Raw genomic sequence first — 72,089 nt, forward strand, 5'->3', positions numbered from 1 at the left:
ATGAAAGCATTCCTGAAATCTATTGATGAGAGAGTGTGGAACTCCGTTGAATACGGATGGGAGAAGCACACTACTCCTGTTAGTGAGTGAGAAACTTCTCAAAAAGAAGCAGCTGCGTTTAATAGCAAGGCTATGAATGCTATCTTTAACGCTGTTTCTATGGAGGAATTTAAGAGAATCTCTAATGTTGAGGTTGCTCATATTGCTTGGAATATCCTCTAGACTGTGCATGAAGGCACAAAAACTGTCAAAATAAATAAATTGCAGCAATTGACTTCTAAATTTGAAAGCATTAGGATGTCTGATGATGAATCTTTTGATGAATTCTATGTTAAATTGAATGATATTGTTAATTTTGCTTTTAACTTGGGTGAAATCTATAATCAACCTAAAATTGTTAGGAAGATACTTAGATCTTTAACTGAAGACTTTAGACCCAAGGTGACTGCCATTACTGAAAGTAAGGATGTGGACTTCATCCCTGTTGATGAACTTGTAGGATCTCTTCAATCTTATGAGTTGGATCTACCCAAAACTACCAAATCCAAATCAATGGCTCTTAAGTCAGTTGATGATGTTGAAGGTGGTGGATTTGATGATAAGCTCTCTGCTACAGAGATTGCTTACTTTGCCAAGAATTTTAGAAACTTTCTCAGGAATAGTAACAGAAAGGCAAAAGGCACGAACACTGCTGAACCTAGAAACTTTAGGAAGCATGATCCCACTAAGGTTAACAATAATGATAAACCTAGAGAAAAAGTAGGTCAATCTTCTAATAATTCTTTGGGTTCTCATTGTTTTGGATGTCAAACGTATGGTCACATGAAATCTGAATGTCCTACCTATTTGAAGTCTAAGGGTAAGGCTATGGTTGTAACCCTTAGTGATGGTGAAGTTTCAGATAATGAGTCTGATTATGATGAGGATGGAAATTTCATTGCTTTCACTGCTACTGCTGTAGTCAATGAGAGCATATCTGTTGAAGAGAACCCTTCTGATGGGGAACTCTCTGAGGATGCAGATCTTCAAGAGGCCTATAATAAACTTTACAAAGTTGCTGCAAAGGATGCTATGAATGTTGAACTTGGTCTGAAGAAAATTGAATCTCTTGAGCTTGATAAGAAGAATTTGCTTGTAAAACTGTTTGATGCTACTGAACTTTTGAACAATGTGAAAACTGAGAATATGCTTTTGCTTGATAAAGTTAAATCTTTGGAACTTGATTTATCTGTTGCTAGATCTACTAGTTCTAAACTTGATCAAATGTTGAGTGTTCAAAAATCTCCTTCTGACAAATCTGGATTAGGTTATGTTGAAAGCATCTCTGTGTCTGCTCCCCATTCCACAAACTTTATCCCTTCATCTTCTTCTGAACCTTCTGTGAGTAAGATAGTGAGTGAAACTATCAAACCCCCTGTGAGTGAGGTTGTCAAACTCATAGAAGTTTCATCATCTAGGAAGATTAGGGTTGATCTGAAAGAGTCTAAGTCTAAGAAGCCTATCCTATCTAAGGACAAGACACATGATAAACCTGCATGGGTTTGTCACTTTTGTGGAAAGTCTAGACACATACGTCCTAATTATTATAAGCTGCAAGCTGTAAAGAGAGCAAACAAACCAAAAGTACCTGTGCCTCAAGTACAAGATCCTATGGTACTTATTAGTGAATTGGTAAAGGTTTTAAACCTTTATTCCAATCCTGGAGTTGGTAATCATTCCCATGTGAATAAGAATTCCAATGCTCATGGTGCATCTAAAAGGTTTTGGATGCAAAAGACTCGAACTAACTGAGTCATTCTGACATGGTCCTTGTGCTTCATTGCTCTACCCTTTGTGACTTTTGTTCTTTGGTTTTGTTTTTTTGTTTTCTAGGATTTGCATTGCATAACATTCATGCATTTTATTCTAGGTGTTTTTTTTAATATAAAAAAAAAGGAAGAAAAAGGAAGCAAATTGTGTTTTGTACTATTCTTCTTGGTTTTTTAAGAACAAGGTTGGTCAATTTATTTTCACATAACATGTCGTTTGTACCTTATTTAGCTTTGATGAGCTTACTTATTGCACTTTACTAGTTGAAGCTTTGTAGTGCATGTTGTGTGGGAAAGATGTTTATGGTTTTTGATTACTCTGTCTTAATCTTGAAGTCACATGTTTTTGACTGTCGGACTTGAACTTTTAGAGAAAGGCATAAATAACCATCTCACCACTGTTCACTAGCCAATTATGAACACCTTAGTGCATATCATAAGATTTTGTGCTCGAGAAAGTGTAGCACATGCACGAAAAGAACATAAGGTGAAGCCTCGGTTTAAATTGCTTAATACTTAAAATTGGTGTGTACTATTAGACTTGATTCCAAAATCACATGACTTAAAATTGGTGTGTATATTATGAGACATAAATTCAAGAAACTTACATGATTGCAAGCTTATGATTTAGGAGATGTGGGAGTTATATGATGTAACTCTTTAGGTGATAGTCTCTTTTAAATTCTTTGTGATGAATTTTGTAGACTTTGTGATTGATTGCTATTCACATATCACCTCACATGTATCTCAAGCTTTTGCTAGTTGCACACACTACACGAGTTACTCTTTGCTAAACTTTGTACATGTTATTGTGTGTGTTTATGGTCTGACCAACCAAGTTTTGCAAATACTTTGACTTCTGTGCAAAATTAATTTGTTGCTTGAAAATTTATGGAGAATGCAAGAAATTTTATTTTTGGGAAATTTGGGCTTAAAATTCTTGTTTTTGAAAATCACATCATCACATATTCATGCATTTTGTTCTTAAATTTCAATGCTTTGAGTTGATTCTAAATTTTTTTCAAAAAACTGTGTTTTTCCTCAAATTTAGTGAGCCTCTGTCCATTTCGATCGATCCATTCTATTTTTTGATCAATCGAAATTGTTTAAATATGTTTGAGAGAGCCTCTGACTGTTTCGATCGATCGAAACTGATTTTCGATCGATCAAACTTTTTTAAATTTTTTTTGTTAAAGTCTCTGCCTGTTTCGAATTTCGATCGATCGAGGCTGTTTTTCGATCGATCGAAACTCGTGAATCAAGTTTTTTTTAAAAGTCAGATTGGATTGTTTCAAACTTACTTTTTCAAACTTTTTCAAACTTTCCTCTCTCTCTCCAACTTGGCTAGGCTCCACTAAGGATTTTTGTCGTTTTCCTCTGAAATTTTTGCAAGGTTTTTGTCTCCCAAGGCCGGTAAGACCCTTATACCCTTCCTTTTGCATTTATTTTCATGTTTTCATGCATAAACTCATGCATTTTAAGGAATTTTCGGAACTATTCATTTTTGGGATTTTTGTTGAATCAATCCTCCTTTTCTGAAATTGATCATTGGGTTTTGCTTCTATATTGTTATATTCATGATATATGTTGGTTAATTTGATCAATTTGGGGATTTGTGCAAAATTGAAAATTCTAGGGTTTGTAATTGATCCGAATTGGGGATTTTGTTCAAATTGGGTTAAATTGATGAAATTGGCTTGTTCAATTGATGTAATTGGTCATTATTTTCTGAAATCTATCTTGTAAGATGATCAATTAGTCAATATCTTTCAAATTGATCAAGTGGTTTTTCATATTTTGGGGTTTTTGTGTTAATACCTCTATGTTCAAGCCAATTTTGTGAATTTGAACTTCTTTGGACTTAATTGCACTGCATTAGGACATGCATCATGCCATTTAAATTGTTCAAGCATCATATAGATTTTGTTCTATATTTTTTATGTGCTAACTTGCAGTTTGCCATTGGTATTTTTTTTGTTTTTTTTGTTCCTTTGCTTTGTGTTTTGGTCCTTATCCTAGCACCATGCCTAGGAAAACTAGAGCCCATAGGACCCCTTCCACTTCCTCTGAGTCTCCCTCTAGGAGTGAGGTGTTTAGGAATTATAAGAGTAGAGAGGCTTTTGAGACTTTGAACCGTAAGCATAAGATTTGGGCTGAGCGTGCTATGGTTTTAGATGAGATTGATCCGGCCATTAGGGCTAAATTTGAGTCTAGAGGTTGGTTGCCTCTCTTAGAGATAGATCATCCACCCCCAACCACCCTAATTAGAGAGTTCTTCTCGAACCTCTCTTGCCACGTCTATGATTCCAACACCCTTGTTAGGAGTTGGATACGAGGTGTTGAGTTCACCATTACCCCTTGGGTAGTGGCTGGGGCTCTTGGGGTTCCGGTTGTTCGGGAGCCTGACTATCCCTATGATGAGTCGCCCTCCTTAGATGTTGTCATGTCATACATCACTGGGTCATCTATCCAGTGGGGTTTTGATCCTTGGATCAGGTCCTCTGAGCTTACCGAGACTGCCTATCTTTTCTTTAGGATAGCGTGTCATTCGTTGTGGCCTATTTCTCATTTCCATACCATCCCTCTAGAGCGATGTGTGTTTTTGTATGCTTTTGTTTCTGGTGCGTAGATCAGTTTCCCTCATCTGTTCCTTCGTTCTTTGAACGAGGTTCATAGGAGTTCTGCCGTAGGGCATGCGCTTATTCATCCTATTTTCATTCATAGGATTTTGCTCTTTTTAAGTCTAGATGGTTTCCCGTCTGGTGAGCCTGTTCATGTTGTTGCTCCTATAGGTGCCACCTTTCTTAGACAGAGGGCTGCTCACATGCGAGCTGTTCCTTCGCGTCCTAGGGGTGTGTCATCTAATGCTGTTCCCCCTCCTCCCTCTTCTACAGGTGCTGATGATGCTGAGACGTGTGGTGCTGCTGTTGCTGGTACTGATGTTCCTCCACCGACTACTTCGGATGATTCAGACATTCGACGTACGTTGGATCATGTCTTGACTGTTCAGGCAGCTCATGGACAGATTTTGGTGGACGTGCTCGATGAGATCTGTGCCTTGCGTGCGGAGTTGGCACAGTTTAGACCACCTCCCTTTTGATGATAGAGTTTGTTTGCCCTTTGGCATTCCGTCACAAAAATGGGGAGTATTTGTAGAGTTTTTTGTTTTCAGGGGGAGAGTATTTCTTTGGTTGGAGCTTGTGGAGTTTAGATTGTATCTAGGTGCTTCACATTGTATTCTACCTTTTTAGCTCTTGCCATGTTTTTGATGGGTTATTCTTGTTAGGGGGAGTGCTGTTTTTTTTGGTTCCTTATATGTTTCTTGTTTCAAACTTTTATTGATTTATATTTATGAGTTATTCATTGATATATGTCTTTATTATGTATTGTTTGAAATCAAGAATTTAATTTGTTTACTTGTATTTTTTCCACACATGCGGTTATGCATTTTGTTTAGTGTTTCAGGAAATATACAGATTGATTCAATTGGGCTGTTGTCTACACTTGCAACTGATGGATAGTAGTTAGGATTGAATTTATTTTATGAGCATTATTTGTGTAAAGGGCTTTTATTTTGTAAACTTTAAGCTTCTAGTTGTGTTTTGTCACGGATTGCCAAAGGGGGAGTTTGTTAGGTTCTAAAGACTTAGGTATTTATGTATTTAGAACTCTAATATGTATTGTTGGCAAACCATGATTAAAACAATGTGTTTAGAAGTGGTTTAGTCTTGCTTAAAGTTGTGCATTTATGTAAAGTTGGAATTGAGCTAATGTAGAAAAGTTTTATGCATTTCGGCCTGGCTTGATCGATCGAAGCTTAGGCTCGATCAATCGAAACTTGGGCAGAATGTTTTTTTCTGCAGATTTTCCAACTCAGCCCTAGTTGTTTTAAAACGTTTTAGGGTTTTCTAATTTGTCCTAAGTATAAAAGGCAAACCCTAGCCACGTTTTAGTGTTGCTCATATTGCAGTTTATGTAAATCTCTTGTGAGATCTAGAGGAGCTTTCCTTTACACAAATTTAGGGTTTTCAAGGAGAAGATTTATCTACACCTTGATGATCAACTCGGTTGCTGCCATTGAAGCTTAAAGAAAACACAAGCGGGTGTGCTTATATCTGGTGGTGAATCCAAGAAAGAAGGAGTCCGTGGATTCGGAGCTTGCACGTGGTTGTGTCAGTAAGTTCTATTGGTTGGTAACAATAAGAAGTCGAGCGTGGGGGCTTGTAAGTCTTATTGTATGAACTTCGATTCTTTCAAGATAGTGGATTCAAGTTTATCTTGAGAATATCTAGGTCAAATCCTCCCCAGGTTTTTACCGGTTTGGTTTTCTAGGTGATCATATCTTGTGTTATTTATCTTTTCGTTGTTTTGCATGATATGATCTTTGTGATTGTGATAACCTAGATTTATTAAATTGGACTAAGTAACAACTTGGCTAATTACCTAGGTTAAATCAATTATGCTTTAAGGGGTCTAAAAACCATCAGATAAGAGTAATCATCATAAAGTCCTTACTATAAATTCTATCATATCTATATATATATATATATATATAATACATACTTTAATTATTGTTGTCAATGAAGACTAGTCCAACTAACCCTCTTTTTCTTCTTTTTACCAGTCCATTAATGTTGTTAATTGCGTTTAATTAGTATTGGTTTCTAAAAGTCAATTTGAATTAAAAGATTACTATTACTTTAATAATTGTTTACAATAAAGAATAGTCCAACTAACCCTCTTTTTCTTCTTTTTACCAGTCTTAATGTTGTTAATTGCGTTTAGTTTAAGTAGCATTGGTATAGAAAGCCAATTTGGATTAAATCATATACACCTTATAATTTGTAAATTTGTTTGGGTTTGTTTGCTTGTGCAATTGATAGAAATTAAGAAAAAACGTCAAGAAGAGGAAAAATATTTATTCAAGACTTAGAGAAGTAATGTTCAGTAATCCAATTCTATTACCATTGATCAATCATGATCTATCTTAAATAGTTGATATGACATTATTCTGATATCTTTTTAGCACAAATTCATTGAATAGTTATTAGATTTGTGGTAAGCATAAAGCAATTCATCTCATATATTTTATACATCATCCAGAGAAGAATGATGATGACATATGATATGGTGAAGCTGTCAAGTATAAGAGCTCCGTTGGTGCATTCTATCAATTCCTTAGGAATGAATGTCTCAAATCTCTTTCCAAGGAAGCGGGTGCAATTATTCTCCATGGATGGAGCCATTGTTTACTCACTTGAATAATTTAGAAGATCTTTTCTCCTAAGAAATTGATGCCTTCTTGAAATTGGTTGCATGTAGTTTGATTGTAGTATTTAATGATTGAAACAAGTCTCTGATATACAAAAATATCTCAAACTACAACGAAGAAAAACGAAAGGACATATTCAACAAAAAGAAAGAAGAAAAAAAAAAGCCCAAAATATTTTTAAATCTTATTTTCAATAGCTTTCTCATACATCACACAAGTTTTTGACTAGCACCGATTGAAATTTGTTACAGCAAATTAAGCCCTTCACCGTTCTATTTTTTGTTTTTGGAATTTTCTATGTTTTGACGATGATGAATGGTTAAGGTTTTATTTAATGTGTGCAAAAGGATTTTTAATAACCAATGATTACTTGTGCATCAAGCATTATTTCTTTTAAATACAATAAGCAATGTCTTCCTTAGATGCACCCGAGTGTGTCTAAATTTAACACAGGCTTCACTTGCCCAAGTAAATTTGAATGGTAGAAGCAAGAATATTAAATTTGAATAAAAGGGAATTGTCTTGTAATAGGTTCCTTTCATTTTAAAGTTCAGATTTGGCCTGCTAATCTTTTGTCAAGATCAACTGAACCAAAGTAGGCTTGGTTCTGAAGCAATTACACTCCCCAAGTAAGATTTACTGAACAATGCTGAATTCATAGACTAATAGATTTTTGGAAGAGAAGCTTATATGTTTCCAATTTTCAACACTAGAGCCATTATTTTGTTAATGTCTTGGCCTAGTGATTGATGGCTGGGTTGGTAGATGACTTGTAATTTAATAAAAATCCTTCCAGGGCGTGACATATGAAATGAGCCTAGAAAGAAACTAAGACAAGTTTGATAAGAAAAAGATATTGTCACAATGGGATTGCAAGAGGCAAATCTTTAGTAATAACAGTGGTAATGGTCAATGGATTGGTTTTTTATTTATTTATTTATAATAATTTAGTAAAAAAATTGAGATCATCGTGGTTTTAGGCTCAGTCTCAGCCTTGGTGCTGTAAAGCAAACTCTGAGCGTACGAGCTTTGGCAATCTGTTTGATTCTTAAAATTCAGAATTGAATGTTTGACAATGGATATTGGATTCTACATTTGTGCTATATGGGATAAGGGAGTCCTACAGTTTTTTTACCATGGAAAAATAAATATTGTGTTCAAGGAATAATAAAAGCAAAGAGAAAACAGTAAGATTGCAATCAAACAATATGTTATGTAGAATTAAAATCAAAGAAACTGCGAAGACTGTGTGAGAGAGAGTAGAGTACCGTATTAGTTCAGGATAAAGAAACACTATTATTAGTTCAAGGAAATGTGTAAACTACATTCTTTGCCAAAAATTAAAAAAAAAAAAAAAATTGCGAAATGAAAGTTTATTATATGATATTTTAAGATAAATTATACGTAGTAATCACCATCATCCTGGTGATATACCAAGAACAACGACGACTGCTAGCCAGGGATGCAAAAATCCTTGCGCACAAATACATGATCTATGAAAGAAATGTTGAACACCATTTTTTTCCTTCTATGCTTTTTTTTTTTTTTTTGGGTGGTTAAAACCTCCTTTGCTTTTCAAGATGCAAGAAATGGGTTGCAAAGTTGGGTTTATATAGTCTGTAGCAAATGTGACACGTGAGAATATTTAAGATTTGTTAGCTTTCAAATATTAGGATTCATGTAATCACAATTTTATATGCACCACTTAATGTTATGCTATGATTATCTTTCCATACTGAGCAAACGTAGGGAATACACAAACTTTGTTATTCACATTGTCTCTCTATATATTGTAATTAAGCACAACATGGTCTAGATAAATTACTAAAAATGATTGGTTAAAAACATGATCTTCACATTTTCTGTTAAATAGCTTTCCATTAAATAGCAAATATAACAAATCTAAAACTTATATGCTTAGTTGGCTTTTTTATATTAGAAAATCGTTCACAAATATGTCTACAGGTTCCTTTGTATACATCATTGTCATTGAATTCTCATGTAAAACATTTTCCACTTCAAGCAAAACCCATGTACAAGTTATGAAAACTTTTAAGTTCATGTGCAGAGCCAAGATTTGACTTCAGATAAAGTGTGTACATATGTAGGTTTATACACATTATGGACAAGAACAACGAACACATATCTATTACCATACATACTTGTAGAAGACAATTTCATAATTCCCTCTCGTTATGTCTCATATCGTACATATTCATTCAGCCCCAAACCAACATATTCATTCATACACAAATTGCAACGTTTAAAACAACCCTTCGACACTGCCTCAAACACCCATATATGACTTTCGGTCTAATACTCCTATTACCCATACATTTGTTCCCACAATAAACTCCTATTATAATATAAATACTTACTATTAAAAATTAAATTATAATCAAACAAATTTTCTTTTCTTAAAATTTAACAAGAAATTACCTATAACCCATCCAACCAAATACCCGTCCAATTGAAAAGCTACCAACGCTGCACCCCCAAAGAAAACTCTAATCCCAAATTCATCACAACAAAACAACGTCATAATTCCCTTTCTAAAGGGACTAAAGTGGACTAAAATGGACCAAAATGGACTGAAGTGGAATAAAATGAACCAAAACAGCATGAAGTGGACTGAATTGGATTGAATGGACCAAAATGATTGAATTGGACCAAATTTGACCGAAGTGGAATGAAATTGACTGAATGGACCAAAGTAAATCCAAATGAACTGAGGTGGACCCAAATGGACTTATATATTTTGGTGTTATTTTTTAATGTCTCTACTTTGGATTGATATATTTTGGTGTTATTTATTTATTTCCCTATCACAAGTCCTCTCTCTCCCTCTTATAGTTTTGGTTTGATTTTTCTTTGAGTTAATCATTTGTTAGTTTGGAAGTGAAAATTGATTTTATATCAAAACAAAATTTACATGGCTATGTATTTGAATGTGCCTATCAATTGTAATTATGTGATAAGTTTTGATTATCATGTTAATCTCCTTAAGAGAATGAGAAATTTGAAACTTAGAAATTTTAATTATACTGAAAGAAATTAGGAAAATATAATTAATAATAACAATAGTTAGAAGAATATGAACCACTTCAAAAAAGAATAATATCAATCAAAAACTTCAAAAATAATAAAATTACATATTTTTGAAAATAGAGAAATATAAATTATTTAGTTTTTTTTTTAATTTTTAAAGAGAACAAATAATCTACAATAAAATTTAGAAAATAAAAAATACATTATGATACATCTCAAAATAATTATATCAAACTAGTCTCTGAGCACGCGCTCATGCGCGTGCTCAGAGGCTCTTTTATTATTTTGGGAAATAGTTAATAATTTGCATCTATTATAAATTAGAATTACCATATTTTTCAATCACAAAAATACCTAAGGGTGTGATGAGTGTTATGCGTTTGTGGAAGAAATATTTTTTTCATCACACCCCTAGGTATTTTATGATTAGAAAATGTAGTAATTCCAAATTATAATGGATTCAAAAAATGTAACACAGATTAGCATCATGTCTAAATTATGCAATTATATTTCAATGCAATAACCATTATCAAAAGAAAAACAAAATAAGAAAGAGGGATGAGAAATCCCCAAAACACTTGCGATGAGTAAAGGACAAAACTTTTGAATACCTTTCAGAAAATTATTTAATAAAATTTGGAAAACTTGATAAGAATCAAAGAAATTGTGATGTTTGTCAGATCAATAAAACAGTTAAACATTGATATGATCCAAAGAGAAAATAAAAACAAAAATAAAGTACCCAATAACCGAAATCAACGAAAGAATTGGGAAAAAAAATTGCTAGTGGAAGAAACAAAAAACTTACCAACAACTTTGTTGGGTTTGGAGGCAGACTTTGATCAATGAAGAGAGAGAGAGAGAGAGAGAGAGAGAGAGAGAGAGAGAGAGAGAGAGAGAGAGAGAGAGAGAGAGAGTGTTTGTTTTAATTTTTTAATAATACTTTTTTTAGAATTTAATTTATAAGTGGATAAAGTAATTTGAAAACCAATTGGAGAGTGGTTTTATTTTGTAGGTAATGTTTTAGTGGGAGTTATTTTGAGAGAATTGGAGAACTGAAGAAGAAGGAATTTGAGTTTGAAAATCAACGTGAGTGTACTGGGAGTGTGTTCCTATTTTGTAGATACTGTTTTAAGTGGAAGTTAAAAAAGCATTTTTACCAAATTTTGCCCCTACTTAAACATAGGCTGTAGGGGTATTTTAGAACAAAAAAAAATCTGGTCCAAACAGGACAACCCCTTAAATAGTAGTATAGATAATAGGATACAAATTTAACTTGCTAGCGAGACCCTCTTTATCATGGTTTGGGCTTTCTTCTTTACATTGTTTGAACCTAAAAAAGCATGTTAGAGTTCTATCTCTTCGTGGCCAAATGGGCCTCAAGATACTAACAACAGACTTCGGACCCAATATGGAGCTATGAGCACAATAGTTAATTATCCAAGAGTATATTATTTTTTCAGAAATTAGTTAGGATTGTTTTAATCACACCAAATTTGCCCATTACTTATAAACCAATAAGTACACTATGGAGGAAAAGAAAAATTACATTGTTATCTTTATATGGTATAATTTAGAGAATTCTTCATATCTTATAGTTTTATTTTTATTTTTTAAAATGTAAAAGTTAATTATATAAGAGTATATAATTTTTTCTCAAATTACATGCCATACACTCAATAATTTATAAGCCACGTACAGGTTTTCTTTAATAATTTGATAAAAATTTTCATGGTGAAAAGAGGAATGAAAGTTTTTAGATTATTATATTTACACAAAATACTTATGCCGAATTTATAACTTATTATTGTAAAAATATCTTTATGATAGGTTTCTTTCTCTTGACTTTCTTTGCACTATCTGTTTTATACAGTATATTTGATGGGGAGACTAATATCTCTTTTATAGGTAGAGAGAGAACTGGTTTATTGTTCATTTTTAAGCCTCCATTTGCCCTTCAAATTAAGAGAGTTAGAAAACCATTCCTCAATTATCCAATAGTTTGTGACATGTAGTTAACTCCTTATTAGACCTTTAACATACACGTAGGTTATCAAATGGAACATTATGTTATTAAATGAGACACTAAATAGTTAATTTTAGTCATAAAATTAAATAAATTCACAAAACTAAACTAGAATAAAAAGTTAATTTAGTCTTAAAATTCTTTCTCTCTCTCTCTCTCCACATATAAATATAAATCATATTTGACATACATTTTAAAAGGGTTAAAATTTAATTTGTTTAGGTATTGTCTATAAATATAGTTAAGCCAACACAAATATAAAAATTTAAATATTTAAGGGGGTTAAATGTTATAGGACAAAATTTAGTTACAAAATTGGTTGTATCCTAAGGCTACAACCTTAACCAATATCTTTCTATTAGAGATGAATTTTGACAAATCATATCATATATTTTATACATGATTTCAAGGTTCTAGCTCTACTCTTGGTTGGATTGTCACAAATGGTGCTACTCTTTACCTCCCCAATTGATATCATCCAAAGAAGAATGATGATGACATATGACATGGTGAAGCTGTCAAGTATAAGAGCTCTGTTGATGCATTCTGTCAATTCCTTAAGAATGAATGTCTCAAATCTCATTTCAAGGAAGCTGGTGCAATTATTCTCCATGGAGCCATTGTTTACTCACTTGAATAACTTAGAAGACTTTTTCCCCTAAGAAATTAATGCCCTCTTGAAATTGGTTGCATGTAGTTTGATAGTAGTATTTAATGATTGAAACAAGTCTCTAACATACAAAAACATCTGAAACTACAATGAAGAAAAAAAAAAATATATATATATATTTAACAAAAAGAAAGAAGAAAAAAAAGTACAAGATATTTTTAAATCTTATTTTCTATAGCTTTCTCCTACATCACACAATTTTTGGACTATTACCGATAAAAATTTGTTATAGCAAAGCCTTCACGGTTGTATTTTTTGTTTTCTCTCACGGCCTTTTTCTGTGTTTCGAAGATGATGCATATGGTTAAGGTTTTATTTAATGTGTACAAAAGTATTTTTAATATACCAATGATTAATTGTGAATCAGGCATATGAATTATCTCTTTTAAGTACAATAAGCGATGTCTTACTCGGATGCACTCGAGTGTGCCTAAATGTAACACAGGCTTCACTTCCCAAGTAAAATTGAATGGTAGAAGCAAGAATATTAAATTTAAATAAAAGATAATTGTTTCTAATTTGTGCTTGTAACAGGTTCCTTTCATTTTAAAGTTCGGATTTGGCCTGCTAATCTTTTGTCAAGATCAACTGAACCAAAGTAGGCTTGGATCTGAAGCAATTACACTCCCCAAACAGGATTTATTGAACAATGCTGAATTCATAGGCTAATAGATTTTTGGAAGAGAAGCTTATATATTTCCAATTTTCAACACTGCACTGGAACCATTATTTTGTTAATGTCTTGGCCTAGTGATTGATGGCAGGGTTGGTGAAATGAAATCACTGAAATAAGTGGTGGAGTCAAGAATTTTGAGTTGGGGGGCCGAATTATTCTGTCAAGATAAACTCAAATCACAAATACACTCCCCTAAAAAAATCCACATAACATGTGTGTATGAAAATATAAATTTTAATTTTCTTATTCTAAAGTAAGTTATATACATATACACAAAATGATCAACTTTAATATCTATATATACACACCTAGACACAAGATCTTCTTTATAAGAGAAACTTATAATCTTCTTAAATTCTAACAAGTATACAAACATTGTATAATTGGGTATACAACATACAAATATATAGAACCAAAAAAAGAAAAAGAAAAAAAGAATCTAGTATCTTTCATCAAAGTCATGCTCAACAATAATACTTCACGTAATAAACTTCATCAATTATTATTTATATAGAAAAATTATTCATAATTTCCTTTTTAATATATAAATTGTTTGCAAAAATTCATCCATGTTTGACAAATCAAAATCATAATATTATAATTGAAGTCTCAATGAGGCTTTTTTTTTTTTCGTGATAAAATCTTGAGAATAGGAAATTTCGACCAAATTGCATATATTATCAATGTTTAATGATTTGAACGCATTAATATAGTTTGAAATTGAGCTAAAAATTAGGGGTTCCACACTTCCACTATTTACTCACAAAACCTACTACCAAATTATTTCATTTTATTGTAATTATATATCAACTCTAAACTCCCCCAAGCATAAATGAGCCTGTTAGGTTTTGAGTTTGTAATGTTGGCAAACCATGACAAAACATGACAAAAACTAAGTCTCATTAGTTTAGAATGGTCTACATTGAAGCCCAAGACAAAAAACTCAAGTTCGGGATAAAAACAAATGAGTTACAAGCTGGTTGGTTCAATTGATGCTAGGGATTTTCGATTGATCAAAAATCGCATATCAGCAAAATCAACAAAACGTAAAAAGGCCATAACTTATTCGTTTGAAGCCCAAATCGCGAGCCGTTTTTTCCAGTATTTAAAGGACATTATAAGCTAACCCTAGGTGGGAGTTTGAGAGTTTTTTAGAGAGATTAGAGTGCATCTTGTGCCTCTTTTGTAGATCTAGGGTTTTGTACCCAAAAGCTCTCTTATGTCTTCTATCGGTGTTATTTCTTGAAGAATCTCAAGATCCGGTATTGTAGAAGTTGCTGCCGTCTCTTGTCATCAAAGGTGTTGATGATCTAAATCTTCAAGGGTGGTTTTGGAGTCACAAACAGGAGAGTTCGTGTTGCTAAACCTTTGAGTGGGATCTCAAAGTCACAAATGGGGGTGTTTGTGTTTTGTAAAGGCCAAAGAAAGAAGGAGTCCGTGGATTCGGAGCTTGCACGTGGTCGTGTCAGTAAGTTCTACTGGTGGGTAGCAATAAGAAGTCGAGCGTGGGGGCTTGTAAGTCTTATTGTATGAACTTCGATTCTTTCTAGTGGATTTGCATTTTACCTTGAGGATAGTTAGGTTAAATTCTCCCCAGGTTTTTTACCTGTTTGGTTTTCCTGGGTGATCATATCATTGTCTTATTTATTTTCCGCTACTATGCATGATATGATTGTTTGATTGTGATAACCTAGACTTGGAATTTGGACTAAGTAACAACTTGGCTAATTAACTAGGTTAATCCAATTGTGTTTTAAGGGATCTAAAAACTAACAAGTGGTATCAGAGCAGGTTGCTCTTTTGTTTTAGATCTTTTGATCTAAGAGCTGATCCTTGACCCCTTTTGTCATGGATAATTTGAAGTGTCTTTCTGATCATGTTTCTGCTCATGCTTCTGTTGATTTTATTGATGCTTGTGAAACTTTTCGTAAGGAATTATTGAAATCTATGAAAATTGCTAAGAAATTCAAGGAAGAGTTAAAATTGGCTAATCTTGAAAAAGAGGAATTGATTGTTAGATTAGATGAATCTAATAAAAAGAATGAATTTTTGAGAAATCAAATTTCCTCTCAAGATGAGAAGATGAAAAGCTTGGAACAAGAGTTAGTTGAATCTAAAGCTAAAATTGAAAATTTGACTAGTACTAAGCCTGTTGTTGATAATAGAAGTGTTTCTGTTTTTCTTAAGCCTAAAACTAAGAAAGTTTATATCCCTCCTTTTAAGAGGAATAATAAAGAGAAGGCTTATTTTGCTAGGTTAGACAAAGGTAAAAGTTCTGATGTTGACGCTGAAGTTTCTAAATCTAAGTCTAAACCTACTGTTAGAGAGTACAATAAATCTGTTTTTGTGTTTACTTGTCACCTTTGTGGTGTTGTTGGTCATATTAGACCAAATTGTTCTTTGTTGAGGCAAAAACCAAAATCTGAGACTAGATTTGTCACTAGGAATACTGATGTTCTTAAATTTGTTCCTGTCTGTCACTTTTGTGGTGTCCATGGTCACATTCATCCTAATTGTCATAAACTGAAATTTAAACATTCTATGTTTCAGTCTAGGATTTGTGATGATATTTCTCCTGCCATAAGTTCATATAAATTGTTTCATATTCTTTTGAAAAATTTGAGCTTGTTGGCTTGTGAAAGGAATTTGCAGGATTTCAGTCTTTCTCAGAAGATTGGTGTAATTCCTCAAATACACTTTACTTCTCATGGATTTTCACCTACAAAGCTGAAGACTAATGCTATATGGGTGAGAAAAGATTCTCCAAGGTGAGTGTTGTTGACTTGTCCCTAATTTAATTCTTTCAATTGTTTGTGGACATGTTTTGTTTTTAGTTGTTTTGTTTCTTTTAGAATGTTTTTTATTTAAAAAAAAATACAAAAACATTGAAAAATTTTCAAAAAGACAAAAATATTTTATTTTGAGTCTTGTTTTATTTTTCTCGAGGATTACATGAATTATGATATCTCTCTTGATTTAGAACATGCTTGACATTGTGGAGAAACTTGAATAGTATGTGTTAAATAAGTGCTAAGCTATTTCTGATTTTGTGTGAGTATGTACTAGTTTGTACATGTACTCATGGGTTAATTAAGAAATTGATATTTCTTGTTTGTGTACCCTTTATAGCTTAGTTAAGCATTGTCATGCATTGCATTTGCATTGTTCATTTAGCATAATGTGTGCTTTTTGTTTTTGGTCATAATTTTTTTTAAATCAAAAAGATTTTTGTGTTTTGTATTTCACATCTTGGATTTATAATCAAGGATTGGCCATATTATCTTTAAATAACAAGTTTATGTACCTTGTTTAGCTTTGATGAGCTTATTTATTACACTTAACTAGTTGAAACTTTGTAGTGCATGTTGTGTGGGAAAGATGTTTATGGTATTTATCATTTTGTCTTAATCTTGAAGTCACATGTTATTTGACTGTCAGACTTGATCCTTTTGAGAAAGGCATAAATAACCATCTCACCACTGTTTACTAGCTAATCATGAACACCTTAGTGCATATCATAAGATTTTGTGCTCGAGAAAGTGTAGCACATGCACAAAAAGAACATAAGGTGTAGCCTCGGTTATAAATGCTAAAATTGGTGTGTATATTATCCCGACTATTTTAATAAGTTTCTGAACAATTAAAAATGGTGTGTATATTTTGAGGCAAAAATCAAGAAACTTACATGATTGTAAGCTTGTTTTCTAGGAGATGTGAGAGTTATATGATGTAACTCTTTTGGTGATAGTCTCTTTCAAATTCTATGTGATGAATTTTGTAGAAATTGTGATTGATTTCTATTTACATATCACCTCACATGTTTTTCAAGCTTTTGCTAGTTGCACACATTACACAAGTTATTCTTTGCTAAACTTGGTACATTATATTGTGTGTGATTTTGTTGTGGCCATCCAAGATTAAAGTTCTTTGATTTTGATGCAAAATATCTTAATGTTTGAGTTTTTGAGGACAATTGGTTGAAAAACCTGTTTTTGGAAGATCTGGGTTGAATTCAAGTGTTTTTTTTGAAAAACTTTTAATCTCATACTCATGCATTTCATTCATGAAATATTGTGTTTTGAGGAGTTTCTGCATTAAGTTGCTCTGTTTTTTTCAAAAATTTGATTTTTCCATGCATCATTTATGTTTAGGATTCACATGCATTGCATTGATTTTTTTGTATCCATCGTGCAATTTTGCAGTCATATCTCTCATTGTTTTCACACATAACATGCATACACTTTATTACATTGGGTACTCAGCTTGATCAAAAAATTGATTGATTAATTTTTGAGTTATGTATTTTCTAGTATATGCCTTTTTTTATGTGTGAATTGTAGAAAATTATTTTCTTAAGAGTTATGATGGATAATCAATGTGCAAATATTTTCTCTACTCATGCAACTGTTTATGGGTCACATAGTGCCATGTTTGCATTTTATTGAAAGAGAGAATATTTTTTCTTCATGTGTATCCTCAACTTAGTTTTTTTTTTTTAAACTTGGTTTGTGTCTTTTTATTTATCCCCACCCCCTTTATTTTTTCCCAAAACTTGTTTTGTTTTTCCTATTTTTATAGGGGGATAAATTTTTTTTAACCTTTGTGGTTCTTAGGGGGAGTTGTCTCTATTTTCTCTTACTCTGTTGCGTATGTTTTCTGTCTACCTTCTGATTGGGTAGTCTTTGTCAATACGTGACAAAAAGGGGGAGACATAGATGACTTGTTTGTTTTGTTTAGGGGGAGAATATAAAAACTTTTTGATATATCTAACTTAGGGGGAGAGTTAGAATTTACTTTTGTTTTTTATATTTTGTTTCATATTATTGTTTATATGTCTTTCTTTCCACACATGCGGTGATGTGTTTGTTGAGTGTTTCAGGAAAGACAAGTGCATTCTGATCAAGACCTTCTACCTCTTCTTGCAACTTCTAAGTTAGGAGTCTTAGATTGTGATTTGTGAAGTATTTGGGCATTTTATTGTATATGGGCATTATGTTGTATGTGTGTTTTGTCACGGATTGCCAAAGGGGGAGATTGTTAGATTTTGAGTTTGTAATGTTGGCAAACCATGACAAAACATGACAAAAACTAAGTCTCATTAGTTTAGAATGGTCTACATTGAAGCCCAAGACAAAAAACTCAAGTTCGGGATAAAAACAAATGAGTTACAAGCTGGTTGATTCGATTGATACTCGATTGATGCTAGAGATTTTCGATTGATCAAAAATCGCATATCAACAAAATCAACAAAACGTAAAAATGCCATAACTTATTCGTTTGAAGCCCAAATCGCGAGCCGTTTTTTCCAGTATTTAAAGGACATTATAAGCTAACCCTAGGTGGGGTTTTGAGAGTTTTTTTAGAGAGATTAGAGTGTATCTTGTGCCTCTTTTGTAGATCTAGGGTTTTGTACCCAAAAGCTCTCTTATGTCTTCTATCGGTATTATTCCTTGAAGAATCTCAAGATCCGGTATTATAGAAGTTGCTGCCGTCTCTTGTCATCAAAGGTGTTGACGATCTAAACCTTCAAGGGTGGTCTTGGAGTCACAAATAGGAGAGTTTGTGTTGCTAAACCTTTGAGTGGGATCTCAAAGTCACAAACTGGGGTGTTTGTGTTTTGCAAAGGCCAAAGAAAGAAGGAGTCCGTGGATTCGGAGCTTGCACGTGGTCGTGTCAGTAAGTTCTACTGGTGGGTAGCAATAAGAAGTCGAGCATGGGGGCTTGTAAGTCTTATTGTATGAATTTCGATTCTTTCTAGTAGATTTGCTTTTTATCTTGAGGATAGCTAGGTTAAATCCTCCCCAGGTTTTTTACCGGTTTGGTTTTCCTGGGTGATCATATCATTGTCTTATTTATTTTCTGCTGCTATGCATGATATAATTGTTTGATTGTGATAACCTAGACTTGGGATTTGGACTAAGTAACAACTTGGTTAATTAACTAGGTTAATCCAATTGTGTTTTAAGGAGTCTAAAAACTAACAGAGCCTTAGAAAGAAGCTAAGACTAGTTTGATAAGAAAAAGGTATTGTCACAATGGGAGTGCAAGAGGCAAAACGTTAGCAACAATAGTGGTAAATGGTCAATGGATTGGTAAAAAAAATTCATTTATTTTTATTCAATGACTTAGTAAAAAAATTGAGATCATGGTTTTAAGCTCAGTCTCAGCCTTGGTGTTATAAAGTAAACTCTGAGCGTACGAGTTTTGGCAATCTGTTTGATTCTTAAAACTCAGAATTGAATGTTTGACAATGGATTCTACATTTGTGCTATATGGGATAAGTGAATCCTACAGTTTTTTTAACATGGCAAAATAAATAGTATGTCCAAGTAATAATAAAAGCAAATCTCCTTATTTCTTCACCGCGGATTCTTGTGTCATTTTCTTGAAAAGATATTAGATCACCGTGGGACACTTTCAAATGAGTAATGCTTACCATTCCATTTCACACAAAGCCTTCGATGACTTAGCAAAGAGAAAATAGTAGAATGGCAATCAAACAATATGTTGTGTAGAACTAAAATCAAACAAATTGCGAAGATTGTGTGTGAGAGAGAGTAGAGATCAAGATAAAGAAATACTTTTATTAGAGCAAGGAAATGTGTAAACTACATTCTTTTGCCAAAATTTAAAAAATAAAAAACATATGAAATGAAATTTAATCATATGATATTTCAAGATACATTATTTGTAGTACCAATCACCATGAGCTTGGTGATATACCAAGAACAACAACAATTGGTTGCTAGCAAGGGATGCAAAAATCCTTGCGCACAAATACTTCCCAAAAGAGACGACCACCCAACATTTTGTTCACATGATCTATGAAAGAAATGTTGAACACTATATTTTTCCTGTTTTTTTTTTTTTTTTTTTTTTTTTTTTTGGGGTTAAAACCTACTTAGCTTTTGAAAGTTCAAATATGTGTATAAACACCCTTAAACGTTTAGACCCCCAATTTACAAATTAACCAATTCAAGCTTTATGTCAAACAACTAGTGTGCGGAAAATGAACATAAGCTATAATATAGAATTGGAAAAACTATCTAAGCCAAATTAAAATCACAACCCACAACAGATAATAAAAAGGCAAAGATAAAGGGAAGGAAGATGCAAACACAAAGACAACACGCGATGTGTTATCGAAGAGGAAACCGAAGCTCTCGGCGTAAAACCTCTCCGCCGCCCTCCAAGCGGTAAACAATCCACTAGAAAATGTAGTTGGGATACATGGACAGCAATAGACCCTCCAAGCCTAATCTACCCAGTGCACCTAAGCCCTCTAAACTTCTTGCTTCAACAAGGTTGCGCCGAACCTTTTTCTTTTCTAGCTTCCTGAATTCCGCTACTAGACCGTAGCATCAACCAATTTAGATTGATTCCTTCCTAACTGCTTCCCAGAACACCAAACAGCCCTCTCACAGTGATGAATATGGTGAGAACAATGTTTTGGTAAAATGCCTATCAAGCGTTTGACAATGGAGAGGAAGAGAGTTGAGGAATTTGAAGAGACTCTAATGTATTGATTGTAGGTGAATCAATCTCGTTTTACTCTAGGGTTTCTCTCTCAAAATTCTCTTTAGAAGCACTCTTTCATATGTGGGTATAAGGGGTATTTATACTAGAATGAGTGAGGAATGTGAAACGTCAGGTTTTACAAAATAAGGGTGGCTCGCGGCTTGGCCTCGCGACTTGACTAAGTCGCGAGATAACCGTATGGCCAATTGTCCTGTTTTGTCCTGTAGTGCTCCAGCTAGCATGACTGTTCACCTTCTGGCACGCTTGGCACGTGTGCTGCATCTGGTGGCTTGCAGCCGCGAGCCACCCGCGAGATCAAGCCGCGAGTCTCTATTTTCTTGCACACTCTTGAGCAATCAACACTCTATCTCACTCACTACCCTTACAATAAACCCACCTAAATACAGGGTTACTAAATACTGAAATACAAGCAAATTTGGCAAAGAATAAAGCCAATAAGATGGTTGATTAAATTCAACCTTACAGCTTTTCAAGATGCAAGAAAATGGGTTGCAAAGTTGAGTTTATATAAGGGTAGCAAAGGTGAGAATATTTATGATTTACAACTTTCAAATATTAGGATTCATATAATCACAATTTCATATGCATAGCTTACTATTATGCATGCTATGATTATGTTTCCATACCAAGCAAACGTAGGGAATACATAAAGTACTTTGTTATTCACATTGCCTCTCCATATATTGTAAGCACCATATATTGTAAGCACAACATTGTCTAGATAAAATTACTAAAAATAGTTGGTTAAAAACATGATCTTCACATTTTCTATTAAATAGCTTTCCATTAAATAGAAAGTATAACAAATCTAAAACGTATATGCTTAGTTGGCTTTTTTTATATTAGAAAATCGTTCACAAATATGTGTACAGGTTCCTTTGTATACATATTTGACTCAAAAAAAAAAAAAAAAAAAAAAGTTCCTCTGTATACATCATTGTCATTGAATTCTCATGTTAAACATTTTCCATTTCAAGCAAAACCTATGTACAAGTAATGAAAACTTTTAAGTTCATGGGCGAAACCAAGATTTGACTTTAGGTAAAGTGTGTACATATGTAGGTTTATACACATTATGGACAAGAACAACGAACACATATTTATTACCATATATACTTGTAGAAGACAATTCCACAATTCCCTCTCGTTATGTCTCATATCGAACATATTCATTCAACCCCAAACCAACATATTCATTCATACACAAATTGCAACGTTTAAAACAACTTTCCTTCGACACCGCTTCAAACACCCATATATGACTTTTGGTCTAATACTCCTATTACCCATACATTTGTTCCCACAATAAACTCCAATTATATATAAATATTTACTATTACAAATTAAATTGTAATCAAACAAATTTCCATCTTAAAATTTAACAAAGAAATTACCTATAAACCATCCAACCAAATACCCGTCCAATTGAAAAGCAACCAACGCTGCACCCCCAAAGAAAACTCTAATCCCAACTCCATCACAATAAAACGATGTCATAATTCCCTTTCCAAAGGAACTGGAGTGGACTAAAATGGACCAAAGTGGAATAAAATGAACCAAAACAGCTGAAGTGGACCAAATTGGATTGAATGGACCGAAAGAATTGAATTGGACCAAATTGGACCAAAGTAAATCCAAATGAACTGAGGTGAACCCAAATGGACTGATATGTTTCGGTGTTATTTTTTAATGTCTCTACTTTGGATTGATATATTTTGGTGCTATTTTTTTTATTTCCCTATCGCAAGTCCTTTCTCTCCCTCTTATAGCTTTGGTTTGATTTTTGTTTGAGTTAATCATTTGTTAGTTCAGAAGTGAAAATTTATTTTATATCAAAACAAAATTTACATGGCTATGTATTTTAATGTGCCTATCAATCATTTTAGTAATATCAATTGTAATTAGGCATTAAGTTTTAATTATTATGTTAATCTCTTTAAGAAAATGAGAAATTTGAATAATAAATTTGAAACTTGGAAATTTTAATTATACCAAAATAAATTAGGAAAATATAGCGAATAATAAAAATAGTTAGAACAATATGAACCACTTCAAAAAAGAATAATATCAATAAAAAACTTCAAAAAATAATAAAATTATATATTTTTGAAAATAGAGAAATATAAATTATTTTTAAAAATTATTTAATTTTTAAGGAGAACAAATAATCTACAATAAAATTTAGAAAATTAAGAATGCATTATAATCTATATTATTATTTAAGCGGTTTCTCCTATTTGAATTCCTCATTTTTTAGTTCAAAAAAGTCCCTACACTCCTTTGTTTAAGTAGAGACAAAACTAAAGAATAATCCGGTAAAAATGCAACTTTAACTTCTACTAAAACATTACCTAAAATATAGGACTACTCTTTTGTTAATTTTTAAATTGCTTTATTCACTTATACATAACCCTACTATTGCAGTAGCTTTTATAGATTATCATTTAAAAGTACTCGCATCAGCTTCTACAAAATGGTATAAGGGGCAAATGTTGCCAAACTAGCCTTAAAATAGTTTGCATCACCCACATTGCCAAATCCGCGTATTAGGTAATCTAGGGAAAATCTTAATGAAGATTGAAAATTGAACTCAAGATGTTTAGATTTACAGTTTATTCCCAAGCCCCAACCAATAGTTAAATTATTAATTTGGTATTTGATTTATTAGGCAAATTTCAATTTAATCTCTTAATTATTGATCATGTAACTTTCGAATTTAAGTCAATTGGTTAAATAAGAGATTTAGGATTCTTGTATATTATAATACATCTCAAAATAATTATATAGGAGGATACAAATATAACTTGCTAGCGTGGCCCCCCCTTATCACGGTTTGGGTTTTCTTCTTTACATCGTTTGAACCTAAAAAAGCATGTTAGACTTCTCTTTGTGGCCCAATGGGCCTCAAGATACTAACAACAGACTTCGGACCCAATATGGAGCTATGAGCACAATAGCTAATTATACAAGAGTATATAATTTTTTCAGTATATAATTTTTTCAGAAATTAGTTAGGACTGTTTTAATCACACCACTTTTGCCCATTACTTATAAACCAATGTACACTACTATGCAAGCTTAAGGAAAAAAAAATACACTATTTTCTTTATATATATGGTATAATTTAGAGAATTCTTCATATCTTATATTTTTATTTTTATTTTTTAAAATGTAAAAGTTAATTATATAAGAGTATATAAATTTTTCTCAAATTAAATGTCATATACTCAATAATTTATATGCCATGTAAAAGTCTTCTTTAATAATTTGATAAAAATTTTCATTGTGAAAAGAGGAATGAGAGTTTATAGATTTTTTTATTTATACAAAATACTTACGCTGAATTTATAACTATTATTGTAAAAAAAAAAAAAAAGAACATGTAGTTAACTCTTTATTAAACTTTTAACATACACGTAGGTTATCAAATGAAACATTATTTTATTAAATGAGACACTAATAGTTAATTTTGGTCATAGAATTAAATAAATTAACTAAACTAAACTAAATTAAAAAATTAATTTAGTCTTAAAATTCTCTCTCTCTCTCTCTCTCCACATATAAATATAAATCATATTTAAGGGTTAAAATTTAATTTGTTTAGGTATTGCCTATAAATATATATAGTTAAGCTAACAAAAATATAAATATTTAAATATTTGAGGGGGTTAAATGTTATATATCCTAAAGTAAAAATATTTTTTTGCTAATTATCCTAAAGTAAATATAACTATACTGCAGGGAATAAAATAATATTTAAATGATGGCCCATGGCTCCTATGATATTTATTCACTGCCAATACTAGTAAACTCTCTCTCTCTCTCTCTCTCTCTCTCTCTCTCTCTCTCTAACATCGAACTCTTTCCACGATGTTTCTTAAAGGGAATTTTGATTGTGGTGTGTCTCAGTTAGTCACATCTTGAACTACACAGATCAACTACTTCCACTCATTATTGTACTTCCAAATTAAGACCCAACAATACCCAACAAAAGAAATGACCCCCCCACTGCTTGGTTTTTTTTATTCAATTTTCTCACATTTCAGCTTGTTAAAGCACAACATTCTAATGGTCCAAGTTGTTTGCACTCTTCTCCAATTACTTTCCATGTTATAGACTCAGACTCAGGCTCAGACTCACTAGCTAAGGCCAAAACCCAATCCCTTTCCATCAAGTTTGACACCAATATTAGCTGGATATCAGAACATTAACCCATAGGTCCACATAGATTTATGTGCTATTTAGAGATCTTATCTTCATGCTTTTGCTTTAAGATAAGGTTTGAGAGCCTCTCCTTGCCATTCTTTTACATGGCAATTAAACATGATACGACACGCAGGAAGGCGACATACACTATCAATCTTCTTGAGATAATTGTCACTTCTATTATAAGCTTTTCTGTAGTCTTTTACAAATTGATATATATGCCTAATGAATTATCATGTCACATTTATAACATCATGATTCCTCATTTCCACTTTATCAATATCATCCACAAAAGTTCCTCAAAAAAAAAAAAAAAAATATATATATATATATATATATATATCATCCACAAAATTCGTTCATTAAAAAAAAAAAAATATATATATATATATATATATATATCATCCGGACAAAATGGGCTTCTGCCCTTTTCGGACAAATTAATTAGCCTTTTGCCCTTCTTCTCAAACTAAATAGGGAAATACTCCTCTTTTGAAAATCGAGTTTTTCAAAATCGATTTAAGCCCTATAGTGACGTTTTCAAGGACCTATAGTGACGTTTATAAATATTTATAGTGGCGTTTTGTAACTTGATATTATTGCCTATAACTCGATTTTATGGATATCAAGTTATAAAACGTCACTATAGGTTCTTAAAATGTCACTATAGGTCCTTAAAAACATCACTATAGGGCTCCATAATTTTTTTTTTTTTAAACTCGATTTTGAGAAACTGGATTTTCAAAAGAGAGACATTTCCCTATTTAGTTTGAGAAGAAAGGTAAAAGGCTAATTAATTTGCCCAAAAAGGGCAGAAGCCCATTTTGTCCCATATCATCCACAAAATTCCATTTTCTACTAAAAACTTTGTAATAAAATAAGATTACTATATAGTCATGATTTAGTGAAGCAAATTTAGAGCTCATATGATGTTCTTGATAAATTTTGATGGATTAGTATCTTGGAAAAAGTAAACGTAATTTTTTAAATGAAAGTGTTACTCAAATTCTATCTTCTTTTGAAAGTTTGAGTGTCTCTTCCATTATGAGTGTGTGTGGAGGGAGTATGATTTTCCATCAAGAGTGACAATTATCAGTGAGATGGTGTCATTTCTTATACTCCCATCATACCAAAGAAAATCTTGATTATTGGAGTATTCGAATGAAAGCATTACTGATATCCCAAAATTAATAGGAGTTGTTGGAGAAATGTTATGTCAAGCCACAAGATAAAGTATATCTAACTTAAAATCAAACCAGAAGTATGTCTTGTAAGAAAAATAGTATGAAGGGAATAAGAAATTGACTCCTAATGTGTCCACTTGAACATGATATTAAAGTGGTGAGAATTTTTGAGTCCCACATAAGAAATGATAGAGAATATGAGTTTATATGCTCATGGGTTAGACATTGGGTTGGGTTTTAGGCATGTGTGGACTAGGTCTTCTTGTCTAAATAATAATAATAATATATTTTATTATTTTATTTTTGAGTCAGTAAGCCTGTATACAATAGTTATTTTTGAAATAGTGTATCTGTTTAGTAACGTATATATGCATAGTTCCTCATTCATGAAAAACAACTTTTGAGAAACATCCCAGAGAGAATATTTTTGTGCATTCATTTGAGTTAAAGAGAGAGAAAGAGACAGAGTACTTCGCAGAGCACGGATCTTGTGTGTTTCTTCTTTGTGCTGTAGATAATTTTATCTTAGGAGGTAGACGTTTGTGAGTCTCAATGTACCACAGATTGTGAGTGGTGAAATTTGCTTTAAGAAGATTTTGTCAAACACAAGACTTGATCTGAATCATTCATTTTTCATGCATTTGATCTGTGAGTTTTTAATTATTTGCAGATTTCTTCTTATATATATAGCATATTTTTATTGTTTTTGCCTATTACATCTATTTGTATTATTGCTTATAATTATATCTATATGTAGTTCCTTTTTGCATAATCACAAAAGTAAATTGTTGAAATATATTCAACATGTCTTACAAAAGTTTTGAAAGAAATTATCTAAGAAATTCTTACATTGATCTATTGTCAAAAAAGAATGGAAATTGCCAAACAAGACCTAACACTAGCTCTTACAAAGACCCTGAATTTTCACGGTCGAAGTAATTAAGAACATTGAAATGAAATATAATTATTTTAAAGAAATTTTTTTTTAAAAAGAAAGTAAAAGTTGAGTTCGTAAGGTCATATGCTTAGATTATAGATATACGCAAGTACAACACACCTCAAAAACTATGAGACATGCTTGGAATGACAAATAAATCAAGCTTAAGTGTTTAAGAAATAAACATCTTTTTTTTTTTTTTTTAAATGAAGTTTTATTTATAAGATGAGTTAGTACTTAGAATTTGGAATTACATAAAGTAAATATGAGAAGTTTATAACACTTAATTGATGAGGTTATCTCAGCAAAAAAAAAAATTTATCGATGAGGTTATAGTTGCATCATGCATACATGTGAAGTATATATAAAATATATATAACTCATGCATGCAATCATCCCATTAATGTACAAAATAATTCCCTTCTTCTTCTTATTCTACTTTTATCTCCTTTTGAAAATGAATTCAAAGCGTCTCTTTCATTGTATAAATGTGTGTGTGAGACTTGACGCTAAGGGGGGGTGTGAGGCACGCAAGCTAGCTTTCAACACAGTACTCCTAATAAGGTCTCAGAAAGGCACCTTTTAATTTCTGTCATTGCTTTAAGGAAAAAGACAATGCTATCCAGAAAAGGATAATGAATTGTGGGGCATGTCACCCTTGAAGATAAGATTCAGGTGATGTACTTTGAAACTGCCTTAACGTTTAACAAAGGTCGACAATTGTCAATGGCCGGCATGATTTAAGTTTGAGTTCAGATAGGGAAAGATCACGTGGCATGCATGCAATATGAAGGCACAATGGGACCCTAACTATGACGTGTTCTTGAAGTGTGTACTTGTATGTCCAATCTCATGACTTGTAGAATCCTATGCCACATCGGATTTTTTGATCTCAATAAATTCAGACCTTGTCTTAGAAAGGCTTAGTGCGATATCAGAGACTAATGGAAAACATGGGCAAGAGATTTGCCAAGTGGAAGAGAATGGTGAGACAGCAAAAGGGGAAGCTCTATATAATGAGGGTTTGCATCTCTATGCTTCTTGGTTGGCACAAATACTCCAAGGCAACGTACATGGGTTCTAATTAAGGAGCATTCAGCTTTGGTTTAGTTTAGTTTAGTTTTTCTAGTATGTGATGAGTTTAGTTTGCTGTATTTTTGTTGCTAAGATATATTTGTACATTCTCTCTATAATACAAATGAAATGTTCACCATAATTATTACATGAATGAATACAATCCATTCCTTGCATTTAGATTTTAGTGTGTTGTTTAGTGCATGCATGTCCAGATGTATTGGGTTTCTACTTCCTTCTAGAATTAGAAGTTTTTTTTTTTTTTTTTTGTGTGGATATCTTCCTTCTAGAAGTCATTATTATTATATACCCTTTGTTTTCATTCTAATAATATTGCTTAATTTATCCAAGAAAAAATATATTTATCATCCATCCGTGTTTCCATGCCTATCCACGCTCAAGTTTGCTATTAAGCTGCTTTCTTTATTTTTACACTACTAATTGGCCTACAGATGAATGCAATATTAAATTTTCATCATATAAACTTGGATGTTTCTGGCCAAAAAAAAAAACCTTGGATGTTTGGTGAAATTCTGATTAATTGCAAGTTTCAAATCTAAACTAATTGGCATAGATGTTTGGTGAAATTCTGATTAATTACAAGTTTCAAACCTTAGATTTTCCTGACATAATTTTTGTCTTTTTTTGCAATTCATGTCATTTTTTCATTTTTGCAGGTACTATTGAAATTTTTTTTGACTTTTTCTAACAATTTTTTTTTTTTTTTTTTGTCTTTTCTGCAATTAACCAGCACCAGGCGTTGTTGGTTAACATTATTTTTTTATTTTTAATTTTTTAATGACAGAAAGGGAAAAAGAGGTTTTAATTTGGAGGGGGATGGTTTTATTTAAGCCTTTAGAGAACGATTAATTGACTTGATTAGAATTCAAATATATGAGTCTCCTTGGCTTTATCAATCGAGTGAGAGAAAAACTGAACAAGTATAGTGTTATCCATGTTCACAGGACATAACCATAGCCATCAATCTCCAATAATATCTCCTTTGTGTGGGTTTTAGTTTACTTCATAAAGTGAAGACCCACCCCTCACATGAAACTAGGTTTACTGTGATTGATGGTAAGGCTTTTGTTTTTCTTTCCAAAGAGCTCATGATGATTCACCACCTCACTTATTGAAGATGACTCGAAATGAGTGTACGCACAAAAAATATGTACATGTGCAGTTCAATTTTCGTCCCAAAAAAAGATATAAAACTCTATATATACATGTGCAATGCAACAAAGATATTCTATGGAGTTCTAAAGACTTAGAGAGTTGTATCAGCAAATGAGAAACCTCGCACATTAATTATGTTACCCTTTTGTTTTTGTTATCTAGCTCTTGATGTAACACATTCATAACACCCCACTTAGCACGCATCCAAACCCATCCGGGAATTCGGGCGGCATTGGTTTATTTTGCTGTACATCTGAACACATCTGAACACATTTGGACAAATAAAGCCTTATAGAGACAGTGTCAGAGATGGAAACTTCAGGATAACTTATTACAAGTCCTTTTCCAGTTGAATTGGCAGGAGACAAGCTAATGGGCCTACCTTGTTATCTTTGTTTAAATGGGACCCTGATATGTTTACCCAATTAGGGGCCAACACTTGTTACCATCTCTGACCTTTCTTCTTAGCCCCCTTTCTTTATAAGCCTATGCTTTCATAGGCTTTTTAGATCAACAAAAATTTCAGCACCACCACCATATACCATTACTGTTTTGTACATGATCATGGCTAGTCATTGGAATTCAGTGCGACTCCCAAAGCTCAGGTCTTGGCAAAGGTGTTCAAGGCACATCCGAGAGCAGAGAACAAGGCTTTATATCATATGGAAGTGCGCTGTGATTCTTCTAAGTTGGGATGAGCAACGTTGATGAATGTTGTAACTTGGTAATGATTTTTCCCAAGTCCAGTGAGGTTAGTTTTGTGCAACACCTTTTTTGTATGAGCAAATCAGTAAACCATGTACATTCGAGTCCTGTGGTGTGTCGATGAAGATGAACTCCTCGTTTCAGAGAGTACGGATGACCACACATTGTGTACAAGCTAAGGTCACTTATATGGCTGAAATTATGACAGCATATATAGTGTAAGATAAATGTACAGGATCTTTACTGTTGATTAACATATGCAGAATAGTCTATTTTGATATTATTTTTTTTCGCTTATTTTTTGACCTTCGATCAAACTGAGGACATTGTCACTATCCCAATCTCAATCTATCATCAACTGAGGCCTAGGAACATGTATCCTAGACCATGAATACTCACTCAACCAACCAGCTCGGAAGTTCTTGATGAAGTTATGAAGAGAAAAAAGATGTCCCTTCCCACCCTTCTTTCTTTCTGGGGCTTTTGCGAAAATAATATTCTGATTAATTTTTGTTCAGGCAAAGATTATAATTATTTTATAATTTACAAGCTCAATCATTGGTTTTCCAACTCAACCTTTTTGCCTGCCCATTCCAATAGGAGGAGAAAGTGCACTTTAGCCTAAACTTGTTGAAAAAATAAAAAGCTATTGTATGTTCATTATCCACTTTCTGCGGAAAATATTTTATCTGGTTGCCTTCTCCTGATGTTTCCCCGAGTTCAAATGCCCCTTCCTATTGTAACTATCAAATAATAATAATGATAATAAAAAAAGAAGACAATAAAGGAGTGTTTGGTACACCATTTTAAATAATAATTTTTAATTTTTAAATAACATTACATGTATTTTTACATATTTTTTAACCTATACATATTTTCACACATGTTTTCAAATAACAAAATACGCGTTTTTAAGTGCATGTACCAGGTTTCCTTCTTCCCAACCTGCCTAGGTTTCTTGTTTCCTTCTTCCCCAACATGTCTGCTCTACCCTCTTTGCTTCCCTATATTCAGAATTTTTAGTAGATTGAGAGAGCAAGTAATTTATTTTATTTATTCACATAATTCAAAACAGCAGATTGAAGGTAAAACTCAATAATACAACCTCTTCAAACATTACGAGGGTTTTATTACCCTCTTAGTTTAAGAACCCTTTTCCCATACCGTTCTTCCCAAAATTAAGTTGAGCCTAAGCTCAAGAGGTTCAAAATCCTGATATCTCGTACATTCTGCGTGGAGTACAGATTTACATTCCCAATGTAGCGATAGTTTAGCAGAGAACCATGCGGCATCTTCTAAATAAAATTTCACATCTACAAAATATCGGTTGAGTTTATTGTTCTCCCTTCCTCTCCTCAACCAGCACCACCACCAACTGTTAGTTCTCTGTATGAAAATAAACACCCTTGCTAACGATGACAGGGATCAATACACTCATTTCTTATTCCCAAAAGGTTCGCCAGAAGCTCCATGTGACTTTGTGGAATTTAAATCATCCTCGGCAGATTTCTTTGGGGTTTGCCCTTGCTTGATTTGGCCTCCCTGGGGTTATTACAGCAACAAGGAAAAAAACAAACAAACAAACAATAAGATTTAACTTCAAAGGGTATGCGGAAAAATAAGTTTTGCAAGCATAAAGGTGCAGGAAAAAAAAAAATTACTCCCGTAAAATTATATTTCTATTTTTTTTATGCAAATATTTGAGAATGAAGTTAATGTACTTTTTGCACCAAGTGCACTGTTTGTTTCACCATTTGATGAATGTAAAGAGAATAAGTCTACTTAATCTAAGTTTCCGTTTAATTAGCCATTAACATCTTTTGTGACAGGTACATCACAAATTAATGCCCTTCAATGAGTGTCAAACGGGTGGGTTTGAGGTGGGCATAATTGGGTTGGGTACATAAAACCCATTTACCCATTTAACTAATTGCTTCTAACCCAAACTCAACCCAACCCAATTATTATGGGTAAACCCCAACCCACCCAATTATCAAAATTACCAAAATGCCCCTAAAGTGAAAATGACCAAAGTACACAAACACACTGTTACTTTCTGTTTGGCTGATGAGAAAATGTAAGAACACAAAGGAAACGAAAAATTCGACCTAAATTTCCATTAGTCAGGCCTAAGAATCATACTGCAACTGCATCTATTTTAATTTTATGAATGCCCATCTCCAAGGCTGTGACCTGGAGCGTTGGGTCTAACAGCCCTAGTTTTCAATGGAATGCCCAGCACCGCCAGCGCTCTGACCAGTTGTAGTGGGATGTCTGAAGTCATCAAAGCCACGATTTGGAGGAGGAGGCGGCTGAGATACACTCACAGTTGGTGGTGTAGGAGGAGACACGCTAGTAATCTCTTCGTTTGATTTGTAATCTCCATGAAACACACCGTCATGTATGATAGTTTCTGTTTCATAGATTTTAGTTTGAGTTTGGAGGGTTTTGGATTCATAACTCTTCTTCCCTTCAGGCTATACCTTCCCTCGATGGACTGAATTTGTTGGGAGAGAATGAAAAGATCGGATCTATGAGGTTGAGAAGAGCTTACGGAGAAAAGTCGGATCGAGAATGTGAGAATGCCGATCAGAGGAGGATGAAAAAGGAGAGAACATTTCCTTTCTTAAGGCGGTTCCGTTTGAGGTCTCTGAGGCCACCATTGATGGCCAAATCGAGCTCTGAGTTAAGTGCAAGAGAAAGAGAGGGGCTGGTTTTTTTTTTATTTTTTTTATGTTAAGGGCTGGGTTGAGTTTGAGTTTATTGTTTTTGGGTTAAATGGGGCTCAATGGGTTTTTAGTTAAAACCCAATAATTATTGGGTCTAATTGGGTTGATGCCCATTTAATCCAAATAATAATTGGGTGGGTTTGATTTTAATTAAAGTGGGTGGGTTTGGGCGGGTAAGTGAGTTTGGGCTTATTTTGTCACCCCTACTAAAAATCCAGGGCCCTCTGTCCTAAAACCATTATGGACAAAGATCAGAGACCCAGATAATTAGTTCTCTCCCTAGCCAACAGTCTACAAAAATACACTGAAGCTGGACGCATAAAATCGTAAAAAAAATTGTTTTTCAATTGCTTGTGCTCAAAACATGTGTTGTTGGAGGTTTTTATTATCCTTATTATATTCAATTATTCTCATAGAAACCTGAGTCTCAAGACTCTCGGCACTTAAATGTTGCTTAATTTATGTCTTCTTCTTCACATTGGGCAAAGCCTAAATATATTTTACTAAGCTAATAGATATGAAAGAAAATAATGGAAAATATATCAAAATTGATAATGAAAAAGGTTCTCTTACTGCTCCCTTATGGCCTGTTATCCTCCGAACTGATGGAGCTCGTGCCATTGATGAAGCAGCTGCAGCTGCAGCCACACGGATTCTGCAAAAAAGAATTCATAACAAGATCCATTGTCATTTTATTTTTCATTTTGGCAATACCGTACATTACTGCTTTTTTTTTTTTTTTTGGGCTTCAAACCGTACATTACTGCTATTGAATCTTTATCATTAATCCTACCTTTTATGCACATCAACATATTCGTCTGTCTCATCCACAATTTCCTCCTGCATAAATTGACGAAATCGTCATCATTAATCTACTGGCAACTGGAAAGACATGCAAACTAAAAGGAATATATAAATAAGGGGTTGCACTTTACCTGCAGAAGTTCTTCAAACACATCTTCCAGAGTGATGATACCAATAACTTCACCATCTTCAATATCCTCTGACAAATGAGGTATGCCATTAGCTGCAGTGTCATTACGCCTAAAAGATGGTGGCCTCCTCACATTGGTAGGCATTGAAGCCCTGTCAATCTCAACAACAACACTGTCCGACTTTTCATCCTGCTTTAACAAAGGAGTAGTCAGTTGAGAGTCCTCGCCAGAAACTTTGTTCTCTTCAGATTTTTCTCCATCAATTGTTGGAGGAAGAGTCTTGCCTTTTCCCTTAGACTTCACCACAGCTGCCATATGACTGCTTCCCTTTTGGAATTCATTTAATATATCATACAGAGGCATATCTGCTGGAACCCTAAGGACGCATCCCACACATCAACAATTCATATCCACACTTCCGAAAAAAGAGAGAATAAGCACATCTTTAAGTGTATAAACATACCGTGGAATTCTGCGGATTGATACAGCACTGACAGGGGTCTCTGTTTCAGGTCGTACGGTGAGTAAACTCTTCACCTAATCCCAAAGGGAAAAGATAAAAGTGAGAGAAATAACCAGTAATAAATTAGCAAACATCTAAACCAGTACTATAATTCAAAAGTTTGTCAAAAGCTTAAAGTCCAACCCACCAGAAGAAGTCCAATTACATTCTTTGGATTCCCAGAATAGACAGGAACTCGACTATGACCCCGAGCAAGAATTTTCCCCATTGCTTCCCTGGGTTATTAAAATTATGAAAAGAAAAAACAAATATAAACAAAGGATAGATTGAATACTAGTATTCTAGAACTTCTACTAAGAATAGAGAAACTCATGTAATGGTGATGACCATGCAAAGCTTTATCACAAGATAAATGGAAAGTTTAACAAAAATAACAGAAACAAATTGTAGCCAATATTCTTGTGCTATGAAAAGAAACTTGCAATCTATTGCAAATGCACTCACGTATGTTAAGACCATAACAGATTGATTGGAATGACATAGAAGCATATACGAATACAAAACTTAGTTAAGATATGCTTTGCATAACTAAAGTTTTAAACCAACATAAAATAATTTGAGTTTGAATCATACTCATTTATCACAAATTTTTTTTTTTTTAAATTCTTAATCAGATAGCAAAACAAGATCCCCATAAAAATAAATGTTGAATTGCACATATTTTTTGAAGCAGGAAATTGATTATAAAATAATGGATTTAATTCTTGGAAGAATGTGAAAACAGAAATTTTAAAGTATAACTCTTGGTATCTTGATGAGGAAGTTGGATCAGGAAGAAGAAAAAAATGATAATAATAATGGCATCAAAACTTAGTCAGGTGTAGAACTTACCAGTCCAACTTCGAATTGACATCCAAGGAAAAGGTTGACTCAATAGGTGTCATAGCCTCCTCAGCAGTCTGATTGAAAATAAAAATGACAACATGAAGAGTGACTTTGAGATACAAACTCCAGCTAATATCAAGGATCTAAATTTAGATAAGGCATTATATAGAAACATCAAACTATAGTGACCACTTTCAGAAACTCAAAATTTTAGCTTTTCCACCAAGTCACAAACTCAAAGGTAGTTGGTCAGTTTGAATCAAGAGAAGGGAATTTACAGGTGCAAATTTAAAAACAAATCAACATAAGAAGCAAGGTACTCTTAACCATCAGGAAGTTCTGCAAATGCACAATGACAAGCAAAACAATAAATAAACTAGCACACCAGTTTAAGTAACATTGTTTACCTTTTCAGTTAAATCTAGGGCTCCGCTAATAATTGTTGTCTCATCATGTGTAAGCTCCCCTCCCTTGCCAGCCTAAGCATAACAAGAATAACAAGCTATTACTCCTTGAAACATTTGGATAGTTTTAACAAGTGATAATTGCAGTAGTTTATGCATATAACTCCAACAGCTTTACCTCCTGGCCGTGGATGGAGACAAGGGCTTTAAGCTGCGCCCGCCTAAATAATGCTTCATTATGTCCCAGAACCCAGTCCAGAATCTGGAACACATATATTTCTAGTGTTAAGGGCTAAATATATATCAACAGAACCAGAAATACAAAAAGGAGAAGATGAGTTTAGCCATAATATCAGTAAAGGAGTGCTTTGATATTGTATGGAATCTTATATATATTCTCCACTAATACTCTATTTTAGGATGTATATACAAATGAAGCTAAAAAAACAATACTAAAGCTTCATTCCGCAACTCAATTTTACATATAAGAAAGATACAGAGGAAATAAGAAGACACTGCCTACAAGAGAGGTTTCTGAGAAGAATAATAAAAATAAGGAATGGAAACCTTCTTCGGAACCACCTCAAGGGTGCAACAAGAACTATGTGAATCTCTTATTCACAAAACATTCAAAATTTTGTCTTAGATTTTACCTTTCCAATGGGATAAGCTATTGGATAGCAAATTATCATTAAAACTCTCACAAGCCATACGAAATTGGCCCCTACAGCAAGCCCGTATCTTGTGCATATTGCTTGTGGAATGACCTGACAAATGAAATGATAACAGGATAATCATCAATCAAATGTAGTAGCTTCAAAAATATAAGCTAAACCAACAAAATCATGAAAGCGCGTAAAAGCAACATACCTCCCCGAAAGCAAGAACGAAAGTTACAGAGAGAAGAATTGCGACATACTGATTGAAAAGTTTATCCAGGTATATAGGAAGGGCCTGCAGATTGCAAATACCAAACCCAATAATAACTGTTAATTAAAACTAAGCATACTCTAACAAGGACTACAAACTCAATATAACAAAAATTTAAGGATAACAACACTAAGTGTGAGTTTGGATTAGCATTTTTTTTTTGGAAAAGTTGTTCTAAATATAACCATACTTTTGCCAACTTTTAGCCAATAAGCAAATAAACTTTCTGAAAAAGAACTAATCAAAATGCATGCTAAAGCTACTATTCTCTGCACAACTTTTCCGAATTCACAAAGGGCTCAGGTTTCAAATCATCCACCAAACTCCAAAGCCACTTTAAAGAACACAAGCATTTGTTTTTTTAACCCAATTACTTCAATAGGCACAAGAACACAACACCACCAAAGCCTTTTACTTCTCACTTTACAAACCTTTTACCTTTTTCTAATGTAGTTTTCTAAATAGGCACAACACCCTTAATTCAATAGTTACAACGGGAGAATTTGAACCCTAGACATTTCTATTGGAAACACAAGCCAATTGAGAGCAACAAACATAGGAAGCACGGACAATTCATTTAGGGGGCCGTACCCGTTTCATGTTCTAATTTTTTACAAATTGCTCGTGTCATACCCAGGCCGTGCTTTCTAGCTACAAACTCTTAGCTTATATAAAATTCTAAATTTCCTCATTAGAATCAAATACCCATTAATTTTCACAAATGTGCACAAATATATCACTACATAGCTATCACATTTAACGCTTGAGAATCAAATTAACGAATTGAAAGAGACAGTTCAAATTCAAACAAAATTGATCAAGAAATAATATCAGAAAATATTGATTCCACTAAATAAAGAAAAACAAACCTCCATGGAAACCGCATTACACAAAAGCAAAGTGACAAGCAGCTGGTGTTGCTTTTGAACTACTGGAAGTATAGCAGCTACAACAACAACAACAACAACAAATCACACAAATTCAAAATTCAAATAACAATGAAAAACCGAAACGAAACGAAATGAAATTGGTAAATATCGGAATGAATCGGACCTGCTTGTTTCTTTTCGCTAATGGTGCCGCTACGCTGGAGGATCTCCAAATCGACGAGGCCGAGGGACATGAGGCCGAGAGTGAGCCCGGACATGATTCCGGCGAAGAGGACGAGGAAGCAAGAGATCCCGGCGTAGATGAACCACCACGCCGTTCCGAACGGTATGCCGCCAAGCCCCGCCGAGTCCGATTCCAGGTTCCGAGCCAGCATCCGAGTCGCAATCACGGCATTGATCGGGTGCATCGCGGCTCTCTGTCTGTCTGTCTGAAGTACAAGAAGTAGTGGTTGTTGTGTTTGATTTGTCGGACAAGAAGATAGAGTTTTAAAAGAGTTTGGAAATGAATGAAGTCTTATCGTTGGGTGGATAAGTCTAGGACCACGTAACAGTAAGTTCATGGGTAATAGATAGATGACTGTTCATAATTTTTCAGGTCAGAATTGTAGTAAAAAAATTATGGAATAATTTGTAATCTTAGAACTGCTCTCTATTGAGAGGAATAATAAGGTTTACATGATGAACAAGTGACGTGTTCCACCATTCTACTAAAAGACTCATACTTGTTTAAAATTGTTGAGTTAAAAAAAAATTTAAATAAAAACTGATTACTGACTCAGCAATTTTAAATAGGTGGGAGTCTTTTAGTGGAATGGTGGACAAGTGATGTGGTCTACTAGAAGATTGTATAATTTCTCCCTTATTATGGTGGAGATTTCTAGTATTGTTATTTAAAATGATGTGAAAATTGTGGTTTAAAAAGTGTTGTGAAAACACGTATTAATAGTATTCATAAAACAAAAAATGTGTTTGGTACCATATTTCAAATAATATATTTTGTGAAAAAACATAATTGTATATTTGGTATGTGTGTGTTTTTTTTAAAACTAATCCATACAGTAAAAGTATTATTATTTTATTTGAAGAGAGAGAAAGTTCCCTTGTGTGGTCTAATCAGGTGGGACCAACAATTTTTAACATATTTACAAAAGTGTCTGGTAGGAATAGTTCTCTAAATTCAATGTTCAAACACTTTAAAATGAGAAACGTAATTCGAATACTCTTAAAAGAAATCCCCTACCAAACGTGTTTTTTTTTTTTTTTTTTTTTTTTTTTTTTTTTTGCCAAAGTTTTCAATATTTAAACATTGAAAACTGTTGTTTAAATTCCCTTATCAAACAACCCTAATGGTACCATGTTTCAAATAACATGTTTCAATGTGTGAAAAAATATGATTAGTTTTGTTTTTTTAAAAGCCAATCAAGTGGGCCTCATGATTTTCAACATATTTACAAAAGTGCTATTCAGCAACGTTGTTTGAAAATTGAAAACTGAAAACTAGTAAGAAGAGTTTTCTAAATTCAGTGTTTAGGGCCTATTTGGTATGTGATTCCAAACAACAGTTTTCAGTGTTTAAACATGCACTAAAAACTGTGGTTCTAAAAAAAAAAAAAAAAAAAAAAAAACCCAATTTAGTAATGGTGTTTTTTAGGAGTATTTGAATTATGTTGCTTATTTTTTGATGTTCAATCGAGAGACTTGTATTTGTACCTATTCTCTCTAGTCTCCATGGTCAATCAAATGTACGGTCTAAATTAACCACTACCTTAAACTCTAGTTTAGCTTTACTTTAGTTAATTCTTGTAGTTTATTTATTCGCAATTAAATGAGTTGGCATAATCTAGATGATGTATACTCTCCACTTCACCTTGAAATTGAGAGAATCATTGTCCGAAGAGCAGGCGGTTGTTGTTTTGCCAAGAATCAACATGTACCGTGGATTGTATGTTTATATTGAACGCATATGCATCCATAATTATTTTTTGGTTAATCTACAAATTCACAATTTTTTTTTTTTTTTTGAGAGACACAATTATTTTTTGGTTAATCAACAAATTCACTTTGTAGGCGTGTGTATGTGAGGAGGGTATTTTCGTAACAAAGGATAGATAAGATAATCATCAGCTCCACCGGCATTAGGGAGGGGCAACCGCCCTCAATATGCCACAACCATTCTGAGAGCAAAACCTCATTCTTAAACTAATGAGAGTACAAATTCACATTAAATTATGGCTACTTTATATATATATATAAAAGTTGTGGGGTACGTATTCCCAATTTTGAAAATTTACAATCATTTAAATTGCACCAATATTTGGAATTAAAGTATACTTTTGGCTATTTAAGTATGGAGCCATTTTTATTTGATCATTTACATTTCAAAACTTTCATTTTATTTTTAATCATTTATGTTTAATTCTGGTTTCATGTTGGCCATATCATTTCTGTTAAGAATTTGACACCCATATTATGTTTTTCTGCCTACAACATTGAACTTCCTACATTCCAAGACATTTTAGAGTTAAACATGAAGGGTACGTATTCGATAGTCAAATTACTAATAAAAAAGGACAACATGACTAATATGAAAGTGAAATCAAATATGAACAAACAAAATGAAAAAAATTGAAAAGTAAAGGCAAAAATGCAAACAATCACAAACTTTAAGAACCATATGTATACTTTAGTCAAAACTTGGATATATGCATCACCTGGTGGGGGAAGTTAATGGTGAAGTTAAAAATAGCTAAAATTGGACATACGCCACGCAAGTGTGTCAACTGTGAACGATTTGATAATCCTAGGAGCTATGAACAAGGTGGGAAAATGGTTTTACACACAAAAGAAATCAAACTAGAGTTTGTAATAGTTGATTAAAGTTGGCGATATGCAATAGTTTGTAAAACTCAATCAGAACTGCATATCAAAACTCAATCAGAACTAGATGACATTGATAGTCATGGGCAATATGAGAAATTTGTGATTGTAGTTTAGTAAATTAATTAGGAGTATGCGCAAAAGGGTAATTAATTTTTTATTATTAATGATGATGTGACTTGAACCGTGACTGTTAAATTTAACAATCAATTAAACAATGGGGGTGCAATTGGAATGATAACTATAAGTTTTCAAGATTTTTTTATGTAAAATGCATATATCCCCCAATTTAGAGGGTGACTATGAAATTTATCGTTTCTCTTTCTTTCTTTTTTAATTTATTTATTTTCTTTTCCTTTTTTAATTCTTGGTCGGTAAGACATCGAAATCATGATCTAGAATTTTTTTTTTTTTTTTTTTTTTGAGGTGAGATCATGATGATCATGATCTAGAATCTGGACAAAAGGACAAGGAGAGTTAATTTAGTATGTAATATATTCATTTTCGACAGGTATGATAATTTTTTTTTTCTTTCTTGAAAGTCAGAATATAAAACATGGAGATTAATTTGATTCGTCGACAAAAGATTGTGCTATCAAGAAAGAAAAATATAAAAAGGTTGTGTGCATTCAACAATTCACATGCTGTAATATATTTTATACAGACCACTTGGTGTATATAATATTGTGGGGCCCAATAATCTATGGGCCAGACCCACTTGCTCATGGGGAGTCCGAAGGCCCAAGCCGAAAAGAAAGGTTATGGCCCAAGCTCAAAAATATAAGGCAAAAAATGGCCCAGAGATGCAACCGAGGACAGTTTAGTCCTCGGCAGACCCAAAGCTTCATTGAGAAGAGGGAAAAAAAAAAAAAAAAAAAGGTATAGGAACAAATTTGTAAGGAGATCTAAAATATCTTGGGTAAGTTACCCTTACTACCCTTCCCAGATAAGACTCTGCACCTAACAGAGCCGTATTCTTCAGCTTTATCAACCATCCCCAACAATTCTGGGATTAGACTGACGGGACAAATATCAGTCTTGTAAAGGTTGACCCTACACGTGGAGGAAGGACAGCGAGCGTCGGCGAGTATAAAAGAGAAAGTAAGTAATCTGGATAGGGGGGCTGGGAAAAATAGACAAAAACCAGGAGTTCCCATCCCACCTCCAGGAAAGAAGACTCCAAGGAGGAAAACACTTGAACTGTGTATGCACACTACAAAAACACTCACTGCCGGGTAACCGGGGGAAGACCTTAATGCTCCTCGGAACAAGTCCGAGGAGCCCAATCCTTCAGGCTACGAAGCTGTAGGGTTTGGGTGCCCAAGCTGAACCCCTTTCTACGTAAGTTCCCCTAAAATCAGGACCATATCATCGCCCCGTGATCAATGGCTAGCCTTTCAAGCCCACTCTCTACAAATCATATTGTGAGGGATCTTTCATGTACGAGCCCAACATCATTATTGGGCCGTTAAATAATCGTGTCCCTACAATTGGCACCGTCTGTGGGAAGGCTTGCACGTTGGCACAGGTGGTGTTTGAGTCAACTCTCTAGCAAGCAGAGATTCGTGGGTTTTCCCCCATCTCCGGCGACATGCAGTTGTTGTTCCGGCATAAACTTGTGCTAGGGCTTACGTCCTGTAGCGCCAACGACAAAGGCAGCTCTAGGGGCTTCCGACCTCAAATCAGCCCTCCCCGCCCTGGTCAAGGGGCTGACCTGCGAAAAAGAAATTAAGTACTTAAAAAGTTTTGGACAGAACCAAGGCCTTGCATGGTCCTCGGACTCAAGCCTATGGGGAAACCAAGTACTCAGAAAAGTTTTATATGGGGAAACCAAGTACTCAAAAAAAGTTTTGGACAGAACCAAGGCCTTGCATGGTCCTCGGACTCAAGCCTATGGGGAAACCAAGCACTCAAAAAAAGTTTTGGACAGAACCAAGGCCTTGCATGGTCCTCGGACTCAAGCCTATGGGGAAACCAAGTACTCAAAAAAGTTTTGGACAGAACCAAGGCCTTGCATGGTCCTCGGACTCAAGCCTATGGGGAAACCAAGTACTCAAAAAAGTTTTGGACAGAACCAAGGCCTTGCATGGTCCTCGGACTCAAGCCTATGGGGAAACCAAGTACTCAAAAAAGTTTTGGATAGAACCAAGGCCTTGCATGGTCCTCGGACTCAAGCCTATGGGGAAACCAAGTACTCAAAAAAAGTTTTGGACAGAACCAAGGCCTTGCATGGTCCTCGGACCCAAGCCTTTGGGGAAACCAACTACTTGTAAGGAAAAACTACATTACATGGACCTTAGGATTTATCCGAGGAAAACTCTCCACTAACAATTGGGTTAGTTCCTAAATTGCGAGGATTCTCAAGTCTGCTTTAGGATCTTCAGCACCAAAGGGATCGATGCAATATAGAGCAATATGTCGCCTGAAAAACAATCTGAGTTCTCTACTGCTCAGTCAACTCCTCGGATGGATTATTTAGAGATTATCATTCTCGGACGGTATTCTCGCACTTATCACAGAATATTCAATTGTTACCTCAGTTAGTTTCCTAAGTTTAACTTACTATGAATTATCGTCGTAATGCCTGGAAGTGTTGATAAATCAGAATTAGTTGGATTATGTTTCAAGGTTTCCCGCTCTAAGTATCATTGAAGAAACACACACATGGAGCACACCCTTTCACAAAATAGTGTTGCAAAAAGGATAGTATTCAAAACAAGTAAATAAATTTCCCTTTTTACTAAAACAAAGAAATAGTACAGCGTACAATGAAAAGCTGGAATCAGCTTATGTCAAAACTCACTACATAATTGAAAAGGAAGATACAAGAGAATAAGACAAAGCCGAGGAGGCAGTACAGACGAGAGGTTGGCTTCTAAAGCTAACCACGTAATCAAAAGAAAAGATACAAGAGAATAAGATAAAGCCGAGGAGGTGGCACAGAGGAGAGGTTGGCTACTGCTTCAAGACCTTGTTCTTCCTCAATGCTTTTACATGCCCATAACTCAGGCAGCAAAAGAACCCAGCTTGGGGCCTGCACCGTCGAAGAAAGGGTGCAGAGAGAGCCCAGCTTCAGGCTAGCGTAGCTGAAGAAAAGGTGCATGAAACCCAACTTGAGCCTCACACCGCTGAAGGAAAGGTGCAGGGAGCCGGAAGGAGCCTTCACCAAAAATTTGCCTGCAACAAGGCAGAGGCGATGATGGCGGAGAATCTTTCTTCTGACACACCAAAATTCTGGCATGAACAGAACCTGCTTCGGATTTTGACTAAAAGAGGGAGAAACACCCTTTCCCCTCTGTCGAAACGGAATATTCTCTTGAATTTATGCTTCCTTTGCCCGTACCTCACTATTTTGAGTCTCAGGAGGACACGGCGCCTCTGTGGCGGAGAGAGTTCTTTTTCCCCAACCCTCGCCTCAAACATGATATACTAAGGGAGGAAACTGAAGGATTTGTGCGTAAGTAAGGCAACTTTCTCTCCTATTTATTTAAAAAGATAAGGTGGTGGCATTTAATTCACGCAGCGTCCCAAGGAACGCTACAAACAAAATGTCTCCGGCTCAATTTCCAACACCACCTGCAACCATGAGATTAAAGGAGTCTCGTGAAGGCGCACCTCGAACACTGGGACGCCAAAAAGTACCGCGTGACCAAAGACTACAGAAATACCTCTTAATTTGTGGGCCTAGTAAATTCACGGCCCAGGCCCGTTCTGCATGGGGCCCAAGGACTACGGCCCACGCCGAGGAATAGCCGTTGCCGAGGACAACCTCCTGCTCGGCACCTTGTGAAATACCTGAGGAAAGGGAGAAACTGAACTATGTTCCTCGGACTCAAGCCTATGGGGAAACCAACTACTTGGATGGCCTTGCATGATCCTCGGACTCAAGCTTATGGGGAAATCAAGTACTCAAAAAGTTTTGGACAGGACCAAGGCGTTGCGAAGTCCTCGGACTCAAGCCTATTGGGACGCCAACTACTCGAATGGGGAAAGTCCTCGGCTCAAGTACTGTAAAATGTTAAGGCCAATAAAAGTGTTAGGATGATGGCGGGACGCCCCACTATTCGGTAGCTTAAGGGGGCTGTTCATTTTTGTGGGTGATATGTTTTCGGATGATTACTTCCTACACCGCATAGAGCATCCAGTTCTAATCTCGGCATTGTTTCGGGTAAGTATCGTTATTCGCAGGTACGCATTGCTATGTCAAATAATTCTATTAAAGTTATGGTGACATCTTTTTATTGGCAAGTATTTTGGCCTTAGTTGTCATTGATTCAAATGCTATGTTGTTGTGCCGAGCAGCGCTTGCAAATTTGTAAAAACATAGAGACAGAACATGCAAAGTAAAATAACAACAATTTTTATTAATATGAAAAATTATTACAACGTACAAAGAGGGGCTTAAACAAGCCTATACAAAAGGTGAATTGCCGAAGCAACGGTAACATCTGCAATACAGATAAGTAAACAGTCGGGTGTCTTTTAAACTCTTCTTCAAAGTCTCTCTAATCTCTGCCTCCGTATTGCTCATATTGAGAGAAGATGGAGGAGATGAATGAGGAAGATGGAGGAGATGAATGAGGAAGATGGAGGACATGAGTAAAAGAAGGAGGAGAAGAAGAGGGAAGAGATGAAAAGAAAGAGAAAGGAGCAAAAGAGGGAGAAGGAAAAGCACCAGGATGGATCTGGTGGTGGAAAGAAGAAGAAAGAGAGGCAAAGGGAGGCGCCAGTGAACGAAGAGAGGAAGAAGTAGGGGCATTTAGTCCCTGCCCCAGTCCTGACTCCTAACACACTGGTGCCATGTTAGATATGCTCGTGAAAGAGCGGGTGGTACTGATAATGTGTGCCCTCGGCTCAGTCACGCCGAAAGTGTGACGTGACGAGTCCCTGCTTCGGATTTTGGCTGAAAGGAAGGCGAGACAAATCTTGAGTCTCCGCCATCCTTGCCCTGACCGAGCCATTTCGAGCTTCGTTAGAACATGGTGTTTCTGGGAGGGGAATGGTTTTTTCATTGCTTATTACTATGGTGAGTATATTTCAGGTTAAGGTATAACCAGAGAGTAAAAGTAAACTCCGGAGGGAATCTAAGGGTTTCAAATTTTGGGGGGATTAAAGGGATTCATCTGTGGGAGAAACAACTCTTGTTTCTTCTCTTTATATAGGGGACGAAGAAGAGGGTACTTAATGTGTTCAGGTCTCCAAGGAAATCTGCAAACATGAATACGTCGGTTCCTTTCCCCCACGCCATCAATAACCGTTAAATCTGGGAGGTCTCGTAAAGGGAAGATATTAAAGACGCGCTTCGGATAACCAAACGGCATACGCGCATCGTGCACAAATTAAGAGGAACATCTTGTAGACTGGTACACTTCCTGGGCAGGTGAAGAGTCGCCAGCGTCAGTCAAGGGCTGAATTAATTGAGCCATAATAAAGGCTCGGTATTACCAAAACCCCCATCTCCAACCGGGATGTTGGACAACAGGGTTTTGAGGGGCTATTGTGGGGCCCAATAATCTATGGGCCAGGCCCACTTGCTCATGGGGAGTCCGAAGGCCCAAGCCGAAAAGAAAGGTTATGGCCCAAGCTCAAAAATATAAGGCAAAAAATGGCCCAGAGATGCAACCGAGGACAGTTTAGTCCTCGGCAGACCCAAAACTTCATTGAGAAGAGGGATAAAAAAAAAAAAAAAAAAAAAAAAAAAAGGTATAGGAACAAATTTGTAAGGAGATCTAAAATATCTTGGGTAAGTTACCCTTACTACCCTTCCCAGATAAGAACCTAACAGAGCCGTATTCTTCAGCTTTATCAACCATCCCCAACAATTCTGGGATTAGACTGACGGGACAAATATCAGTCTTGTAAAGGTTGACCCTACACGTGGACGAAGGACAGCGAGCGTCGGCGAGTATAAAAGAGAAAGTAAGTAATCTGGATAGGGGGGCTGGGAAAAATAGACAAAAACCAGGAGTTCCCATCCCACCTCCAGGAAAGAAGACTCCAAGGAGGAAAACACTTGAACTGTGTATGCACACCACAAAAACACTAACCGCCGGGTAACCGGGGGAAGACCTTAATGCTCCTTGGAACAAGTCCGAGGAGCCCAATCCTTCAGGCTACGAAGCTGTAGGGTTTGGGTGCCCAAGCTGAACCCCTTTCTACGTAAGTTCCCCTAAAATCAGGACCGTATCATCGCCCCGTGATCAATGGCTAGCCTTTCAAGCCCACTTTCTACAAATCATATTGTGAGGGATCTTTCATGTACGAGCCTAACATCATTATTGGGCCGTTAAATAATCGTGTCCCTACAAATATATTTTACTATTTTGTACATTTTTAGTTAATTTATTTTACTATTTTACATTTTTTTAGTGTATATAATATATATTATATTTTTTCTCAAAAAATATATATATATATATATATATATATAATCCATCCTTCACAAAATTTTATATATGTATATATCACCAATTTTGTTATCAACCCAACTTATTTCACAATTTATTAAAATAATAACAATCTTAAGTAATCACAATCAATCACTACTGCAGGGACCAGATTTGAGATCCAAGCCCAAAGTATGAATGGACTTAGACCCAAAAAGCCCAAAACAATGAATTTGTAGAGAATTGGTTAGAAAAACTGGGCTTTAGTTAGCTGAACAACAAGTTAGGTAGGTTTGATATCAAAAGAATGAAAATACACGAGTGTATGCTGAAGAAAAAATGTCCTCAGTGAAGTCCAAGGACAATGGTTTTTATATAATGCTCTTAGGTAACGTTTCAAGATTGATTCTTAATTACTATAGTGTTTCTTTCCTCCTTTTTCCGATCCCCTTTTCTCACTCACTCTTTTTCATTTTATACTGTCTTTCACTTTCATCTCCACTTTCCACGTGCATTCTAGACGGTTGGTTTGGATACTTATCCCATCAGCACTCCCCATAAGTCCTTATGTAGGAGCTTTAAGGTTGAAATCCATTGTTCAGGCATCACTTCCACATTAATGCGGCCAAAGAGTTAGCTGCAGTACATTTAATATGGAGGCAGCAGTTTTCACCTAAGATATTTTAGGACTCCTCCTTATTTGATGTCTCTGTAATACTTGTCCGCTCCAACTGAATTTCTGGGATCGTCACTCTTGCTGATAAACCATCTCTTAGGACCTCGGCTTGTCTAGCCGAGGACACCTTCATCCTCAGCACACTTTCTTGAGCTATTATGACCAAATCCCACCTTTTTATTTATCAATACAGTTTCCTCTGATGAAGACCTCTCCTCCTCAGGCAAATCCTTGTTCTTGGCTTGGGCCACAGGCCCAATATACGGGTAGATAATGAACTTCTGGGCCCAAGGGCCCTACAATAGCTCCTCGAGATTCTTCTTTCTGGCTCCTCGAGAAGAAATAAGGATTCTGATGTCCCAATATTAGCTCCGTGCCCATTTCGCCCTTCCTCTGCTTATGAAAACGCCTTTTTGACTACCCAAGACACACTCCTGGCATTGTAGCATTCGAGACACGTCCTCATTAAATTCTTGTGGCTCCTTGTCCGCCACGTTCTACGGCATGATGCGAATCCTACGGTTAAGGGCTTCGCTGGGAATTGAGCGGGAACTTTCCCGCTCTCTACTCTCTTCTTGGTATAAATATCGCTCAAATCAAACCTTCTTTTTACTTTTAGCATTCACTTAGTTTTAACACACATACACTGAATCTGCCAACTTTCCCATTTCATTCGTGATCTCTACAAATATCTAAAGTCTGTCCGAGGAGACCCTTCTTATTTCTGTAAGTCTTCATAAATCTCTACATTCTATTTTTCCATATGTTTTTCTGTTTTTCATACATTTCCCCTTCTCAGCCCTCTTTTCTCCATCAAATCTTTCAAGTTCCCTCCAAACCCTTATAGAAATGGGTAGATTTAAGTGTCTGGTATACTCTGAGGTGGGAATAGAAAACTTTAGGGCTCGTTATAGGATCCCCCCAAGAGTAGGCATTAGGTACTGTAGTGAGGGTCAATGGCACGAGGATAGGCAAGTTGGGGAGGTAGTAATCCCAATGATTACCTTCATAGAGGGAGGGATGAAAATCCCTATGGGTGGAGTCACTAGAGACTACCTTAGAGCTCATAGGTTGGCTCCCACTCAATGTGCCCCTAATATGTTTAGGATCTTAGGCTCCGTGGATGCCCTCAACGAAAAGATGGGTTTAGGTCTAACCCACCACGATGTTAATTGGGTATATAATCTTCACCATCTAAAGGGGCAGGGGTACTACTTGAAATCAAGGTATCTTGAGGTTAGGCTCATCCAATGCCTTCCCAAATCCAATAAGGGGCTGAACAAAGATTTCCTGATCTTGTCAGGGGAGTGGAGTGATGGTCTCCCCTGCCCGACAAGAAAGGGAGAACCAGGTGGGGTACTAGGTCTAGGGTACTTATTTATAAGTCCTTTCTTTTGGTTCGTTGTATTTTCATATCTGATAAAATTCTATTTTCCTGATGAATTTACAGACAAATGCACCACTGAGCCGAATCTCAGCTTGGTCAAGAAGGAAAGTTTAGATAAAATACTCCACGCCGAGGTCTTTGTACACGACGATGGCCATCTGTGAGCGGCTCACATAATCTTAGGATACAAGCTGATCTTGTCTGGCTTTCAGGCACCGAAGTGTGTGATCAAAGCCAAAGACCCCCGTCTTCACCTTTCTCCTTCCCGAAGGTGCCCCCATTCCAGAAGGCACCTTCTCCACCCAACCCGTTCGGGAAAGTGATCTTTTCATTCAATCGATCCTGGAGGGTATTCCTAGAGCAGATCTTCCCTTCCAACACACAGCTAGTGCATCTGGTTCTTCTCAACCTACCGATAAAGAAGAAGAAGTAGTTGAAGTACTAGAGTCCAAAGACGAATTTGAAGCCTTCAACTGACCTTTGTCCCCAGAAACTTTAATTCCTGATCCCAGCCCACCATTCTCACCAATACTTGACGAAATGGGGATACAACGCAAACCAAAATCCAACATGATGGATTTGATAGAGTCCTAGTCGAGGAAGGATGCACCAGTGAAAACTGCCCAGACTAAGCCTCCCATTCCTTCACTTGCTTTGCCCCTCTCGCCTGAACCTGTTAACCTGAAGAGGAAGAGAGAGAGCAAAGGCAAAGAGGTGGTGGATGATAGTAAATCCCACCCCCCTCAAGAGGACGAGACTTAAAGGGTGGCTAAGCAAGCCAAAGTGGGGTAGAGGGGTGCCGAGAGGAGAGGCGACATCCAGGCCGAGCCCTCAGCTTGGCTCCCCGCGCCAATGCTAGATGGGGTCCCTTTATTAGCTGACGCCTCCATTAGGGACTTCCAAGGAGGAAAAGCCGACTATGTGGCCGATGTAGTGGAGCTGGCCTTACTGCTTCCTAGGGACATGGCCAAGCTGTGGTCCATGAGGAGGCATGAGGTCTTCCTCAGCCTCAAAAGATATCTGGTCATGGTATGATCTCTTCTTTTCTTTCACTTCTTAGTTTGCTTCCTTAACTTTCTTTTTCCAATTCTCGTTTCTCTCTTTGGCAAGCTATTCAAGCCTCCTTCCGGGCAGAAGAGATGACCAACTACTGCCATCGACAGATGAAGGAAGAGGAAGGAAGGCGTATCGCTACTGTGGAGGCCTTTCAGGTGGCCGATAAGAGCCTCCAAGAGCTTAAGAAAACGCTGTAGGAGGAGGAAAAGGAAAGAAAATACGCAACAGCCGCCCTTGAAAACGCTGAAAAGCAAGTTGAAAGCCAAAGGCTGCTGTTGTGCAGTGCTGAAGACCAACTGGCCTTCTTCAAGACCCAAATTGCTACACTGAAAAAGAAATTGGAGGAGGTTGAGAAAGCCAAGGCTTTAGCCGAGAAGGCCAAAGATGAGGCAGAGAAGGCCAAGGATGAAGCTGAGCAGTATGGGTATAATATTAGGGTGGCCGAGACCGAGGACGCCCTTAGGGTCGAGGTCCCTGCCGTATGTAGGACTTATTGCACCCTGGTATGGGATGAAGCCCTCAACCAAGCCAGGGTTGAGGCTTTTTTCGTGCTTAGGAAAGTAGAAAATGTCTACTACCCCCCAGTAATATGCCCTTTAAGCTCTTCGGACTCTAAAGCCGACCCAGCGTCTTCGGAGGCAGGTGACATTCAAGGTAGCCTACCCAAAGTTCCTCCTGCAACCAACACTCTTTCAGAGGGGGCAGAGCAGGCTGAGGACACTTCAAAGACAGGGGAGATCAATAAGGATGTAGTCCAAGGCTCTGGCTTACCTCCAATTGCTCCAAAGGATCCCTCAAAGGAAAAAGAAACTTCCAAAAGCGTGGAGCTAGTATTGGCAACTCTCACCGTACCCCGAAAAGAGGATCCTAAGGATAAGGCCAAAGCGTCCTCCATGGCAGCAAGTACACAACCTCTCAAGGACTCAAAAGAAAAACTTGTAATAAAGATGAAGCAATAGGTTGTCTTTTTTTTTTTAAAACAAATTGTAATCAACTTGCCTCTTTGCATTTGATTTGCCTTGTTTTAAGGCTGTTATTAATGAAAATTATGGGCGTTTTCTTTCTTCTTCACTCTGTTACTTACATATTGAAGTCAATATGATTTTTGTTTTATCCAACATTTAACGAAAGTAGTGATAAAATAGAGTTTCTCCCACTAATCTACTCGAGTGACAGAAAATTTCTCCCATTTCATATGATTGGCAGCAATAATAAGTGAAATTTACTAAGTCCCCCAACTCGACAAGGGATAATTCCAATTTCAAGAACATACTCTACAACATTACTTGCATATAGTTTCAAATGTGCTACGTTCCTTACTTATTGGTAATTTTAAAGGAGCAAAAGGATAATCATCTCTTGAAAAAATATAAGTAAGCTTGTAAATGCTTTAAGTGACGCTCATGAGCATCTCATTGTGACTCTTGTTGTAGTAAAAATCATTGCTGTTTGAAGTGGTTTTACCTGACATTGAAGTCATCAATAAGGGATACTAACTTACCTTAAATTTGTAATCCAAGAAGTCTTCAATAACTAAGGCTTTGCCCTGACCCTTAGCAATTTGATAGAAAACGTTGATTTAACCAAGGTGTGTGGTCCGAGGATCCAGGCATGAGCAAGGTCTAGTTCAATACTTAGAACAATGATTGAAAATTATCAATTTTCCCAAGGCATGTGGTCCAAGGATCCAAGCATGACCAAGGTTCTGTTTGATACTTAGGTAGATATCAAGAAGTATTAATTTTCCCAAAGCATGTGGTTCGAGGAACCAAGCATAGCTAAGGTTCTGTTTAATATTTAAAACAATGATCAAAAGTTATCAATTTTCTCAAGGCATGTGATCCGAGGATCCAGGCATGAATAAGGTTCTGTTTGATACTTAGGTAGATGTCAAGAAGTATTAATTTTCCCAAAGCAGGTGGTCCGAGGAACCAGGCATAGCTAAGGTTCTGTTTAATACTTAAAACAATGATTAAAAGTTATCAATTTTCCCAAGGCATGTGGTCCGAGGAGCCAGGCATGACCAAGATTCTGTTTGATACTTAGGTAGATGTTAAGGAGTATTAATTTTCCCAAAGCAGGTGGTTCGAGGAACCGGGCATAGCTAAGGTTCTGTTTAATACTTAAAACAATGATTAAAAGTTATTAATTTTCCCAAGGCATGTGGTCCGAGGAGTAAGGCATGACCAATGTTCTGTTTGATACTTAGGTAGATGTCAAGGACACATGACAAACAATACAACAAACCCAAATAGGGTGAAGAAAATCTCCATTAATAATAATATCTCCTAAGGTTATATACATTCCAAGGGCGTGGTACATCCTTTTCCTCTAGATCTTCTTGATAATATGCTCCAATCCCAGCCACTGATGTGATACGATAGGGCCCTTCCCAATTGGGTCCCAACTTCCCCCATGCTGGGTTCTTGGCAGTCCCCATAACCTTTCTTAGAACCAAGTCTCCAAGTGCCAGTGGCCTTAGCTTCACGTTAGTATCATATCCTTGTTTGAGCTTGTGTTGATAGTAAGCAAATTGGACCATGGCATTTTCTCTACATTCTTCAATTAAATCTAGGCTCTTTTCCAATAGCCCATTGTTGCCGCTTGGAGCGAAAGAACTTGTTCTCAGTGTGGGGAACCCAGTTTCCAAGGGAATGATAGCCTCGGCACCATAGGTCATTGAGAAAGGCGTCTCCCAGTAGATCTACGAGGTGTAGTCCGGTATGTCCAAAGGACGTGTGGCAGTTCTTCCACCCACTTCCCCTTTGCGTCGTCTAGTCTTTTTTAAGTCTGCTCACTATAACCTTGTTGATAGCCTTGGCCTACCCATTTCCTTGTGGATAGGTCAGAGTGAAATACCTATTCTTTATTCCTAAATCGCAGCAGTACCTCCTAAAGGTTTTACTATCAAATCGAAGTCTATTGTCCGAGATGAGAGTATGAGGAATTCCAAACCGAGTGACAATATTCTTCCAAACAAATTTTTTGGCGTCCACGTCCTTGATATTTGCCAGTGGTTCAGTTTCGACCCATTTGGTGAAGTAATCCATGCTGACCAACAGATACCTCTTATTCCCCGATGTCTTAAGGAAAGGCTCTACAATGTCCCAGCCCCACTGAGCGAAAGGCCAAGGACCGGTCAAGGGATTATGGATTCCTCCAGGTTAGTGAATGTTTGGTGTAAATCTTTGGTATTGGTCACACTTCTTCACATAGTCTTGTGCTTCTTTTTGCATGTTTAGCCACCAGTAGCCTTGTATGAAGGCCCTGTGAGATAGAGATCTGCCCCCCGTGTGGCTTCCATAAATTCCTTCGTGTAATTCTTCCAAGAGTAGCTCAATTGCTTCAGGGTGCACACATAGCAGATACGGGCCATAAAAAGATCTCTTATACAGTTTCTAGTTCTTGGACAACCAAAACCGAGGAGCTTTTCTTCGCACTTTATCAGCCTCGGATTTATTCTCGGGCAAAACATCTTCCTTAAGGAATAGCACAATAGGGTCCATCCAGCTAGGCCCCACCCTTATTTGGTGAACATGAACCACATTCCTTCCCACTTCAGAAGGTTTGCACAAGTCCTCCACAAGGATTACCCGAGGCAAGCCCTGTGCCGAGGAGGTTGCCAGTGTGGCAAGAGAGTCCGCATATGCATTTCTACTTCTAGGAACTTGTGATAAAACAAAAGACTTAAATCCAAATTGTAAGTGTCTAACCTGGCTCAAATATTCCTGCATTCTGAGATCTATTGCCTCCAACTCCCCTTGGATTTGGTCTACAACCAGCCTTGAATCGGAGAATATCTCCACTACTTTTCCACCCATTTTCTGAACCATGGTCATCCCTACCAAGAGAGTTTCGTATTTGGCCTCATTGTTTGTAGCCGAGAATCCCAATCTCAAAGATTTCTCAATTGTGATTTTTTCTATGGATACTAGAACTAGTCCCACTCCAGATTCTCTGTGATTAGCTGCACCATCAACGTAGACCTTCCAAGAAAAAGGCTCTTGCAAGGAAATTACGCCAACCAATTTTTCATCCATGTTTTGCTCCTATAATATATCTTCTGATGGGGTCTCGGCAAACTCAACCACCAGATTAGCAAGGACCTGACCTTTGACAGAGGTGCGAGGCATATATTTGATATCAAAAGCCCCTAGGATCGTGCTCCACTTTGCAATTCTCCCTATGTAGTCAGTACTCCAAAGTAGAGATCTGAGCAGAAGCTGAGTTAAGACAACAACTGTGTGTGATTGGAAATAATGAGGGAGCTTATGCGTGCCATGCATCACTGCCAAAATGGCCTTCTCATGTGGTAAGTACCAAACCTCGACTTCATGTAGTGACTTGCTTATGTAATAGACTGGCCTCTGTACACCACTGTCGACACGGATCAAAACTAAACTTACTGCGTGGGAGGCTACGACGATGTAAGTAAACATAACCTTGTCCATCTCGGGCCTTGACATAATTGGTGGCCAAGAAAGGTACTCTTTCAACTGTTGGAAAACCAAGGCACACTCTTCGGTCCATTCAAAACCCTTCTATTTGTTCAACAGCTGAAAGAAATGGCTACACCTGTCTGTTGACTGAGAGATGAACCGGTTTAAAGCAGCAGTTATCCCAGTTAACTTCTGGACTTCTTTAGGATTCCGAGGTGGTTGCAGATTGTTGATTGCCTTGATTTAGTCAGGGTTGACCTCAATCTTGCGGTGTGTGATCATGTAGCTTAAGAACTTCCCTGATCCAACACCAAAAGAACACTTGGAAGCATTAAGTCGTAGTTTATGTTTCCTCAAGATAGCAAAGATATTTCCGAGGTCGCTAACATGCTCGGATTCTACCTTGCTTTTTACCACCATATCATTGATATAAATTTCAATGTTTTTTCCTAATTGTGGCTCAAACATCTTGGTCATCATCCTCTGATAAGTAGCCCCTACATTCTTCAAACCAAAGGGCATCACCTTGTAATGGTAGTTTCTAACAGGAGTAACAAAAGCTGTCATATCTTGGTCGTCCAAGGCTAAAGGTATCTGATGGTACCCCTGAAAGGTGTCCAAAAAACTCATCCAAGGATGGCCCACCATTGTGTTCATCAGTTGGTCAATCCGAGGCATAGGGAAAGGGTTCTTTGGGCAAGCTTTGTTCAAGTCTGTGAAATCTACGCATATGTGCTACTTCCCAATCTTTTTCTTTACCACTACGGTGTTAGCTAACCATTCAGGGTAAAAAAACTTCTTTAATAGCCCCAGCCTGCTTAAGTTTCATCACCTCATCTTTAACAGCATCTGAGTGTTCCTTGGACGAACGCCGAGGTGGTTGCTTCCTGGGGGTGACCATTGGATTGACATTTAGATGATGGCAAATGAAGTTTAGATCCACTCCCAGAGCTTCATAAGCATTTCAAGCGAAAACATCAACGTTCTCCTTGAGAAATATCACCAACTCTTCCTTCTCCTGAGGTGGTAGCTAAGCTCTCACCTGAAAAAAAATTTTCGGATCATCACCTACGGTGAATTTCTCTAAATCTTCACATTTGGCCTCCTCGGCCGGCCTCTTTACAGATAATTCCAGAGACTTTGATTGCTATAAAACTTTCTTAATTATGGCCAAGGATTCAACTGCTAGTTGATGCAAAATTGCAGACACGAGGCACTGCCTAGCCATGGATTGGTTCCTTATTAGCTCCTCAATCCGGTCTCTGGACAGATACTTAACCTTCTGATGCAGAGTTGAAGAAACAGCACCCAAGGTATGAAGCCAGGGTCTGGCGACAATGGCCGTGTAGGGGGAGTATGCATCCACCACTATGAAGTCCACTTCCACCACCTCTGAGCCAGCCTGTACGGGCAACCTAATCTGGCCCTTCGGGGTAACAAGCTTCCCATCAAAACTTACCAAAGGTGAATCGTAGGTTGTCAGGTTTTCAGGTTTCAAATTTAGTCCTCTATACAAGTGAGGATACATGACTTCTACACAACTGCCTTGGTTCACCATTACTTTCTTTACATCATACCCCCTTATCCTGAGGGTAACCACCAAAACATCATCAAGTGGTTAGATAGTTCCAATCTTGTCTTCATTTGAGAAACTCAACGAAGGTCGGATTTCCAGTCTAGCCCTCTTCGGCTAGGAGTTGGAGCCATCGGTTGGTGATCTAGCTACATACATCACCCTGGAAGGGCGAGAACCCGTTCTCCTCGGCGTAGCAAAAATGACATTGATTGTACCTAAAGGGGGCCTTGCAGGAGCACTTCCCTAAGCCCTTGCCCTTGATTGATCTCCTTGTCCATTAGGTCAATACATAAATTGTTGTAATCTCCCCTATTTTACCAATTGCTCTAGATGGTTCCACAGCATCCGACAGACCTTAGTGGTATGCCCCCGCTCTTGGTGATACAGGTAATAAAGGCTCTGGTTGTGCCTCAAAGGGTCTCCATTCATCTTGTTCAGCCATCTGAAGTATGGCTCATTCTTGATCTTCTCTAGAACTTGATGCACTGGTTCTTTGAATACAGTGCTCACCACCTGAGAAGTTGCTGGTTCAGACTCTCCAGTAAAATCCCTTTGGGCTCTAATATTATTGTAACGGTCTGACCTAAAATCTCTCTTCTCTTGAGGGATAATCTTACCTTTCCCCTTATCCTGCTGCTGGTCCTCTTCAACCCTCTTGTACTTGTCAATCTGATTCATGAGTTGGCGTATACTAATGACAAGTTTCCCAGTCAAAGATTTCCTTAAACTATGCTCGGCAAGTAAGCCGAGCTTGAAAGTACTGATGGCTACATCCTCAAAATCACCATCTATCTCATTGAATATCTCCCAATATTTATCCGAATATGTTTTTAGGGTTTCTTCTTCTCTCATGGACAAAGATAACAAGGAAGCCAAAGGCCGAGGAACCTTACTGCACGTAATAAAGCGGGACCTAAACGCTTGGGTGAGTTCCTTAAAGGAATCAATGGAACCTGCCCTCAGACTGTCAAACCACCTCATCACCACGGGCCCTAGGCTGGATGGAAATATCTTGCACATCAAGGCTTCATTATTGGAATGTACAGCCATCCTTTCATTAAAGTGGCTAACATACTCTACAAGGTTTGTTTTGCCGTTATACAAGGTGAATGTGGGTTGAGTGAACCGTCGAGGAAGTCTCACTCCCTCAATCCAGCACGTGAAAGGTGACTTGGAAATTTGGTTGAGTGCTTTACTCATGGCATCATTTCCCAGGCCTCCCAAAGATGAATTTTTGTTTCAACGTTCATGACGGTAGTTTTCATCATACGAGAAGGACTCGCTATGGGGAGTCCTTGACCTCTCTCTATAGTCTTCGTCCTTCTCATCACCGGAAGAGTAATAAGAGTTTGAAGGAGCTCACTTTCTGTGTTCATGGCGTAAGCTTCTCTTTAGGTGATCAATCTTCTCCTACATGTTTCTGGCATTCTCCTCATGAGAGACATGACTTTTACCCTGAGATTGACTCTTACTGGAGTGGGTAGTGTGTACACTTCCCTCCTGGTCTCTCTTTCATTCAAGTTCATGGAAATGATCTTAACATTAAGACCCCGCAGATTCTGCTTGGTTTGGATTTGATCCTACCATCGTTGAACGTCAAACTCACTATCACACCAGTAATCCCCACAGACGGCGCCAATTGTAGAGACCAGATTCGAGATCCAAGCCTAAAGTATAAATGGACTTAGGCCCAAAAAACCCAAAACAATGAATTTGTAGAGAATGAGTTATAAAAACTGGGTTTTAGTTAACCGAACAACAAGTTAGGTAGGTTTGATGTCAAAAGAATGAAAATACACGAGTGTATGCTGAAGAAAAAACGTCCTTGGCGAAGTCCGAGGACAATGGTTTTATATAATGCTCTTAGGTAACGTCACAAGATTGATTCTTAATTACTACAGTGTTTCTTTCCTCCTTTTTCTGATCCCCTTTTCTCATTCACTTCTCATTTTATACTGTCTTTCACTTTCATCTCCACCTTCCACGTGCATTCTAGACGATTGGTTTGGATACTTGTCGCATCAGCACTCCCCATAAGTCCTTATGTAATAGTTGTAAGGCTGAAATCCACTGTTCAGACTTCACTTCCATATTAATGCGGTCAGAGAGTTAGCTGCAATGCATTTAATGCAGAGGCAGTAGCTTTCACCTAAGATATTTTGGGACTCCTCCTTATCTAATGTCTTTGCAATGCTTGTCCGCTTCAACTGAATTTCTAGGATCGTCACTCTTGCTGATAAACCATCTCTTAGGACCTTGGCTTTGTCTAGCCGAGGACGCCTTCATCCTCGGCACACTTTCTTGAGCTATTATGACCAAATCCCACCTTTTTATTCATCAACATAGTCTCCTCTGACGAAGATCTCTCCTCCTCGGGCAGATCCTTGTTCTCGGCTTAGGCCACAGGCCCAATATATGGGTAGATAATGAACTTTTGGGCCCAAGGGCCCTACAACTACCATTAACTCAACTTTTATTTTTTATCACTCACAACATGCCACTTTCATAAATTAGAAAAAAAAAAAAAAAAGATGGAATAAATTATGTTCTATGTTTATTCATAATTTGAATTTGTGGACAAAAGGATGAAGTCCAAAAGATGTTCGAACAATTTTATAATTAGTGCATAGAGGATCATTTTTTGAGATAGGATACATTCTTCCAAAAAATAAGATGACCCTACTTATATATAATTTGTTCTTGTATTTTAAGTAACTTTTAAGACTTTATTGGGTATCATTAGAATTTTGTTTCATTGGCTTATGACTTATAAATTTTATCTTATAAGACTTTATTGGGTTTCATTAGAATTTTTTAAAGGGATGTTTCATTAGAATTCTGTTTCATTGACTTATGACTTATAAATTTTATTTTATGGACGCATAATATAGGGAATTGTAGAAATGTTTTTTTGTTCAATTAAGCTTTTAATAGTTTATCAATGCTTGATTGAGACTTCAAATATTAAATTCATTAGAGTACTTGAAGGAATAATCAAGATTGAACGTGATTATCAACCAAAAAAAAAAAAAAAATCGAGATTGAATGTCACAATCTTATAAATCACATAAACTTGATGGAAGACTACCATTGTTGAGTCTAACTTTGATGGGAGATGTCAAGGTATTTTATTTATTTATTTTTACACATGTAGATGGCACTAAACAATTTTTGTATATTTATTAGAGTGTAAGAAGATAATAAGCTTTTTTCAAAGATTATCTTCTAACTTGTATATCAAACTTGATAATTTTGTAAGAAATATATTATAAGTTATGACTTAAGTTTATAATTAAAAAACTAATTTATAATTTCTTGCATATGTACAGATACAATTAAAAATAACCACAATCAAATCCATATATATAAAATGTTAGAATACAATTGGAATGATACTTGACACAAAATTGGAGTGCCTTTAAAATATAAAGACACTTGACATCAAATTAGGGTGCAATTAAAATAATACTTGACACAAAATTGGGATACAATTATAATATAATATAAATTCTTGATTGAGCTTCCTATTTAATGTATTATACAGAATAAATTAATAAATACTCTCTTTTTTTCCCATATGCATACAAATACACGTGAATGAGCATGCTCTGGGTGTGCACTAACTAATATATCGATACTTTAATCCGATACCCTAGAATAAAAAACTTCTAGATCTGCACTTTTTTTTTCTTTCACCCACTTTTAAAATGATTTTTTTCCCCTTTGTTATTACCATAGAACAAGTTCTGTTGCTTGTGTTAACATCTTGTCAAATGATTGCAATACACAAGTTAATGGAAACTTGGATTCTCAAGGAAACTAGCATTTGCTTGGTAAATAACTAAATATTAAACTTCACTGTGCAGTGTGAATACTTGAATGACCTGCTTCGTTCCTCTTTGTACCTGTAGTCTTACTCCTCACACATCACACCTTGGTGATTGTGGTAATTTTACCTAAGAACACCATCAACTGCTTTAAAGCAGAGGCCAAGTAACAGTTGGAAATTCCCCTTCCAGACTATCTGAACCGAGAATTACCAAGGACAACTTTTTTAACAACATTTTGACAATAGATAAGATGGCTAAATGAGATTCGAACAATATATGTTTCACACTGACCATCGCTAACAATTTTTATTATATACTAATCGCAACAAGTTACATGTTGTATCCGTAAATGAAAGTATAAAGGGTAACAAAGCTTAAATTAAGGTTTTATGAATGTAAAAGGTAAATGCAGTATTCAGTTCTTGGTAGCAAAATTCTCACTTTGATGGGTACAGCCTAACTCCATAATTAGTGCCCCCTTTCCCCCAAATACACCAACAACTGGTGGTGTTAATTATTTTTGCATTACATTCATCGGCCTCTCACCTAATTTTGCCCACCTGGGAATGGAAAATTTTAATAACTTCAAAAGAGTTTTAAGACTGTTCAAATTAGAACTTGTAAGGTCTCTTCCGACTTTTGGATGGTGCAGGTTTTGCAATTGTTACATAAACAAACCTGCCATCAAAAAACTGAACCACATACCAAATCATGTGTTATGAAAACAATTTTACTGGATTCCTAATTTACTGAGAATAACAGATTATTACAAAAGATGCATACCTTTCCATTCATCTCTTTCACTGCCAATTCCGCAGAGTCTTCTGTAGTAAACCAGATATATGCAAACCCTAAAGGCTGCCTGGATTTTGTATCCATAATCATTTTCACTGCAAGATGATGTTAACAGAAACACATGTAATCCTGAAACATTGTCCTCAAAATTCAACAATATAAAAGCAGCATGCACCCCAAAATTTTTTTAATGAAACTAAACATAGGTGCATGCATAATTACCAATAAAGAAAAAAAAAAAGGTTATAATCATGGTAAAGGCCAAAGGGCCTCTACAATTCTCCAACATGATTTTGCACACTCCATTACCCAACACCTCCCCTGTCCCCAACGCTGTCAGCCAATTGTGCTACAAGAGCACTGCAAGCATGCAACATAGTGTGCTGTTCTTAAACTGGTGCATGATCCATAAACAGTATGACATTTTGGTAAACTAGAATAAGAAGCTTGTCCTTTTATTTTTTTCAATTAATAATAAGAAGCTTTTAGAAGTTACTTCCAGAAACACCTTAACTTCAAAATATACAAGCTGAGAAATTCACCTTGGCTTACTTCACCAAACTGTGAAAAAGTCCTCTGCAAACGTCCCTCAGACATTGATTGTGGTAGTCCTGCATCAGTTAGCTCCAAAGGCTTCAGAAAAATTATTATTCTCTGCAAAGAATTAATGGAAAACCTAATCTAAATAAGAACAGCAGTACCGCACAATTACAAAGGCAACTTAGTATGGCTTGCTGAATAAAATTACCACCTTAAATGCAACAGCAATTGTAATTAAAAAAAAAAAAAAAAAAAAAAACCATAGAAAGATGTAAACAAGTGCTTGATTTTGCTTCTTCTTTTTTCCCCAATTACTAATAATTCAATATTATTTACCATTCCAATGAACCAAAACCATGACTTTAATCAACCAAGTCAGTGAAAATACTACTTAATAAAAGAGGGAAAAGTCCAAAATACAACCTCCCACACTTAATGGGCTCTCCTGCCAACACCAAAAAGAAATTCATTGGTGTCTTGGCCTAATGGTAAAGGCAATCACCCATGGAATAGATGCCATATATCGAATCCTACATAAAGAAAAACTGATGAAATGCCAACCAAGTAACACCTATAGATTTCTATGAACAATGCCATCCTAATTATCTAACAAATTTACGAGCACCATTGCAACAAATTCCAATATAAACCATGTAAAAGTTTTCAAACCAGCCTAGGTCTATATTGGCTAAAAATTTGCACTAACTCCACATGTTCACAAATGCCAAGCAAGGTACAATCTTTTAGTACCAATCAATAACATTTTTGAATTTCAACCTAAATAATTAAGTACAAAGACCAATTTTTAACTCCAGAAAAACTAAAAAAATAAAACACTTCAAAACGTGATATTCCATCCATTTCCTACATTTTCTCAGAAACCAAACAGAACTTGAGACTCTGCCCTATGAACAAACTTATCAGAAAGCTGAAATGAGTGAAAAATAAGCAATATTGCCAAAGACCCAGAACAAATTTGTCCGCCATTTAGTTAAAAAAAGTTACCTTTTATGAAGATTTTCGTGAAAGGAGACGCATCATGTACTGAAAAACTCGAGCTTGAGCTACAGCGAAGTGATTGAAGGGATGGGTAATGAAGATTGGTTGGTGCAGAGAGTGATATTGAAGAAATTAGTGGGGAGATTGATGGTGGAATTGGGAATTGTCTGTGGGATTGAAGTTGAAGCAATGAGATTTGGGATGGGAAAGAGTGTAACAGTGCCATTCAAAACCCTAATTTCTAAAACCCTACAAAAACAATTACTGTGAGAAAAGAAAAGGGGGAAAATGTTTTTTTTTTTTTTTTTTTTAACGACGCTTCCTAAACAGCCGTTACAGCCCACGAGTCATTTTGATTTTTCATTTTTGACTCCAGAGTCAAAAGTCAATAATCAAATGGTTTTTTTTTTTTTTTTTTTAATAAAAATTCTACTCTAGAATTATCTAAGTATATATGTATATGAAACTTCTTTCTAGAAACTTGAATTTCGACCCTTACCCCCCACACCTTACAGGCACTGATACTTATGGAATGGCACAGTGGTCAAATGGTTTTATTATTATTATTATTTTTTTATGAGTCATGTTAATAAAAAATGTAAGAACTTGAATTGGAAGCCCAAGCCCACTTAAATTAGTAGCACCTTGCACTTCAACTCAAGCCCAAACAATAGAATTGTTTTAGTATAGAGGTGGGAAGACAATTACAATAGAATGGCTACCTAAGCTTAAGGATGATGCAGTGGTACATAGATAAGGAAGAATGAATCAAGCAATTGTAGAAAAAAGTAGTCCTCGGTCATTTCTAAGGAAAAGTTCTTATATAAGTTTTTCTTTGGTTTTATCAGCAATACACTGTTCACTTTTCTATCTCTCACTCTCTTTTTTCTTTTTTCTCCTCCCCCTCACTTGCAAAGTTTCTTCCCCTTATATATCCTCCTTCTTGGCATCCTAACCCTCTACTTGTACGCCCCAAAACTCCTTTCTAGCTACTTGTCCCATCAAGGTTCTACTGAATGTGGTAAAAGAGGTTGCTAGTTGTGAAGACACTGTTCAGAGGTCACTTCTTCATTAATGCAATTGATAAGGTTGTTACAGAGCATTCAATGCGGTGGTGGGAGGCATACCATTTTAGGAGGCTTCCTCCCACCACACTGATCCTCTCCTAGAATGCTCTTTCACCCATTTGGGCGCTCATCAGATTCTAAGCACCTCCCCTATCTTCTTCTTAGGTAAACCAGCTTCTTGAGTCAGATGCGCTTTACAAATGAATGGGTGCAGGATTTCCCACTTCTTACTCTCCTCGGTCTTAGGACACCCCACATTAGCCCCCTAAGACCTTGCTATTAACGCTTGATCTAAGAGCAAGGTTTTAGCAACATTTGGGTGGGTAGTACGTGCCAGGCGCGTTCCCACGTGAAGATATCGTTTCAACTATCTTCTGCACGTCCCTAATGCTTCAGTATCCACATTCCTGCAGTTATTGCGTTAGGCAACTGCCTGTTCCCCCCCCCCCCCCCCGCCTCACGTTCTACGGCATGATGATGATCCTATGACCTTCATTTTCCATAATTTATAATCGGAAATTTTACTGCTTTTTTTTTTATTTTTTTTATTACTTCTATATAAGAAGGCGTTGAGAGCAATTTTGTCCTATTTACTTATTCTTTAGCTTTTTTTGTTTGAAGCAATAGTCCGAAGAGAATCCTTTCCAGTGCATGTAGGTGTGTTTGGTTTCATACTCCATACCACAAAGAGATTTACTTGTTGCAATTATTTTTGTTTTCGCTATCTTTTTTTATATTTTAAACTTATAGGGATCCATGGGTAGATTCGCTAGGCTAGTTGACACTCCTGAAGGCATGGCCACCTTTAGGGCTAGGTATAGGATTCCGACAATGTTGAAATTTAACATTGAACTAGGCGAATGGTTAGTCATAAACAGACCACCTGGTTCGGTAGTTATTTCAATAATCGCCTTTATAGAAGGTGGGATGGAAATTCCCATGGGTAAGGTGACTACGAATTTCCTTATTAATTATAGGTTATCCCGTACCCAATGCTCTCCCAACCTTTTTAGGATCCTTAGTAGTGTGGATATGATAAACAAAAAGATGGGGATTAACCTCACGGGGAATGACGTAAACTAGGTATACAATTGCCAAAAGGGAAAAGACACTGGTTACTACTTCAAATGTAGGGTTCCCTACTTGAGGTTAGCACTGATTGACGTGGCTGTTCTTGGATTTTTAACACAACCTCCTCCGTCTGGCAAAAGACTTGAGGTTACTACTTCAAATGTAGGGTTCCCTTTGTTAGGCTAATCTCTTATATACCTAAGTCGAACAAGGGCATGGATGAAGACTTCCTCATTGTCTCGGGTGACTGGCATGATGGGTTGCACTGTCCTACCCAAGATGGGGAACCAGGTAAGGTTCTCGCAGACTTTAGACTAACTTAGGACATCCTTTTCCTCCTATTCCCTTTTTTTTTTTTGGTAAAGAAAAATAAACCACTTTATAATTTACAGTTTCTGTTTACTTGCAGACGAATTTCACATTGCCTCAACCAAAAGCATGGTAAACTTTATAGATCCCAATCGAATCCTTCAGTCAGAGATCTTTATCCACAGAGACGGGCAACTCCGGACGGTGCATGTGATCCTCAAATTCAAGCCCATTTCTAAGTGCTTCCAAAATCCTAAGCACGTGATTAAAGCAAAAGACTTAAGGCTAGCGCTGATTGACGTGGTCGTTCCTGGATTTTTAACATAACCTCCTCCGTCTGGCACCTAAGACGCGTAATTGCCAACCTCACTTGCAGCCAAGTTTCTCTATTCCCAAGAACAACCCATCTCCTCTGATGACAAGCAAGAAGAATGCGTGCCTAAACCTACCAAAGAAGACTTAGATAAAGACTTCGAAGTCTTTTATCAGGAAGATCCCGAAGATCTCCTAGCCCCTTCTTATCATTGTCTAGCCATTGCTCTCGTCAGTACCAGTCAAGAAGTAACCAATATCCCAGAAGCTATGGTCCTAGAAGAGAAGACCCCGAACTTACTAGCATTGCTCACCGCACATGCTGGGGGTAATGCTCTCACGATTCCTATAGTGCCTCAGCCACCAACTCTTACTCCCACTCGTGCCTCTTCCGATGATGCTCTCGAAAAGAAGAGAAAAAGGGGCAAAGCATCTGAGAGTGCTGAGGAGGGGGAAATAACCCTCCCAACGCAATAGCCACCTATTAAAGAGTCTAGAGTCATTAGGGCTCAACAGAAAAAGAGTACCTCTTCTGGGTCCGCTAAAGGTGCCGAGGGAGAGCCGCGCTTTAAGGCCTCTAAATGGAATCCAGCTTTTGTACTAAGTTTAGGGGATCCAGTTATGGATGATTCCTCCTTTAGGGATCCCTAGATGAGCAGACCAGGGATACTATCTGAATGTCTAGAGAAGGCCCTCTTGCTTCCTGAAGACATGCATGAGCTCCAGTCATTGCAAAAGCGCGAAGTGTTTCTATCACTCAAGAAGGACCTTGCTAAGGTATGCCTTTAACCATTTCTCTCCATATATCAAACTTTTAGCCACACATAACATATATGTTTTTGTAGGCGGTGCAGGCATCCTTCGTTGCTGAAGAATGGGTGGACCACGCTCTGTCCAAAACCCGTGAGGCAGAAACCAAATTGGAGCAATCCGAGAAGGCCCATGCCGATTCTGAGAGGACATAAAGAAGCCCTAGTTCACCTAGCCGAGGTGGAAAATGTACGCAAAAACATTGAATCAACTTTGGTAGGATTCGCGAGAAATAAGCTAAGGAGGCACGGCTTTCTCTGAAAAAAGCTAAGACTCAGTTAGCCTTGGCAATAGAAAAGACTAAGTAATAGCAGAAGCAGCTTGAAGGGAAGGATGCTGAGAAAGCAAGGGCTGAGCAGGTCGCCTATGATGCTGGCATGACCAAGACCGCTCAGAGCTTGACCGTAACTTCGGGACGTTGCTTGGGCCTTCTGTTTTGAAGTCTGGGGCGAAGCTTTGAATGCCGCAGGAGTGAATGTGGATTCCGAATTAAGGGAGGCAGATAAGGTTTATTATCCTCAAGCACTCCGTATTGCTCTTAGTTCTACCCCTATTCCTCCCAATCCAAGCTCCACCTCCTCAGTGCCCAAGCCTATTATGACTTCAACTTCTGTCTCTTCCTTCGAGAAGGAGAAAGAGCAGCAAAAGAAGAAGAAGAAAGAGAAGGCAAAAGATGTAACTAAATAAGTTCTTCTGTTTTTAGCACTTAGGGTAATTTTGTAGGGTAATGGGCTCTAGAAAGACATGTATTTTTGTAACTCCAACCTTTGAATGGAAACACATGCAAGTTTTGCTGGCATTCTTAACTTTCATTAATCATCAATTCTTTATTTTCACCATCAATATCCATTCTTCATAGATGAAAGTAGATAGCTTAGTAGATGAAAGCATATAGCATGTCATATTGCAAATCAAATTAGATTTACTTTTGCCTTACTTTCAGTTGTATTTGAATTATGTTTCACTAACACTAACTTACCCAAGGCCTTAAAACTAGCGGAATCATACACAATAACCTTCCAATAAAGAGTAACTTAACCAAGTCTTGTGACCCAAGGAGTCATTCAAGACCGTAGCTTTGTTCAATACTTAGCATATTTTGTGTAAGGGTTAATTTATTCAAAGCTTGTGACTTGAGGAGTCGAACAAGACCGTGGTTCTATCTAACACTTAACTAGTTTCACGCAATAATTAATTTACCTAAGGCCTGTGACCTAAGGAGTCGAACAAGACCAAGGTTCTGTTTAACACTAAAAAATTTCATATAAGGGTTAATTTACCCAAGACTTGTGACCTGAGGAGTCGAATAAGAGCGAGATTCTGTTTAACACTTAGACAATTTCACGCAAGGGTTAATTTACCCAAGGCTTGCGACCTGAGGAATCGAACAAGACTGAGGTTCTGTTTAACACTTAAACAGTTTCACATAAGGGTTAATTTACCCAAGGCTTGTGACCCGAGGAGTTGAACAAGACCAAGGTTCTGTTTAACACTTAGTAATTAGCTATAAGTCATTATGATTTAACTTGCAACTACAACAGTAAGTAAATGGAAGAGAAATGAACAAAAAAATCCATATCATTAATAATAATACCTACGTAGATTATTTACATACCACGGGTGAGGAACTACGTTTTCATCCAAATCTTCCAAGTAATAAGCCCCAATTCCTCCTACCAAAGTTATCCTGTACGAACCTTCCCAATTTGGACCTAGTTTTCCCCATGAAGAATTCCTTGCTATTCCCATAAGTTTTCTTAAAACTAGATCTCCTGGCGCCAATGGCCTTGCCTTAACTCTCTTATCATACCTCTGCTTGAGTTTTTGTTGGTAATATGCCATTCTGACCATGGCCACTTCTCTTCTTTCATCAATTAATTCTAAACTTGCAGAAAGTAAACGATCATTCTCCTCCACATTAAGCCTCTCAGTTCTCAAGGTTAGGAAACCTACTTCAAGAGGTGTAACTACTTCAGATCCATAAGTCATTGAAAAAAGAGTCTCTGCTGTTGACCTTCAGGGTGTGGTATGATATGTCCATAACACATGCGGTAGTTCATCCACCCATTTTCCTTTTACATCATCTAGCCTTTTTTTTTTTTTTTTTTTTTAAATCTTGGCACTATGGTCTTGTTAATTGCTTCAGCCTGACCAACCGGAGTAGAAAATATGTTTGTGATACTGAGCTCCCCACAATACCTTCTGAGGGCTTTGCTATCAAATTGGAGTCCATTATCCAAGATCAAGGTATGAGGAACTCCAAATCTGGTAACAATGTTCCTCCAAACAAACCTTTTCGCTTCTACATTTCTAATGTTGGACAAAGGCTTAGCTTCCACCCACTTTGTAAAATAATTAGTTCCAACTAAGAGCCACCTTCGGTTTCCTCTAACCCTTAAGAAAGGTCCAACTATGTCCAACCTCCATTGGGCAAAGGGCCATGGACTGGTAAGTGGATTTAAAACCCCTCCTGGTTGATGGATATTACGAGTGTATCTTTGACATTGATCACACTTACGAACGTATTCTTGTGCAGCCTTCTGCATACTCAACCACTAATACCTCTGGGTGAGAGCTCTATAGGATAAAGACATTCCCCCAGTGTGACTCCCATAGATACCTTTATGCAATTCCTCCAACAATGGTTCCATGGTGACTAGATGAATGCATAATAAATACGGGCCCAAATGGGAGCGTTTATACAACTTTTGCCCCTTAGAAAGCCAATACTGAGGGGCCTTCTTCCGTACCTTCTCAACTTCAGTTTTTTCTTCGGGCAGTAACCCTTCCTTTAAAAAAAATATCACAAGATCCATCTAGCTCAGACCTGCCTGTATACTATTTACTTAAACAAATGGTTGGTTATCACAGTTGGGAGCTATTAGATCTTCCACCGTTATAACTCGGGGTAGTCTCGACCCCAAAGAAGTAGCCAACATAGCCAACGAATCTCCATGGGAGTTCTGTCCTCTTGGGATTTTGCCTTAGGATAAAACTTTTAAAACTAGATGGGGCACGCTTAACTTTGAGGAGGTACCCCTACATTCTTTGATCCCTAGCCTCAAACTCTCTATTGATTTGCCCGACGACCAAGCGGGAGTCCAAATATATTTCTAGGACTTCCCCTCCTAGTTTGCCAACCATCGCAATCCTAGCTAGTAGTGTCTCGTACTTAGCTTCATTGTTCGTAGTTGGGAAACCCAACCGCAAAGACTTCTCCACCACAAACTTCTCGGGAGTCACTAGTACAATTCCAACTCCAGAACCTCTTTGGTTTACCGCTCCATCCGTATACACCTTCCAGGTTGAAGGAGGGGGGGGGGGCAAAAATCACCAAAGTGCATAGTCCTAACCCTTTAATCTCGCTGACGTCCTTGGTGAATTTTGTGATGAAGTCTGCTAATACCTATCCCTTTATGGCGGTACGGGGCATATATTTAACATCCAAAGCCCTAAGCATGGTTCCCCATTTTGCAATCTTTTTTGTGTAGTCTGATTTCCGTAGTAACGCTTGCAAAAGGAGTTGTGTGAGCACCAATACAGTGTGGACCTGGAAATAATGAGGGAGCTTCCTCGTGGCGTGTATGATGGCCAGCACTACCTTCTCCAAGGGTAAGTAACGGGTCTCGACTTCCTGTAAGGACTTACTTACATAGTATACGGGTTTCTTAATTCCATTCTCCATTCTAACCAAGACTAAGCTTACTGCATGATCTGTAACTGCAATGTACACATATAGTACCTCCTCTCTCTTGGGTCGAGACAAGATAGGTGGGCATGATAGATAATGCTTCAACTCTTCAAAGGTCGCTACATATTCTTCGGTCCATTCAAAATTCTTCCACTTGTGAAGGAGCTGGAAGAATGGTCTACATCGATTTGCCGACTGAGAAATGAACCTATTCAAAGCAGTCATCATCACTGTTAGCTTTTGCAATTCTTTGGGATTCTGAGGATGGTGCAAATATTTAATAGCCTTTATCTGGTTAGGGTTCACTTCTATTCCTCGGTGCATGACCATGTAACCCAAGAATTTTCCCGAGCTGACACCAAAAGAACATTTTGATGCATTCAGACGCAAACTATGTCTCCTGAGCACCGAAAATACTTCTTGCAAATCCCCCAAATGGTTCGAAGTTTGTTTACTTTTTACCACTATATCATCGATGTACGCCTCCACATTTCTTCCAATCTATGTTTCCAACATTCGTGTTACCATTCTTTGGCATGTGGACCCAGCATTCTTTAAACCAAAGGGCATTACCTGATAATGATAATTGCCTATGGGAGCTCGGAAAGTAGTCTTTTCTTGGTCGAACAACGCCAAGGGTATCTGGTATTACCCTTGAAAAGTATCCAAGAAGCTCATCCAAGGGTGTCCAACTGTCGCATCCACCAATTGGTTAATCCGAGGAACAAGGAAAGGATCTTTTGGACAGACTTTATTTAGGTCAGCGTAATCTACACACACACACCACTTCCCGCTCTTCTTCCTAACCACTACGGTATTAGCTAACCACTTGGGATAGAAGACCTCTTTGATCGCCCCCGTCTGTTTAAGTTTATTTACTTCTTCCTTGACTGCCTCAGGATGCCCCTTTGAAGAGCATCGAGGTGGCTGCTTCCTCGGTACTGGACCAGGATTCACATTCAATTGATGGAAAATAAACTTAGGATCAACTCCCGGCACATCATAATGTTGACACTCTATTTTGCAACTCGCATTTAACCTCACATGGAGGGTAAAAAGATAATTTCACCTTAGAAATATGCATCTTGATTCTGGTCATTAGATCTTTAATATCATTTCACCAAATGATCTTAATGTTGTAACGATCAAATCGACTGGTCAAAAACCCTAATCGGACCATCAGATTAAAAGTTATCATCAAATTAAGTTTTAATGGCCGAGATGCACTATCACAAATTGAGTTCGACTATATGTGATTATGAACAATTTATTCCAATTGGTTATAATTATAATCAATTTGAGATTAATGACGTGTCAAAAATTCATTGGCTAGGACTATATTTTATGGTAAGGTTGCACACACTTAATTAATTAGATAGTCAAACATTAATTATTCAATGAGTAATTTGTGCAATAATATTTTAATTAGGGTAAATTTGGAACTAATTAATTTTGAAATGGGAGTGATTGGAGCTTATTAATATTAATTGGAAACTAATTTGAGACCTATTAATGTTAATTGTGCTGAAATTATTTTCTAACAAATGACCTCTGCTCACAATTTCATTGATATCTCTCAGAATATTTTGAATCTGTGAATGAAGTTAATTTTTCCAGAATCTAGACATACGGGGCTTCAATTTGAGTGCAAGAATGAGACAATTCCGATCAAAATTGAGGACGATATAATTTTTTGAATTTCGCTCTACAGGTTGTTACAGTAGTTACAGGAAAACTGAATTTTGCTTGCTCCTTACTCCCACCGATCTCTGAATTTAATGCACCCGATTTCCCCAAAGGCTAAAATAAGGTCTAGGTTCATGATTTTTTGTTAACCCTCATTAAATGACCTTCCATTTATATTTTCTCCAACATTATTATATAACCCCCCCTCTCATCCATTCCAAGACAAAAACCCTCTCTCTTCTCATCTCTTGAGTTTTAGTGAAGTAGAGTAGTCTTGTCATATCTTGGTTTTCTTGACACTTAAGGTATTGAGTGAGACTCACTCTCCCTCTCCTAACTTTTCTTTTCCTCCACCCTTGGGACCTCCACCAAGAGTCTCATTCTCCTCCATATGGATCTTGCATGAAAGTATAATCTCTTTCCCTGACTTGTTTTTTTATGTTGCCATGATGTGAATTTAAGATTAAAGCATGATAGTAATTATTTAAATTCCTTTAAATATGTTTGAATATTCTTATGTGTTCTTTACATGTTTTTAGTTGTTCATCACATGTTCATGCATAACACTAGTTTTGATCTTAAATCCACATCAAAAACATGAAAAAGATGTTTGTTTAATAATTCTTTCAAATCCTTGAATCTAGAATAATCAAGAAATTTAAATTATACAATATTTAATAAAAAAGATAGTTATATCTCATTATCAATGTTGTAAGCTATATCTCTTTCAAAATTTTAGTCAAATAAATTTTTTTTTTGGATTTTTTGGATTTTTTTTTGGGGTAAAGGCTCAATATATTGTTGAAAGAACCAAAGTTTCACTACAAACTTAATGTAGCCTAAGACTACAACTTTCACTAAACAAATTAACATGAATACATATTTTGAAAATCTAACCGTTGAATTGTATGTTTTTTTTTATCTTTTTAAAACACATGTCAAGTTTCATGTCAATCGGATGTTATTTACTATTTGATCCATAAACTTATTTTTTGTGCATAATTTTAGACTACAAAAACTTGAAA

The 72,089-nt window shown here is 36.4% G+C and overlaps 3 protein-coding genes across 4 annotated transcripts; 1 reads left to right on the forward strand and 2 right to left on the reverse strand.

The window, feature by feature from the left end:
- Positions 1 to 28,308: 28,308 nt before the first annotated feature.
- Positions 28,309 to 28,572, forward strand: LOC126689756 (small polypeptide DEVIL 5-like). The gene has a single exon (XM_050384942.1). The coding sequence runs from the start codon at positions 28,311 to 28,313 to the stop codon at positions 28,452 to 28,454; it is 144 nt and encodes a 47-aa protein (XP_050240899.1). The 5' UTR covers positions 28,309 to 28,310; the 3' UTR covers positions 28,455 to 28,572.
- A 2,776-nt stretch (positions 28,573 to 31,348) lies between these two features.
- LOC126689291 (DUF21 domain-containing protein At4g14240-like) lies at positions 31,349 to 38,054 on the reverse strand. Its single transcript, XM_050384437.1, has 13 exons — positions 37,721 to 38,054; positions 37,537 to 37,613; positions 36,608 to 36,691; positions 36,391 to 36,504; positions 35,916 to 35,999; positions 35,741 to 35,812; positions 35,340 to 35,407; positions 34,636 to 34,723; positions 34,449 to 34,522; positions 33,986 to 34,361; positions 33,844 to 33,890; positions 33,624 to 33,705; positions 31,349 to 31,863 (listed from the first exon to the last, which is right to left on the reverse strand). The coding sequence occupies exons 1-13, from the start codon at positions 37,962 to 37,964 to the stop codon at positions 31,756 to 31,758; spliced, it is 1,518 nt and encodes a 505-aa protein (XP_050240394.1). The 5' UTR covers positions 37,965 to 38,054; the 3' UTR covers positions 31,349 to 31,755.
- A 22,003-nt stretch (positions 38,055 to 60,057) lies between these two features.
- Positions 60,058 to 62,402, reverse strand: LOC126689292 (organelle RRM domain-containing protein 6, chloroplastic-like). Of its 2 annotated transcripts, none has more exons than XM_050384438.1 (4): positions 62,125 to 62,402; positions 61,122 to 61,190; positions 60,568 to 60,674; positions 60,058 to 60,476 (listed from the first exon to the last, which is right to left on the reverse strand). In XM_050384438.1, the coding sequence occupies exons 1-4, from the start codon at positions 62,342 to 62,344 to the stop codon at positions 60,396 to 60,398; spliced, it is 477 nt and encodes a 158-aa protein (XP_050240395.1). In that variant the 5' UTR covers positions 62,345 to 62,402; the 3' UTR covers positions 60,058 to 60,395. The 2 variants fall into 2 exon arrangements, with proteins under 2 accessions (XP_050240395.1, XP_050240396.1); XM_050384439.1 differs by having other exon boundaries at positions 61,122 to 61,233; positions 62,125 to 62,272.
- Positions 62,403 to 72,089: the final 9,687 nt, after the last annotated feature.

This window comes from Quercus robur, chromosome 6 (genome assembly GCF_932294415.1).
Source record: "Quercus robur chromosome 6, dhQueRobu3.1, whole genome shotgun sequence".
Taxonomy (NCBI): domain Eukaryota; kingdom Viridiplantae; phylum Streptophyta; class Magnoliopsida; order Fagales; family Fagaceae; genus Quercus; species Quercus robur.

Bases quoted from the DNA above. Each gene is read 5' to 3' on its own strand.
- LOC126689756 (XM_050384942.1), top strand. From the start codon at position 28,311: ATGGAAAACATGGGCAAGAGATTTGCCAAGTGGAAGAGAATGGTGAGA.
- LOC126689291 (XM_050384437.1), bottom strand. From the start codon at position 37,964: ATGCACCCGATCAATGCCGTGATTGCGACTCGGATGCTGGCTCGGAAC. The intron at 35,408-35,740 runs GTAAACAATGTT...ATTTTCAATCAG, and splicing joins CCCTAGATTTAACTGAAAAG to ACTGCTGAGGAGGCTATGAC. The intron at 33,891-33,985 runs GTAAAGTGCAAC...CAATTTATGCAG, and splicing joins TGTTTGAAGAACTTCTGCAG to GAGGAAATTGTGGATGAGAC.
- LOC126689292 (XM_050384438.1), bottom strand. From the start codon at position 62,344: ATGGCACTGTTACACTCTTTCCCATCCCAAATCTCATTGCTTCAACTT. The intron at 61,191-62,124 runs GTAACTTTTTTT...TAACTGATGCAG, and splicing joins CACGAAAATCTTCATAAAAG to GACTACCACAATCAATGTCT. The intron at 60,675-61,121 runs GTGAATTTCTCA...ATCATCTTGCAG, and splicing joins GTTTGGTGAAGTAAGCCAAG to TGAAAATGATTATGGATACA.